General features: G+C 33.0%; 3 protein-coding genes across 15 annotated transcripts; 2 read left to right on the forward strand and 1 right to left on the reverse strand.

The window, feature by feature from the left end:
- Positions 1–8,996: 8,996 nt before the first annotated feature.
- On the forward strand, positions 8,997–42,130 carry LOC107625541 (uncharacterized). Of its 6 annotated transcripts, none has more exons than XM_088503575.1 (14): positions 8,997–10,035; positions 10,139–10,219; positions 15,067–15,356; positions 17,653–17,770; positions 20,464–23,243; positions 23,992–24,246; positions 24,429–25,145; positions 25,899–26,720; positions 29,125–29,862; positions 31,491–32,321; positions 32,506–33,249; positions 33,448–34,275; positions 35,818–35,866; positions 41,783–42,130. In XM_088503575.1, the coding sequence occupies exons 5-14, from the start codon at positions 20,490–20,492 to the stop codon at positions 41,785–41,787; spliced, it is 7,743 nt and encodes a 2,580-aa protein (XP_088359701.1). In that variant the 5' UTR covers positions 8,997–10,035; positions 10,139–10,219; positions 15,067–15,356; positions 17,653–17,770; positions 20,464–20,489; the 3' UTR covers positions 41,788–42,130. The 6 variants fall into 6 exon arrangements, with proteins under 6 accessions (XP_088359701.1, XP_088359704.1, XP_088359702.1 ...); XM_088503578.1 differs by lacking the exon at positions 15,067–15,356 and adding an exon at positions 34,819–34,895; XM_088503576.1 differs by lacking the exon at positions 17,653–17,770.
- A 633-nt stretch (positions 42,131–42,763) lies between these two features.
- On the reverse strand, positions 42,764–46,650 carry LOC148574955 (uncharacterized). 8 transcript variants are annotated; one of them, XM_088503580.1, is made up of 4 exons: positions 45,950–46,494; positions 45,779–45,864; positions 44,193–44,271; positions 42,764–43,239 (listed from the first exon to the last, which is right to left on the reverse strand). In XM_088503580.1, exons 1-3 carry the CDS (start codon positions 46,181–46,183, stop codon positions 44,229–44,231), a joined length of 363 nt encoding a protein of 120 aa, XP_088359706.1. In that variant the 5' UTR covers positions 46,184–46,494; the 3' UTR covers positions 42,764–43,239; positions 44,193–44,228. The 8 variants fall into 8 exon arrangements, 6 of the variants coding, with proteins under 6 accessions (XP_088359706.1, XP_088359710.1, XP_088359709.1 ...); XM_088503584.1 differs by lacking the exon at positions 42,764–43,239 and adding an exon at positions 46,503–46,650 and having other exon boundaries at positions 43,911–44,271; positions 45,950–46,151; XM_088503583.1 differs by lacking the exon at positions 42,764–43,239 and adding an exon at positions 46,503–46,650 and having other exon boundaries at positions 43,911–44,271; positions 45,950–46,154.
- A 15,771-nt stretch (positions 46,651–62,421) lies between these two features.
- Positions 62,422–65,425, forward strand: LOC107627483 (single-stranded DNA-binding protein, mitochondrial-like). Its single transcript, XM_088505996.1, has 5 exons — positions 62,422–62,622; positions 63,093–63,301; positions 63,383–63,483; positions 63,997–64,056; positions 65,310–65,425. The coding sequence occupies exons 1-5, from the start codon at positions 62,422–62,424 to the stop codon at positions 65,423–65,425; spliced, it is 687 nt and encodes a 228-aa protein (XP_088362122.1).
- Positions 65,426–72,089: the final 6,664 nt, after the last annotated feature.

Here is a 72,089-nt window from a genome sequence, read left to right on the forward strand (position 1 = left end):
TATTTTCTCTGTTTCAGCAAAATTCGACCTGACCTGAAAAGGATCAGAGTCGACTTTCATTTTAGGCTTCTCTGCAAACGTTAGTCGACCATCCTCAATAGCCTTTTGTATCAAGTCCTTAAAATGTACACAATCATTAGTATAATATCCAGTTGCTTGATGGAATTTACAAAACCTTTTATTTCTGATTTCAGAAACAGATGGCATTTTCTTCCTTTTAGGGAGTACAAGCTATTTGTCTTTCAATAACATGTCGAATATTTGTTCAACTTTTGTCAAATCAAAAGAATAGTTTCTCCCTCCCGACAAAGAAGTTTTGCCTTTTGCTGGATTAAGAGATTGAGACACATATGGAAGTCCATCTTTTAATGTCACAGCGAAGGCAAATTCATTGTGGGACTCTTCCTCACTCATACAGTTGACATAATTTACTTTCTTGTTAAAGAAATGTTTTCTTTTACTTGATTCTAGTTCCTCTTTTTCTTTGTTTAATTTTTCAATTTGCTGTATTTTTTCATCTAGTTAGGCCAAATAAAAAATTGCTAATTTACTAACTTCTTTCGAATATTAAAATCGAGACCATAGATGGCCATTCTGACCACTTCAGGTTCAAGAATAAGAGTGAAACATTTGTTTCTCATATTCTTGAATCAAATTAAGTAATCATTGATTGGCTCTGCTTTTTCTCTCTTTATTGTGAACAAATTGGACAATGTTACTTTCATTTCTCTTCTAAAGAACTGATCATGAAAATTTCTTTCTAACTGAGCCCAACTATGGATTGAGTTGGGCTGCAAGTTTGAAAAACAAGTAAAGGCGTTCTTTATGAGAGAAGAAGGAAAGTATCTCATTTTTAAATATTCATTACTAGCTATTTCTCCAATTTCGATTGTGTATCAAGCTACACGCTCAATAGTCGATTCCTCACTCTCATTACCTCTGCAAATTTGGTGAGTGACTTTGAAGTTTTGACTCCTTTGGAGAGTTCATCTTGTAACATAATCGGAAAAAAGGAGATATAAAGTAAGGTTGATTTGTCACCTATATTTAGCCCTGCTCTATTTAAGATTTGTTCGACAACTTGAGTTATATTTTGACCATAAGCTTGAGCAGCATTATTTACTCTAGCCTCATTCAATACCCTGTTTGGGTTATCTCTCCTATTTAGTATTATAGGAGGATTATTGGCATTCATCCCATTTATGGGTGCTACAAAAGGTCGATTGGTTGCTTCTGCAATACTATCGACTCGTCGAGCGACTTGCTCTATTCTAACATTGTTATTCTCTATCATTGGATTCAACACTGTAGCCATCTGCTGAGTAAATATATTAACTAAATCATGATAAATATCCTCGATTTGCTGTCTAAACACGGCCAAGGATTTGACCGTATTAGGAGACGACGTTCCGACAAAAATTTGTCTCGACATTTTCTGGAAAAATCAAAGTACAACCTACGGGCAACCATGTTGCCCCTACGCCTTGTGTCGAAAAGACATTTTGCATTGTTGAGGTAGGTTGTGACATAAGAACTGATCCTAAATATGGAGGGTTCTTCAAATATTGATAAGCATTGTAATTTACCACATTAGAGTTATAATTAGTTGATTTTCCTACTGGAGGGTAACCTAGAGGAGGTGTATGATTGTACAAGGGATTGTTTCTTGTAGTGATTGTGCCTCATAAATATCCCATATTAGAATTTTTTTAATGGTGGGGAATAATTTGGAGTTAACCCATATGGGGCCAAGTAGCGAGTGTAGTCGATAGGATTCCCTCTGTGATGACAGGGTTGATCCTTCGACCTAAAGTACCTACTGACGGAGCAACCTTTGTCTCGGGGCCTTTCGTAGGTTCTCCAGTATCATTATTCGACGTATCAGTCAAAGTTGAGGCTCATCAGACATTATTAATTTGTCACTGCGTAATCGCATACACAGCTTGATTTGTTAGCTTAACCCAGGGACCCACTAGGCGTGCTAATTTGTTTAACTTGATTTTAGGTAACCTCGACAGGGTGTCAAATCAAGATTGTATCAAGATCTCAGTTCGGAGAGCAGATACGACTCCTCTAAAAAAGAGTGAGCTCGACCCAGAAATTACTTAACGTAGGTATCAAAACTATGTATGTCGAAATATTTGTGATAGATTGTAAAATAAGAAAAATAAATAAAACTTAGTAAAAGTTTAAAAATAAAATACTTGAAAGAAAATCATTAAAAATAAATGACGTAAAATAAAATAACAAGAAGAAACAAAAATGGAATAAATAAGAACTAGAACTGAAATAACAAGCAAATTAAAGTTTAAAATAAAAGAACAAAATAAAAGGAATTACCAACGATAAAATAAAATTAAAAAATAAATTAAAATAACGAAGATAAAATGAACAAAGAAAAATGACCCCACACACTCACATGCACTTGCACTCCATAAATCTCTTTAGCGTGAGCGTGACTGTGGATTTACAATGTTTTGTGTGATGTTGTGGTATTTTCAATTGAAGTTCCATTTCACTTTTACTTTTCTTCTATTTATAGACCATAAAGATATATTTGCAAAATATTTCTCTCTTCCGATGATCTAGCTTCCCCCTATTTCTCAGGCCATGACATTGCCTAGATCATGAAAAATTTTGACTCTCAAATTTGATGTCTTATGTCTTCTCTTTACATAAAGTGCTTTGTGGAATTATTTTATTCTAATTTTTAGAAATTATTGACTCGGCTCCTTCTAAGATAAGTTGAACCACCCTTGTGCTAGCATTCTTATAGAATAACCCATGTTATGATATATCGACCTACATTCTTGTAGAACAGTTCACGTGCTATGACATTTTGACTTGCCTATTTATCAAATGATCATGGTCGAATTATTTGAATTGTCGAATTTTTTTTGTACTATAATAGTATATCCTAACAAATGCCTTTTACAAAGTTTTGATTGCACAAGAATTTGAAGTTTTTAATAAAGTTAAATATATTAGCTCTCTTTTTCAATAGAAACCTTTTATTTTTATATCCCTAACAAATGCATTTAACGAAACCATAAATTAAAATATAAGGAAGTGATTATTATACACTTCTAATCTTTTTATATATAAACTTATAAAAGAGTATTGCTTACCCAAATTATAATTTACCCAATTCGTTTTATCTATTTTCCATCCAGTAATGAGTAACTAACAAACAATTGAAGAAGATTGAAGAGGAGTTCTTACCTAAGAAGCTGTCATGTGAAACATAAAGGTAATGCTCATCAGAATCCATCTTTCTAATATGATAATATCAATTAAATCACCAAACCACGTAACACAATCACTCCCTTTACCACTACTATTTACAAGAGAAATTCTTCAAGCACTTGCCTCTGTACTCCTCTAAACCAATTCTCTCTCATCCAACCAAGAATTATATCCGGCACCTTTAGCCCCACCATCTTCACAAACCCATCAGTTATATCTTGTTCTCCCACCTTAATTAGCCCTTCATTGCAAACACAACCTTTGGACCATGCCGGAGTGCTCCATGCCTCTGGCAACTTAGGCCTAAACCCGTTCAAGCACTGACAAACCGCTGTTTGAGTAATTAACAGTTTCCATTAGCTCCACAATAATCAGTTGGCTTTGACGATTACACAACTAGTGTCTCCAATTGCAGGCTCATTGTAACTCTTCCAAGTTTCATTCCCGGAAAAGCATATCGAACATCTAATTAAAGCTTTGCCACACCTAGATGGAATTAATGATCTGCCATAAAAGAAGTCACGCTTATGTCATGTGAGAACCTACCATAACATTATGATTAAGGGGATATAAACTAAAATATCAACCTATTAAATTAGCATCTCACGTACGTATGATATAATAGGACAACTAAAGAGTGAGTTAGTTATTAACTCTAAAATTTATCCTATAATTGAGATTATTCTAAACGATCCTCTATTCCTTTAGAATTAAGAATGGCTTCAGAATTAGGTAAAAATTCATTTAATTTTTCACACATTACTGTTCCTAGTCAAGAATCCATAAAAATTTCTAAATTATTTAAGTTCCCACTTTAAGTAAGTATGAATAACATATATAGGATATGTATATATATATTGAATCTTTTATTTTTAACTGACTTCAATCTTGAAGAAATTACTGGAAAGTGGAAACAAGAAAATAGAAACAAGTTGGCAACACTAGTTGCTTTCGCCATTAGCAATATTAACAATGATGAACTATATATATCTAATTGATTGTTTTCATTTGCTGCACGGAGATTTGAACGAAGCATGCTTATCATTTATCAAGGTTTTTTCTAGCTACAACTTACACGGAATATTTTATACACACAATTATATCTGATATCACGCGTAATATTTATAAATAACATTAAAATATCTTGTTTTGGATACTAGTAATAGGAGAGATGAAGTAATATTGTCACTCCAAAATTATAAACTTTCTAAATTATATATAAACTAATAAATTGTAGTAAAAATATTTTTAATGTCCTAATAGTTATAGTTAAAATTAATTATAACAAAATATTGATACCCCTATAAAAAAACTATAGAATGGCAGTTTTGATACTTTCGATATCCAAATTCTAAAGTTATTTATTTCACAAATTTGATCGAAAGAAATACTTTACGAAGAATTCTTGATGAAAGCAAATAAATGATTTCAAATTTTAAGTAGTTTTAAGTTTTAACGCTATTTTCACTACCGCAAAAATAAGCTAAGAGAGAAATAAAGAGAATTTTTTTTATGAACGGATATTATTGAACATGTGTAAAGCTTTTTGTAGAAAACAATAAAGCTAAGAGATCAATGTGTTTTGTTTTCTTGTAATTATTTTCTTCACTGATTGATTTTCTTTCCACGAAAGGGATGAAAAACGTGTTGGAGAACTATGTGACCACTGACCAATGACCATTCACCAATGTGGAAATGTGTTTTGTTTTCTTTCACTTATTGACTTTTCTTTTCTTGCATGCTTTTTCTTAACAGTTATGAATTATGATAAGAGTATACTATCACAGTACTTAGATTTGTTTTTAGTCTTCTTGATGAGTTGCTGACACAAACACTTATCTATTTATTATCTATTACAAAGAATCAAAGATATCCATTCTCATCATCATTGTTTTAATTTGTTTTCTATTACACTCCTATCACTTTGCTTATTTTTCTTCTTCTTCACCGCTTTTTTTTTTCTATTTTTCTTTGTCGTTGTCCCCACCATCACTATTTCTATCTCTTCATCTTCTTTTTCATCATTTTTTTTATTTAAATTTTTTTATTCTTCTCATTTTTTTTTTTCTCCTCCTCATACACTAAAATCTTTTAATGATGACATACAAATAAATTTAGTAGAAAATAAATTCAGACTAAAAATACACTTTATTTAAGTTCAAAATGCACCGAAATTACTTAATAACGACGAGACAAACAAACTCGATTCAAAATAAGTATAAACCAAGTACACTTTATTTAAATCTAGAATATAATACACTAAAAGTACTTAATAATGACAACACACAAATAAATTCAGTTCAAAACAAACACAAACCAAGTGGACTTTATTTAAATTCAGAATGCACCAAAATTATTTAATGATGATAACACACAAACAAACTCAATTCAAAACAGACAAAGATCAATAATACACCTTATTTAAATTTAGAATGTAATAAAATTATTTCTTAATAAATTTTATATAACTCAAATTCTTCCTTCTCTTTCTTCTTTATCATTATGATCTTCTTTTTTTTATTTATTTTTTTTCTCTTATTTTATTTTTTTATAATTTTTTTTATTTTATCTTCTCATAATATATTTTTACCGATTTTCCGTAGCCGTTGTAATAATCATCGATAAAATTAAAACAATTAAACGTAACAAATTTTAATAGATATGTACCTAACTCAAAAAAGGGGAAAAAAAAAGTGGCACTCACCGGCGGTCTTAGGGAAAATAGGTGTCCTAACCTATTTTCAAAATTTTGAATTAAATTTGATTATTTTATCAAGGAATCATAAAACTTGTTTACATTTAAAAAAAAATAAAAAATAAATTTAAATACATTATCTTCTTATAAAAATTGAATTTGATTAATTAATTATTACAACATAAAAATTCTACATTCATATAATTTTTTCATCCAAACTATCCAAGTAACTTCAATCAGACGCACCTCCTCAACCCTCTTACGTGTTTGTTATATACGCGCCTTATATAAAGTAAACCTTGTTCTCTTCTCACTTCTTCTTCTTCTCGTCGTTCTCCTCTGTCCACGTTTTTCTTCTCTGCTCGCATTCTTCATTATTGATCTGCATTGAATTCAACGTAATAAGCTCTGTCGTTCTTCTTCTTCTTCGTTTTCTTCTTCGATCTACACTTCTGAATAGAAACAATAAATGATTCAACTTCAAATCAGTTGAATGAGGTTATTACGTTGAGATAGCTAGGAAATGATTGTTGCATGCTATCACAATAATATTAAACACTGAACAAAGTAAAAGGAGGCCACCAAACCGAATAACATTCATTTGGTAAATCAAAATCACAAAGGCCACCGAACCGAACAATGTTCATGTGGTGAATAAATGATGATCAACTTTCAATCAATAAGAATAGTATTTCTCCTCCTCTTCCTCCTCCTCCTCCTTCTTTTAAATTCACGCACGTATGTTCTTCTTCTGCTTCTTCTTCTTCGCGCACGCAGATTCTTCTTCTTCTTCTTTCGTTATAATCATCACCAACAACAGCAACATTTTGCTCGGTTAAGTGGAGTTGCTCATTTTGATTCACTTGATTGTTAATGTATTCAGATGAGTCCTTGTGCATGCAGAAATATTTTTTTTACTGATTGAATGTTTATCACGTTTTATTCAGCACATGATTGGTGTTCAGTTCAGTGGTGTTGGTCATTTCGGTTCACCTGATTGTTATGTGTTCAGTTGACTTCTTTTGCATGGAAAAATGCTATTCTTGATTATTGAATGTTTATGACGTTTTATTCAGCACATGAATGTTGTTCGGTTAAGTGGAGTTGCTCATTTTGATTTACTTGATTGTTAGTGTGTTCAATTGAGTCCTTGTGCATGTAGAAATATTTTTCTTGATGAATAAATGTTTATGACGTTTTATTCAACACATGAATGATGTTCGGTTCAGTGGAGTTGGCCATTTCGGTTCATTTCTGTTCTGCACAATTTAAAACTCTTCCTCCTCACCTTCTACTGCTTCTTCACTAGGGAGAGAAAGATGAAAAGACAAAAAAATAATAGCAATAACAACAAAAGAATGAAGATACGGAGAACACATGTGAAGAAGAAGGAATGTGAAAAAGAAGGAGGAGAATGAGGAGGAGGATGAAGGCGAATCTCTATTGCTGTTTTCGTTTATTTATGGTTGTTCCTTGCCAAATCTTCTCGTGATTCTTCTCCAGTAGTGATTTTCGCAGAGAATGTGGCTGAAGTTTGAGTGATTTTGAGAGAGATTCGAAGAGAAGAAGCGATTTCGTGTTGAAGAAGAAGTAACGTTTTTTCATAATGAGCGCGAAGTAACGAAGGGTTTTCGAGCGCGTATTTTCACTCATCATTAATGCGCGTGACTCTATATGAACTTTGCCAACTTGGTTACATGGTTACATGGATGTGTAGTGCGTTCGGACGGAAAGAATTATTTTACTTTAATAGGATTCTAAATCTAATAGGTTTCTTTAGCATATGATGAATAAAGATCGAATGATATTTAAATTTATTTGTCATAATTTTTTATAGTTTAATAAAAATATTTGACAAACTAAAGAAATGAATTATATGTCTTTTGAAATTTTAAAAATGTAAAAACTCAATAATACCTGTTTCAAGAAAAATTAAAGATTTATTTAACTATTCTGAAATTTAAAGACCAATTTATCAAGTTTTTCTGTTAAAAACTGATTTATCATATACAAAAAGGCTAATTTAAAATATCAACCGAACAAATAAATTTCAATTAGTTTGTTGGTCTTCTCAATTCTTTTATTAAATTTTTTGAATTTAAAAGCTTATAATTAAATTTATATTCTAAAAAAGTTTAATTAAGTCCTTATTATTGTTATTTTAAATGATAAAATATATAATAATTTTAAAATAATTACTTCTAAATTATTCTACTGTTTATTTTACATCAATAATAAAAATAAATATTTAAAGAATATTTCTTATTTTTTATACAAAATTATTAAAAATCTAATTGAAATTTTTTTGCAATATAAAAATCTAATTTTAAAATTTTAAATTATAAAAATTTAATTAAAAATTTAATAAAATTATAAGATTCATTAACCATATAGTTCTTGCAAACTATTTATAAAGGACTGAAATCCACTCTCATTCTCATTCTTGAGTCTCTTATTTAAGACTATAGGTGAAAATGATACGAATTGAACCGAGTTTTGCTTTAATTTTAACGAGCCATACCTATGTTATAAATTGATGGTTTAAGTTTAGGTCTATTATCTCTCATAGATTTTTTTTAGGCCTGTTTACAATCTGACAAGCCCACAAACCTATTTAAAAAATTTATTTCGTGAACTAGAACTCAAAATAATACACTCAAGATATCTAAATTGACATTAAATGATTCTAAAATTTATAATTTATAATATGTAAAGCATAATTCATTTATATATTAATCGTTAGTCACATATCATAACTTTATTTATAATTTATAAATTTTTTAATAAAAAAATTACAATATTAACTAGTCTTGAATATTGATTATTTTTTTTATTTTGTTTTATATTAAATATAAGTAAATAATTAAAAGTATAAACTAAGAATAATTTATTATTACAAAAAAATATTTTGATAAGCCAATCCAATAAATTTCTAAATTTTTTTAAATCTATAACTTAACTTTTTTTAACTAATAGATTTTTTAAAAAATTCAACGTTAACTTAATAATTTGTTTAATAAAACAAACCGAACTGAACCCACAACAAGCCGAGCCATGAAAATCCCGGCCCACTTCCAACCATCTCGAGCTTATTAAGATCTCCACTATTTTCCCACTTTAGTCTCATATTCCACATTTTAGTAAAAATCACCGAAAAAGAAGAACGTTTGCTGCTGAGTGTTGTGTTTTCCGTTGCAGTTTTCAGTATTCATAACTTTCCTTTTCAACTTGTGTGTTCCGCTTACAACCCAAAATCCCCCTTAAAAAAAAATTAAATGCAATCTCTGGTGTTGTATTTCTCTTGATTTGTGTCACAAAAATTTGTCTTTCACTTTCTTTGTCTCGTTACCTGTGAGTTTATTGTTTCTCAGCTCATAAAACCCACAAAAACCAAAAAAAGAAGAAAGAAAAAAGAAAAAAAATATTTGGTGCTGCGGATTGATTTCTCTTTTGTAATCTTGTTTTTACTCCCAGTTACTGTTTCGTCTGTTCTTCAGTTGATTTTGAAAAAAAAAAAAGAGTGCCTTTCGTTTTTGCTTTTTCAACGTATTCTTGAGTTTATTGTAATTTTGTTTAGTCGTCTTTCACATCCCTTTGTTTTTCCTCCTGGTTACTGTTTCGTCTGTTCTTGTTCCAATTCATTTTGAAAGAAAAAGAAAAAAAAGGAAGAAACTTTGCTGCTGTGTGTGTTGTTTCCTCTCTCTGTTTTCAGTATTCATAAGTCATAACTTGTGTGTGGTGTGTTCCGCGATTGCTTCTTGTTTTTCAGTTCTTACTACCCAAAATCCCCCCTTAGAAAGTTAAAAAATAACATATCTCAGGTGGATTTTCTTCTCTTGATTTGCGTTGTAAAATTTGTGTTCCACTTTCTGTGTCTTTTACCTGTGAGTATATCGTGTCTCAGTTCATAAACCCATAAAAAAAAAACACAAAAAGAAAACTTAAGTTTTGAATCTGGCAATCATATTGTTTTTGTATTGGTTCGGAGTTGTGATCAGTGAAAGTTGTTTGGCCTTTTGCTTTCAAGTCTTCATTACTGCTGCCTTGTGTCGAATCATCTTGTTTCAGTTGCCTTTATTTTGTTTTCATTCCCAGTAAGTGTTTCATTTGTTATTCTCTTTTCTGTTTAAACTTCTTCAAGAAAAGAGATAAGTTATTGCATTTTTATTTGTCTTATGGTTTTGGTGTTTGGTGAAGGAACTAGAAGAAAGAATCCCTAAATCAAGTAATTGCTTAAGCCTTTGGATTCGGTCAACACCAAAGTCAAGAGATTCAGAGGTAACACACTTCTTGCATTTTTTATTTTAATAAATAAATTAATTATAATAATTACTAAAATAAATAATTTAAAAAATATTTATCAAAATAAATATTTCTCTCTTATCTTGTTTATACTATACTGTAAACAAGATAATTTGACATGTATCTCATTTATAGTGTAAACGAGATAAGAGAGGTGGACGCAACACATGTATATATTGGTTACACTGTAATTAATTAGTATTCAAAAAGAGTACATAAAAATTTTTAAATTAAATTATGATCCAATTGGATTGATTTAAATTTGAAAAATAAAAAATTCTTCAAGGTCTATGATTGAGAATAAATATGAAAGGAAAAGTTTAGGGGCCAGCAACTTTTGTGTTTTCTGGCCAGCACTTAACCATCAAAATAAAAGTGAGTGATCTCCCACCATTAGATGTAATCTCACACCATTAAAAACACTATTGATGGCCAATTGATGGTTACAAAACACCAAAATTGCAGCCCCTACCATTTCTCAATATGAAAAATGCACGATAAATAAAACAGAATAAGAATAGGAGAATAGGAGATAACTGTTTGCCCATTGTTAAGAGAGATTGACGGGATAAATAAAACAGAAGAAGAGTAGGAGATAAATATAACGGTTATCTTCCACTCCACAAAAAATGTTGATGGGATAAACTCTTGCTTATTTTAAATGGACATTGCATTTTCTCTATTATTTAAAATGAACCATTATTTAAAATGTACTGTTTATTTTTTTTATTATTTAAAATTATTCATCTTTTTTATTATTTGAAACATTCTATTTTTAAGAATTTGATCCAATTTAAATTATTAATATTTTTTATTATTTTAAAAAATTATATTTAATTATTTATAAATACATATATCTCGTTTATAGTGTAAACGAGATAACATGTATTTCGTTTATACTGTAAAAAAGATATATGAAAATTGAAAAACTACACATATCTAGTTTATAGTGTAAACGAGATAAGAAAATGGTATTTATTTCAGTAAATATTTTTTAAATTATTTATTTCAGTAATTATTATAATTAATTTATTTATTAAAATAAAAAATCCCACATTTCTTTCTTTTTTGGTGAAAACTCAGTAACTTCACGTGAAGTTGATAGTTGAGAGCGGTTAAATAATTTGATTGATTTGACTAAATTTTCATCTAATGGCTCTCAGTTATCAACTTTACGTGAAGTTGAATGCACCTGAGTTTTCACCAAGTTTTTTTAAATATAAGAGTAATTATCCAAATCAGTCTCTAAAGATTTTAAAAATGGACAGTTTAGTTCCAAAAAAATCAATACACAGGTCAATTCCCAAGTTTTTACTCCTGTAGACAAATAAGTTCTTAGTTTAATTTTCGGCAGATTAATTTTCCAGATCAGTTTCCAAAGATTTTAAAAACGGATATTTTAGTCCCTAAAAAAAAATTAATATACAGATCAATTCCCAACATTTTTTCTTCGTTAGACATAACAATTCTCCATAAAAAATATTATTAATTGCACAATAATATTGTATCGTAATTTTTTTGTATTGTTTGGACAAAAATAATAATAAATTTATTCATTAAATTCTTATGTATGTATTTCTAATATAAAAAGTATATATATATATATAGTCACTCAATAATAATAATAATAATAATAATTTTATTTTTTTTTTGATGGAAGACTGTTATGTTTGACAAAAAAAAACATTAGAAATCGATCTGTATATTAATTTTTTTGGAATTAAAATATCCATTTTTAAAATTCTTAGATACTAATATGGATAATTACTCTGTCAAAAAAAGAACTGGATACTGATTTATCAGCCAGAATAAAACTTTGGAGATTAATTTGTGTATTAATTTTTCTTAAAAACTAAAATATCCACTTTTAAAATTCTCAAAGATTGATTTGATAATTACTCTAAACATAATTTTGGGTGGTCTTTGAAGCTGTTTTTGGTTGGCAAAATTCGTAGGTTCTTGACAAGTTATCTCATTGAGTTTTTATGAACAACTTCAATAATTACAAAGTGATTCCTATTTTTAAATTTTATATATAAATCTACGTTCAAACAAAATATTTAATCAAGTCTAACCAAATTTATATAATCACTTTTTAAATTACGTGCCTTCTTCTCCGTTTTCTTCTCCTTCTCTTATTTCTTCTATTCTTTGGTTTTCATTTACTTTTTTTTTTTTCTGTTTCCTTCTTCTCTTTCTCTTCTTCTTACTAATATATTAGTTGTTTTTTTTCCTTCTTTTTTCTTTTTTTTTCCTTATCATCGTCACTGTTACCATCACTACCTTCTCCTCTTTTTCTTGTCTTTTTTTTTTTCATTTGATTTTTTTTTTATTCATTTTCATCTTCCTCCATCTCCATTATCATCAACTTCATTATCATTATATTGTCATTGTTATTTTCTTTATTGTTATCGTCGTTATTATTATTGTTATTGTTGAGTTTTTGTCATATTAATGACGTTTGATCCAAAATTAATTTGGATGTGTTTTTGTTCATAATTCAGTCTTGTTTGTGTGCTTGTTTTCAAATTGAGTTTGTGTGTCGCACTCATTAAGTAATTTCGATGTAAAAACTAAGAAATTTATGTGTATTTGTTAAAAAATTTTGTTGTATTTTTATTTTGATAAATTTTGTATAATTCAAAATTCAGTACAACAATGAGGGGTTTAACCATTCCTTCTTCAAGGTGAGAGAGAATATTATCTACAATCCGAACAAAAAGTACACAATTTATCTGATTATTCCTACACATTAACTTGCTAATGAGATTTCGCAGTACTAAAGTGTTAATCATTTCATAATTACTTGCGTTAAGCCATGATAAATTATTCTTGGTCTTGCAACTGCTTCTTCTTTTTCATTATCATTATCTTTTTTTTATTTATCTTTTTCTTTTTATTTTACCTTTTTAAGTTTTTTCTTATTTTACTCTCTTAACAAAAATAAAAACAATTAACGTACATTTATTCAACTAAAAAAAAAGAAAAAAAGAAAAAAAATGTAGTATTAAAAAAGACATTATTTTGTTTTTGTAGTAAAGTTTCGATGTACAAACTAAAAAATTTATATGTATTTGTTAAAAAATTTCGGTGTATTTTTATTCTGATAAATTTTACATAATTTAAAACTCTTTTTCTCCTTCCTCCTCATCTTCTGTTGATGTTATTGCTTCTACTTCTTTTTCATCATCTTTTTTTTTTCTTGTTTTATCTTCTAAAGTTTTCTCTTATTTTACTCTCTTAACAATAATAAAAACTAAAAAAAAATTAAACAATGAAAAAAAATACATAATGCAGCAAAATTACTAGGAAGAGAATAAACCTACGTTCATTCAACTAAAAGAGAGAAAGAAATAAGAAAAAAAGAGAAAAAAATACAACATTAAAGAATATATTTTTGTGTTTTTGTAACTAAGTTTTGGTATAAAAACTAATAAATTTATGTGTATTTATTAATAAATTTTGGTGTATTTTTATTCTAATAAGTTTTGCATAATTCAAAATTCTTTCTCTTTCTCCTCATCTTATGTTGTTTCTTCTTCTTCTTTTTTATTATCATCATTTTTTTTTATTCATTTTTTTTCTTGTTTTATCTTTTCAAGTTTTTTTTATTTTACTCTCTTAACAAGAATAAAAAAATTAAACAAAAAAAAAAAAAGAAAAAACACATAATGTTGCAAAATTAATAGAAAGGGGATAAACCTACATTCATTCAACTAATATAGAGAAAGAAATAAGGAAAAGAAAAGCACAGTATTAAAGAAGACATTTGTGTACTTTTGTAGCAAAGTTTCGATGTAACAACTAAGAAATTTATGTGTATTTGTTAATAAATTTTGGTGTGTTTTTATTATGATAAATTCTGCATAATTTAAAACTTTTTTTCTTCTTCTTCATCTTTTGGTGTTTCTTTTTTTTATCATCTTTTTTTATTCAACTTTTTCTTCTTGTTTTACCTTATCAAGTTTTTTTTGTTTTACTCTCTTAACAAGAATAAAAACAAAAAGAAATCAAACAAAAAAGAAGAAAAAACACATAATGCTGCAAAATTACTAGAAAGATGATGAACTTATATTCATTCAACTAAAAGAAAGAAAGAAATAAGAACAAAAAAAATACAACATTAAAGAAGATATTTTTGTGCCTTTGTAGCAAAATTTCGGTTAAAAACTAAGAATTTATGTGTATTTGTGAAGAAATATCGATGTATATTTATTCTAATAAGTTTTGCATAATTCAAAATTCTTCTTTTTTCTCCTCATATTTTGCTGTTGCTTCTTTATTTTCTTTTTTTTCTTATTTTTTTATAATTCTTTTTGTTCCACTCTCTTAAGAGGAATAAAAAAAAATTAATGCTGCAAAAGAAGAAACGCAGCAACAATAGTAGCAATAAAAGAACAACGATTGAGAGAAAATACGCGAAGAAGAAGAAAGAACGCGACGAAAAAGAAGGAGGAATGCGAAGAAGAAGAAGGAAGAACGCGAAGAAGAAGAAGGAACATGAAGACGAAGAAGGATATGTTTGCGTAGAAGGATATGTTTGCGTTAGTGAAGCGCGCATGTGTACGTGTTGCGTGTAATAAAAATAGTTTTTGTTGAGTTTGGGCCAACTTAATTGGATTTAGTTGCTAAAAAGACTTGGAGGTGTACTATGACTGATATTTTAATTCATTTGTTAACTTTAGAAGTGAATAAAAAATATTAAATAATCAATATTTCTTATTTAATTCAACATTAGTCAACTTTTAATTTTTTCACTAAAGGAATTATTTTAAGTCTTTAACATTCCAAAAAGAAAAATGATTTTTTTTCTGTATTTCTAGAACACATATTTCCCTCTAGAGGAGTTGCATGAGGAGTTGAAGGAGAAAGGCACAACATCTGACGTGGGGAGTTGCAGGAGGAGGTGCGACTAGCACATCGATGAAAGGATTTGGAGGGGTAGAGTCGCGACGCGCAACAAGCATGACGGAGCCAAGGTGGTCGGGATGAGACTGACAGAGGAGACACAGACGCAGAGGAAGCAGAGTTGAGCAAACACTGACGGCATGAGAACAAGGCAGATGAGTTGGCGAGGAGAATGACGAGTGACAACCGGCAATGAGTTAGAGAGGTGAGAAGGGTAGAGTGGGAGGACACATTTTTTTAGCGCAAACCTAATTTTTTGAAATTTAAAAACCAGAATTTTTGAAAAGTTGGCTCCACTTGACTGCATATAGAATTAGTTACGTATACTTTTTCTATCTTTTCATCATTATCACTTTTTTTCTTCTTTCTAATACTATAATTTCACCTACACTACCACCAAGCATCCACCACCACTGCTCCCTGTCATTCAGTTGTTCTGCCACCAATCAGTCACCCTCAACTTAACAAAAAAGAGATATCCAAATTCATTTTAAATAAAATTCAAAACCTAACAAAAAAGACATCCAACATTATTGAAAAAAGAACATCTAAAAACAAAAAAAAACATCTAAAACTATTAAAAAAAGAGTAAAATCCCACCCCGATCTCTAACTATTTCGCTAACTCTCATTCCATCCTACATCGATTGGAAAATGATATTGCGGCCCCTAACAATTAACTCTGTCAGACATTCTACCCCATCATTAATGTTTTGTCCAGAACTAACGGATTTTGCCTATGTATCATGTTAGAATATAATTAGGATCAATTAGAATTATTTAATATATCTGAATATTTTATTATAGAATATTACGTCTTTATTATTACGATTCTCTTAGCCTCTATAAATACCCTTCTATATTGTATCATTCAAAACAACTTGAATAGACAACTTGATTACACGACATAATACACAAAAACACTTTCCTCAGCTTGGTCTCTTGTTTCTAACATGGTATCAAGAGCCTAAAGTTTTTTTTTTCAAAGAAATTTTGTTCATAGCCTCTTTATTTTTTTCTTCCGACAGTGTTTGCTCTCATTTTTCGATCTGTTTCTGATGCTTTGGTTCGTCACCTCCGGCAACATCGTGACCTTCTCTTCGTCAGCTTTCCAACGTCGCCAACATCGCCGCCAGACGCCTCCAGACGTGCCGTCACGCGCCGCAGAACCTTGCTGGCCACCTCTATTGTTTTGCCTTCCAGAAGCTTCAGCAGCCGTTGGATCTTGGATGCGATCGGACGATCCTGGCGCTTCCACGTGTCGCAGCGCAAGGCATCCTTGGTATCCACTGACCGTGAACGACCCGACCCGGCCCGCCGTCGACCCGCGTGCCACCTCGTCGCCACGCTGTCTTCTCGCTCCTCTCAGGTACCGCCACATGTCATCGTTCGTTGACGTGGCATTGACGTCACTGCTGACGTGGTGCTGACGTGGCAGACAAGCGGGACCCTCCCTAAGATTTTTTGGTGAGCTCTTTCCGATTCTGTTTTCTGTTTTCTCATTTTCTGTCCCGAATTTGCAGTTTCTTCTCCCTTTTGCCATGGTATCCTCCTTGAAGAGGATATGTTGTTTTCTTTGCGGTGAAATCACCGTAGTTTTTGTATTTTTTTTCTATGCCATTTTTCTTTATCTTTTGTCACTCCTTTGATGCTTTTTTTCACCTCACCGACTAGCCTATTTTCTCTGTCTTGTGTTTTTCCGAGTTGAAAAATCAAACATCATTGTCATCCGCTGCTTACCTATTCTCATGAAAAAATCATATAGTTTTTGCTCTCTTTCGATAGTTTCATCTGTGTTCTCTTGTGGCAGTTCCGTTTGTGTTCTCTCGTGACAGTTCCATCTGCGTTTTCTCGTGGGAGTTCTGTCTACGTTTCTTTCTGCCAGTTCCGTCTGCACTTCCTTCAAATAGCAGCAGTTCCGTCTGCACCCGTTTTATCAATTTATGCAGTTTTTTTTTCTATTTATTTCGTTGTTTTAAATGTTTCAAACTCAAGTTGTCACTTGAGTTTGAGGGGGGATGTTAGAATATAATTAGGATCAATTAGAATTATTTAGTATATCTGAATATTTATTATAGAATATTACGTCTTTATTATTACGATTTTCTTAGCCTCTATAAATACTCTTCTATATTGTATCATTCAAAATAACTTGAATAAACAACTTGAATACACGGCATAATACACAAAAACACTTTCCTCAGCTTGGTCTCTTGTTTCTAACATATCACATTAGTTGATGAGGTGTCAAAAAACCATTCCAAAGGACAAAACACCCCCTACCGTGTTAGCAATATGTTGTAGTAAAATAAGACAATTAAACGCCTGAAAAAATTTTTAGGAGACACTTAAACCTCTAACTAATTTAAACATAAACACAAACCTATAATGAACTATGAAGTAGGACAAGTATCCTTAAATTTTAACAAGTCATTATACCTACTATTGCACTGGTTGTTGGCCTTGGTTGGTAGTAACCTTAGTTCCTTTCTTATGTTGCAGAAATTTTGTTTGATGACACATGTAAGAAAGGATTGGTCTCGAATGGTATTATTTTCACCACTTTGATTGATGGACAACGTAAATATGGAAAATTGATTTGGCCTGGAAGAATTTTCAGGTAATGATCAATCAAGACATTAGACTGAACTTGATCACGTACATCAATCAAGACATTAGGCCGAACTTGATCATGCACAATGTGCTAAGAAAGGGTCTTTTCTTATTATTATTATTATTATTATTATTATTATTATTATTATTATTATTATATTGTAGAGTTTTATTTTGATGACACGTGCAAGAAAGGGTTGGTATTGAATGGTGTTATTTTTACCATTTTGATTGATGGGCAACGCAAATATAAAAAATTGATTTGGCTTGGAAGAATCTATTTATAATATATAAAAGCTGATATCAACTCTCTCCAATGAGTTTATGTCATCTTTTTTTTGCTAATGATGCCACATCAGCAATTCTAATGACTTGGTGACTTGGCAAAAGATGAAAATCAAACCAATCACTATTTAGTAAAATAAAATATTTTAAAAAAAATAAAATAAAAAATTCTTATCTATTATTATTCAATTGAAACATCAAGTACTAATTAAATGCAATAAACATACATTAAAAGTGCCATAATAATAATAATTATAAAAAATTTCAGTTACAAATATTCAAATTTTACAACTTATATATTAAAACTCTTATTATTCTTCATTTCTTAATCTCTCATACTAATTGTAAAAGATTTCTTAAATTTAATATAACATTTTTATTTACAAACAAACAAAGTAAGAAAAGACAAAGTGTAGCAATTAATGCAAAATGAAAAATAAAAAAAAAATAAAAATGGAGTTTTATATAACTCTAATATAAATAACCTATGTCTTTTTAAAAAATAAATAAATTCAAAATCTATTTATAATATGTTCTCTAACATATTTTTAATATAACATTTATTAAAATACATTATATAGTATAAATAATCTACCTCTTTGCGCATTGCGCGAGTCTCACTCTAATTTTCAGGTAATAATCAATCAAGGCATTAAGCTGGATTTGATCACATACAATGTGCTAATCAATGGCTTTTGCAAGATCTGCGATTTAAAGGAAGTTAGGAAACTTGTGGATGAGATGAGTGAGAGAGGTTTAAAATATGACAAAATCATGTTCATAACACTAATAGATGGATGTTGCAAAGATGGGGGACATGAAATTTGTATCGTAGATCCAGAAGAAAATGATTGAAAGGGATTGAACTTGATGAGGTAGCTTTTACTAACCTCATATTAGGAGTTTGTAGAGAAAAAGAAAGAGAAGGAGGAGCAAGGAACTGAGGTTGCCGCCAACCAAGGCCAGCAACCAGTGCAGCAAATATAATAACTTGTTGAATTTTAGGGATATTTGTCCTACTTTATGTGTCTATGTTTAAATTAGTTAGGAGTTTAAGTTTCTCCTAAAAATTTTTTTAGGAGTTTAATTGTCCTATTTTACTACAGCGTATTGCTGACACAGCAAGGAACGTTTTGTTCCTTGGAATAGTTTGTTGACACATTATCAGCTAATGTGACACGTAGGCAAAATCCGTTAGCTCTAGACGGAGACATTAACGGAGGGAGTAAAATGTTTGATGGAGTTAATTGTTAGGGGTCGCAATATCATTTTCCAATCGATGAGGGTCGGGATGAGATTTAGCGAAATAGTTAGGAGCCGGAGTGAAGTTTTACTCTAAAAAAATCATCCAAAACTTAAGAAAAAACATCTAAATGATATAAAAAAGACACATCCGAAATCAAGGAGACAGAAACATCCTAAACTAGAAAAAAGAACAAAACAAGACATTTAACATTATTGAAAAAAGAACGTCTGAAAGCTAAGAAATTTTTTTTAAAATTATTTAAAAAATATTCCAAAATTAAAAAAAAAAACATAAAAATTATATATAAAAGACACACCCAAGACCTGAGTGACAAAAACATCCTAAATTAGAAAAAAAAAATCATCCAACACCTACAAGAAGAAGAAGAAGTATCACGTGTGGCATAATCGCTGTAGTCTCTCGTGCGTCGTCAACTGTGGAGGACGCACTGCTTCTGCCGTGGCACGACGGCTGCTCCGAGTGGAGGAGATAGCAAATGGCGTCGCAGTGAGAGAAGGAGTTGCTGGGGTGCGTGGCGTCGTGTGGCATCGTGTTTTCTGGAGCGCAATATTGAGGGACACAACGTCGTATTTTTGGAGGAAAAAACTATTTTTGAAATTTAATACTAGATTTTTAAAAAAATTAGCTGCTAGCTAACCAAATTGACTTACCTACTTTTTCTCTTAAACAAACTGTGATTATGTAGTTTTGATAATTTAACTGTGGGAATTGTTTCCTTTACTTCTTTTTAATTGATTGAATTAAAATGATGACATAGACCGTAAGTGATGACTCAAAAATAAAAATAAAACTCAACATCAAATGCTATCTATGATCAAGAAGCAACTAAAGTAAGAGAAGTTTTTTCTTTTTTTTTAAAAAAAAAAAAGATAAGATAAAATGAGTTGTTAAAAGTGTTACTCTACCAACTTTATGGGGACAGCAACTTCTGTGATTTTAGCCATCAAATAGCCATCAATAATTATTTTAATGGTGGGAGATTTCATCCAATGGCTCACTTTTCTTTACTGATTACATGCTGGCCATAATTTAATAAAGTTGCTGTTAGGAGAAGGTATCAACATTTAACATTTGTGTATGTTTTTCTTTTTACAATGTTTCCCATGAACTCTTTTCTTTATTTAAAATTTTCCTACTTTTGCTTGTAGTTTGAACTCTTGAATCAAAAGGATCAATGGATATTCTCATTTCAGTTGCTGCAAAAATAGCTGAGTACACTGTAGCACCTATTGGAAGGCAAGTTGGTTATCTAATTTTCTACAAAGCCAAATTTAAAGAGCTAAGGGACCGTGTCAGTGATCTTGAATACAAAAGAGACGAAATCAAGCAACGTGTTGAAGAAGAAAGAAGGAATGGGAAAACAACTTCTGATGTTGTGCAGAATTGGTTGAAGAATGTGGATGAAGCCATTGGAGACGTAACTCAACTTCAAAATGATCCTAGTCATGCAAAGGCTGGATGTTCTAGGTGGTCATTTCCTAATGTGGTGACACGCCATCAACTCAGTAGAAAAGCTACAAAAGTTGCCAAAAAAGTTGTTGAAGTACGGGGAGAAGGGGACTTTTCCCAGGTAGCTTACCGTCCTAAACTTGATGCAGTGTCAGCATTTACTACAAGGAGTAGTCAAAACTTGGAGTCAAGGAAACTAATTATGGAGAATATCATGCATGCTCTAAGAGACCCCAAAGTAAGCATGGTTGGAGTCTACGGGCTTGGTGGTGTTGGTAAGACCACTCTCGTTGAAGAAGTTTATCAAATAGCTAAGGAAAACCAGTTGTTTGATGAGGTGGTTATGGCCACCATTTCCAAAACACCAGACATCAAAACCGTTCAAGAGGAGATTGCTGATCAGTTGGGTCTTCGTTTTGAAGAGGTAACTGTTGCTGGTAGAGCACCTCGCCTATACGAGAGAATCAAAAAGGAGAAAACCATCCTTCTCATACTGGATGATCTTTGGGAAGCCCTTGACTTGAAGAAAGTAGGCATTTCCTCTGATGGTGAACATAATGGCTGCAAATTATTGATGACTTCTAGAACCTTAGATTTGCTACGACAGATGGGAGTCAAAGAACATTTTAGACTAGAAGTTTTAAATGAAGAAGAATCGTGGAGCTTGTTCCAATCTAGGGCTAATAATTTAGACAAAGAACCCGACAAGCATCAAATTGCATTCCAGGTGGCAAAAAAGTGTGCAGGATTGCCTATTCTCATAGTTACTATGGCGCGCTCATTGATAGATCAAAACATTCATGCGTGGAAAGATGCTTTGAGCCAATTAGAAAAGGTTGATAATGAAGAGTTGCAGGAGATAACTTATTCAGCTTTGGAGTTAAGTTACAAAAGGCTAAAAGGCAATGAAATGAAAGCTTTTTTCTTGCTCTGTGCAACAATTGGTAAAAAGCCTTTTGTTGATGACCTATTCAAATATGGAATGGGTCTAGGTATATTCAACAGAACAAATACAATGGAAGGTGCCAGAAATAGGCTTCACAACATGATAAGTGCATTAAAGGCATCTTGTTTGTTGTTAGAAGATGACAAAAGCACAACAAGGGTCAAAATGCATGATGATGTTCGTGAAGTGGCTATCTCCATCGCTTATAGGGATTATCACATATTAGCCAAGTACGGAGATAAGTTGAGGGAATTTCCCAAAATGGATATTCTTAGCAACTGCTCCCAGATCATTCTGCACAATGGTGGTTTTCGCCAGCTTCCTGAAAAGTTAGATGGTCATAATCTAAAATTTTTCCACTTGCGTCATTTTGACCTATCTCTGGAAATCCCTAATTTCTTTTTTGCGGAAACAAAATTCCTTCAAGTTTTAGATTTAACAGGCTTGAACTTGACTTCACTGCCCACTTCTTTTCTTTCCCTAACTAATCTTAAAACTTTGTGTTTGGATCATTGTGTTCTGGAAAGTATTGATGCAGTAGGAGCTTTAAAAAATTTAGAAATACTGAGTCTCTTAAAGTCATCGATGATAAAACTTTCAAGCGAAATAGGAAAATTGAGTCATTTAAGAATGCTCGATTTGAGTCATTCAGGGATTGAAATCATCCCAGCAGGCGTCATATCAAGCTTGATCAAATTGGAGGAGTTGTACATGGGCAATACCTCCATTAAGTGGAAGATTGAGAATTCAGACAATCAAGATGAAAATGCCAGCCTTGATGAACTTCGTCAGTTGTCAAACCTAACAACTCTAGAGCTACAGATACAAGAGGCATGGATGTTGCCAAGAGACTTGATGTTTGATAAATTAGAAAGGTTCAAAATTGTTATTGGAGACGTTTGGGAATGGGCTGATATTGACGACGTCACATTGAAAACATTGAAGCTCAAGCTTGGCACCAATATTCACTTGGAGCATGGGATCAAAGGATTGATCAGAAGAGCAGAGAATTTGTATTTGGATGAAGTTGAAGGCATTTCGAATGTACTCTATCAATTGAATGGGGATGGATTTCCTCAACTGAAGCACCTCCACATCCAAAATAATGCCTTAATTCAGCACATCATTGATTTTACAGAGAGGTCTCATATTCCAACCCCATTTCCAAACCTGGAAAAACTGGTGATTCAGAATCTTGGTAAGATGGAGAAAATTTGTCATGGGCCACTTGCAGTTGGTTTCTTCTCCAAGCTCCGAGCCATCAAAGTTGAAAAATGTAATAAAGTAAAATATCTTCTCTCTGTATCCATGCTTAAAGGGATGCCTCAGCTTGCAGAGTTGGAAATTTCTGAATGCAATCTTATGGAAAAGGTAGTGTTTGAAGATGATGATGCAAGTGCAATGAATGACGAAACTGGCGAAACCATTCAGTTTCCATTGCTCCATTCTCTGACTCTACAACATTTGGATGCGCTTGAATGCTTCTATTCTCATCAGCCAACATCTTCCCCAATATCCCTTTTCAATAATCAAGTAAGTGTTTTAGCTTCTATACTTGATGCATATAAGTAAGGGTTCTTTAGTTCATTTATTTCTTTCATTTTATGGAGTATCGGTGGATCTGAATAATTCTGACTCAACATAAAAAAAAAGTAGTTAAATTAGTAAAATTAGTATCGGTAGTTGCTACATTTTATAAACTAATAAATATTAAATATATAAAAACTAATAAATATACTTATATTAACTTTGTTAACATACTGAATTAGTAAATTATTTTGTTAATATTTTTTAATTACATTTCTATATAGTATATTAAGTTAATATAAATCTCAAGAAATATCTCATCATGAACCAATTTATAATACCAAATTGAAAATGCATTTCACTTAGTGTGCGTGAGAGAGATCGAGAATACCTTAAAACATTTTTTAATAAAAATTATAGAAACTAATTATTGATCGTGATGAATACTACTAAGTATTTTATTTAGAATTAATGATCGATAATAATACTGTACTAAAATAACATTTAAATGATCATAGAAACTTCTAATTTTTCTTGTACCGTAAGCATTAGAAATTTATTTATTATCACATGTCATTTAGTTGTTTTAGCTGTTTACTTCTTAGCTAATTTTATTACTTTTATTTTATTGGATTTCCTTTCAATTGTTAGTTTATTACATAATTCGTACAAAGGATGGAATACTATTGAATGCAAAGTATTTTATAATGTTTCTTCAATCTTTTATTAACATTTTTATATTCTATATATGTAGGTTGTATTTCTTAATTTGGACACACTCAAGTTGAGCTCGCTCAATTTGAACAAAATTTGGAAGGATAATCGACACTATTTTTGCAAATTAAGAAATTTGATTGTTGAGAATTGTGATGGTCTAAAGTATTTGTTCTCATCTGCCATGGTGGAGAGTTTTTCCAACCTCATAAAGCTTGAAATAAGTGAATGCCATCTAATGGAAGAGATAATAGCTGTAGAAGATAGTGACAACAATATTGTCACACTAGAAGAGGTATGATAACTAAATGGTGACTATTGTTTTGAAACAAAGAAATTAGGACCTTTGTTCAAATACTATGTATCGAATAGAAATATACATCATATATCTTCACTAATAGCTTTTTTCGGTGCTTATTCTTTATTAACAATTTAATGATAGAAGTTATGTATGGTTTTTTGAATTTTTGAATCCAGGTTCGATTTTTCAAATTGCAAACAATTATCTTGAAGAATATGAAGAGCTTGAAGAAAATATGGCACAAAGAATTTTCTAAAGTAAAGACTTTACAAGTAAAAAATTGTGAGAAAATTAGAGCAATTTTTTCTTCTTCAATGCAAAAGGTATATAATGATCTTGAGACATTAATGGTTACTGACTGTGCTTCGGTAGAAGAGATATTTCAACTGAGTTCTGATGAAAATTATAGTACAGAACAAACACAGCTGAAAAAAATTACTCTAAAAGGATTGTCGAAGTTAAAACAAATATGGAGCAAGGATCCTGAAAAAGCTCTTAATTTTTGCAATCTAGAGGAAATAAGTGTAGAGATTTGCAAAGACTTGGAATTTGTATTTCCATGTTCAGTAGCCACAAGTTGCTCACATCTTAAAGAATTTACAATTAAATGGTGTGAAAACATGAAGGAAATTATTGCATTCAAGGAAGAACCCATGTTCTCATCTATTTCCTTTGAGTTTAACCATTTAAATACTTTGGTGCTTTGGGACTTGCATAAGCTCAAAGGGTTCTATGCACGAAATTACACATTATCATGTCCATCTTTGAGAAAATTAGATATTACTGGATGTGTGAAGTTAAATTTGTACATAACTCTTTCTACAAGTAGTCATCAAAAGCTTTCAGATGAAGAGTATATTATTTCAACACAGCAACATTTGGTAGCTGAACAGGTATGAATTGTTTACATTATTACATATGCTAATTTGCATTAAAGTCCAATGCATATGAACACGATTTTCTATTTTTCATTCAGAATTTGTATTTAAAGACAAATCAAATTTTGCATTTAAAAATTGGAACAGTTAAATCAAAGAGAATATTTTTTCTATTTCCAAAATAGCATTCTCAAGCATGAGTATTGGATTTCGTGTTAACTTTGAAATAAATCTTAGAAACAAAAGGCTTAATATAAGTTTTTGGTGAATATAAAATTCTTATTTTTGTCCAAATAGAAGTATTATCTTTTATTGAAATATAAAAATCATTGTTCTTGTTCTTGTCGTCAAGAGACTTCTTAGATGATCAAAGAGCAAATTAAATATTGTGACAATGTTATTATATTAAATTAGATAACTTTTAAATTTGATTGAAATAAAATAAAAAATTGAACATTTTACAGGTATCCAAAATTTATTTAAGCTTGAAAGAAATTTGATTATATGAAAAGTTGAGAGAAAAACATTAGAAATTAAACCTTTTTATATATGCAATTAATTATTTGAATAATGAGACTAGTGATTGCTGATTTCTAATGATTTTTAAATACCATTAGTGAGTTTGGATTGAATCCAGCAAAGTATAAGATTACTCTGAATTTTGATTAAACATTATATTTGCTTTCTTTATTCTTTTCTTAGGCTATTGTGAATTAAATTTATTGGAAATAGTATCTTATTGTAAATTGCTTTTTGTACATGTTTAAGGTAATGCCTAATTTAGAGCACTTGAGAATAGATGAAAAGGATGCTGCCAACATATTGCAAATTCAAAATATAGGTTCCTTCTTCAACAAAATATCATTTCTTGGTCTATCCAATTACAAGACCGAAGGTTCTGCTTTTCCTGATCAGGTTCTGCAGAATATATGCAGTTTGAAACGGCTAGTTGTTGAGCTGAGTTCCTTTAAGAAGATATTTCAAGATAAAAGGCTTACAAATGAAAAAAATTGTGAAAAGCTCCAAAAGTTAATTCTGAATCAGTTACCAAATCTTCAATATATATGTGAAGAAGGACTGCAAATTGACCCAGTTCTCGAGCTTGTTGAATATTTATATGTTATTGGATGCTCAAGTTTGATAAACATTGTTCCTTCCTCTGTTACCTTCTGCCATTTGACCTATCTTGAGGTAGCAAATTGCAATAGCATGATAAATTTAGTTTCTCCTCATACAGCAAGAAGTCTGGCCAGGCTCACCGTAATGAAGGTAAAACAATGTGATTCACTTGAGGAAATATTGTCCAAAGAAGGAGAGGAGATAACAAATGACATTGCATTTTTCTCTTTGGAAATTTTGGAGTTGGATACTTTACCAAGACTCGGTAGGTTTTGCTCACAAAAGTGCTTCCTAAGGTTCCCATTGTTGAGGAAAGTAGTGGTCAGAGAATGTGCTCGCATGAAGTACTTTTCTGAAGGAGACAGGGTGAGCACACCAAAGCTTCGAAAAGTGCTAACAGCAGAGAATAGTAAAGAATTTTATTGGAAGGGTGACTTGAATGGAACCATAAAAAACATGTTTGAAGATAAGGTATGATTTATTTTATTGATGAGATTTGCTTTGGTTTTTCTAAATTGGATGCAAGATTACTAACTTTGGTGTATAATACTTGTGACTTAAAAAAAAAAGAAACTTCATTATTCTCTATTATATTAGTTATCCCATTTACTTTGCCAAAATAAAAGAAAAATGAAAACAATAAAGTAAGGGGCAAAAGAAAAATATTAGTTATCACATTTGCAGTTTGCGGACGACACTATACTCTTTTGCCCTTCAGAGGAAGAGACAATAATATGGAATTACAAGCGTCTTCTTCGATGTTTTGAATGTCTGGGTTGAGCATTAATTTTGAGAAGTCTAGCTTCATTCCGGTTAATTGTGATCAGCGCTGGGCGCAAAAGATGTGCCGCCTGTTGGGATGTAAGGAGGCCTCCCTTCCTGTTCGGTATCTTGGCATTTCCTTGGGAGCGAATCCGAGGTTAGTGAAGACATGAAAGCCAGTGATTGATAAGGTTGAGGAAAAACTTAGTCTGTGAAAAGCAAAGACTCTCAATAAAGCGGGTAAGTTGGTTCTCATTAAGTCTGTTCTGAACAGCTTGCCTATATACTATCTAAGCTTGTACCAGTTGCCTAAGGCTGTAGCCGAGAAATTGATAGCCTTACAAAGACGGTTCTTGTGGAGTAAAGAAGATGGGAGGTCCGATATGCCACTTGTGCGATGGGAGGTAGTGATGGCGCCGTAAAAGGCGGGTGGGTTGGGAGTGGGAGATGCAGTGCTTCGGAACACGGCCCTTTTGTTTAAATGGTGGTGGCGATTTTCGAAAGAGGACTGCCTCTTATGGAAGAAAGTAGTGTGTTCCTGTAATAGCATGAGTCCGGCTGAGATGCTGTGTGGGCAGCCTGTGCCTCAAAGTGGGGGGCCTTGGAAGGATATATGTCAGCTTCGAATAAGGGATCCACAGATAAGGGAGAAGATGATCCGAGGGCTGTCAATGGACGTAGGGAATGGCAGAACTACCCGATTTTGGGAAGATGTCTGGCTACCTGGTGGGGCCTTAAAGGAGATATTCCCAAGACTGTTTTCGGTCTCGAACCTTAAAGGATCTGTAATTGGGGATTGTGGGTTTTGGGATGGAGTAGAATGGATTTGGAACTTCCAGTGGCGGCGACAACTGTTTCAATGGGAACTGGAGCTTTTGAACCAGCTCCATGAGATCTTACTGACAGTGAAGCTAACGACTGAGAGGGAGGATAGGGTCATCTGGAAGTTTGATAGAACTGGTATTTTCTCAACTAAATCCTTTGTCCAGGTCATGCAAGAAGAGGTTCTCCCGGAGGAAATAACGAGCTATAGCTCCACTAGTGCTGTTTGGAGTGGAGTTGTCCCGCACATGGTCAAACTGTTTACTTGGTTTGTGTTGATTGAGAGGGTGAATACTAAAGAACGACTGTCCAGGCTAGGTGTTATTGATCAGCGTGATAATATTTGTGCTTTATGTAGAAAGGCGGTTGAGTCTGCATTTCATCTGTTTGTTGGTTGCGAGATCACTTGGCAAGTGTGGAATGCGTGGCTGTTTGCTCTTGGAAGGTCATGGACCATACCAGGTACACTGAAACAACACTTTGAGACTTGGTTGCATGCGGCACGGAATAAGGTTGAGAGAAAAAGGTGGCTGGTTGGCTTCTTTGCTGTCATTTGGGCAGTTTAGCTAGAAAGGAATGATCGAGTTTTCAATAATCATGGCTCGGGAGTCGTGGAAATAATCAATAAGTCCTTCATGTTCTCGGACGAGTGGCTGGGTGGTGCTCCCTCTTGTTGTTGATGGCAACGCCGGAGATGACGAAGGGTTGATACTACTATTAGAGTTGTTAGTAATGTTTGTCACTTGATTTTTACTTACATTCTAGACTCTAATTGCTCCACTTTACTGTGTTGAGCGCATGTTAATTCAAAAAAAAAAAATTAAAGTAAGAGGCATAAATCTTTGTTGTAAATCATATTAATAACATTGATTTATAAAGGCCGCCTTCTTTATTTCTCTTTCACATGAATATTAAAAATTTATATTTTTATGATATAAATTATTAGAAGTCAGGGGATTTGTTGCTTACATTTTTACATGAGTATATTGAAATGGCATAGATAAGAATTAATGGTCATTGTTTCCACTGCCTTCTCATTTTCATCATTTCCAATAATCTAAACAAAAGGTCAAAATAAAATTTGATTAAAATAATGTCTGCCATTCTGAAAGTACATAGCAGTTTGACCATTTTGAATTTGCATTTTTCTTGTGGCATGTTGTGAGTTTTCGTCGTTATTCTTTTTCAAAAACATAGCTTAATAGTTAATAGTAAAAAAAGATATAATAATATTAAATATCATTAACGTTTAGTCACGCAGTTATAAATTTACAAACTTTATTGAACGCAGGTGTGTTTTCGTAGTTTCGAGAATTTGAATCTAGCAAAATATCTTGAGCTAAAAGAGTTATGGTATGACCGACTTCAGAACAATATATTTAGCAAATTGAAGAAGCTATTAGTTCACAAGTGTGACTTTTTATCCGATGTGTTATTTTCTCCAAATATAATTGGTCTGCTTGTGAATTTGGAAGAGTTAGATGTAAAAAACTGTAATTCTCTAGTAGCTGTGTTTCATATCTCAACATTTTCTGAAGAAATTGAGACGAGGAAATGTTCTTTCTTGAGAAAGTTGACTCTTTCCAGTCTTCCAAATTTGAAGCATATTTGGAAGGAAGATCCTAACACAACTCTGAGCTTTCAGAATCTATGTGAAGTCTCTGTTGTAGATTGCCCATGTTTGAAAAGTCTCTTTCCATTCTCTGTAGCTACAAATATGGCTCAACTTGAAGATCTTGAAGTATTAAATTGTGGGATTGTGGAAGTAGTTGATAATCAAAGATGGCCAAGAGAGATGATTAAATTTGTGTTTCCTCATTTAAGGAAACTATGCCTAAGAAATATGCTTAATCTGAGGACATTCGTTTCTGGCATCTATTTTATTCAATGTAAATCTTTAAAACATTTAGATGTGTTCGACTGTCCAAGACTGAAGTTATTTCAGACTACATATCCCAGTTGCCAAGAAAGAGCTATGAATGACAAAATTTCTGTTCCAACACATCAACCTCTTCTTAAGGTTGAAGAGGTATGGACAATATTATATTTCATCTCAGTTACTCTCTTAATATTTTTTCACATGTTGAAAACTTTTTCTAAACACGAACGTTAATTTAAAAAAAAAAAAAACAATTCTTCGTGAAACATTTAATTTATGCCATTGCATCAATATTTTTCTCTATGACATTATAGATCTCATTTATAGAACAATCTTTTTCAAATTGGATGATTGGGATATTTTTTATTTTATTTTATCTTGCACACACTATACATACCAGATAGCTTTTGTTAATAAATCCATGAAGATAAAATATATTATTAGTAATTTAATTTCTTAATGCGGTTACGGGATGAGAGTCTTACGTTAACTCGAATAATACTTGTGTGCAAAAATATACAAATATATTATTACGTATGGTAGAAACAATAAAAAAGTAATTAAAATACTAATTATTCATAGTAATATAAAAGTTTGGTAACATAAAAGAAAAAGAAGGTAGTTGAATTCAAAGTGTAGTAATTATTTTTTACATGTCTTATTTGAGCATGTATTGTTTCATATTTTAATTAATTACTAAATATTCAAGATCAAAATAATACTTTATTTTAAAATTATTTTTTTATTTCGTTATTTCAGTAAATTAGTAGAATAGAGAAAAACTATATATCTTAAATCTTGATATAATCATCAAAATTTTTGTACTTAGTAATTTATTCTCTTAATGCAATATTGTAAACTTAAAATATAGCTAAGTAAAACTAAAGTATATAGGCATATGTATATTTGTCTTTTGTTTTTTATTTCATTAAAAATAATATTTGATATTTATGATATTATTAGTTATATAATTTTACTTTTCAAAAAAATCAATTTATTTTTGTTTATATAGGAAGAAAGTGTTGTATGCTTATAGAAATAAAAGATGTCTTGTACATTTACTCTCACTTGTTCATTGTTGTTATTTTTTGTTAAACTTTCTTGTTTGGTGAGAAGTTGATTTTTTAGGTTACTAAATGTCTCCTGGATTTGATACTTACTGGAGGATTAGTCATTTAATTTTTTTAAATGAAAAATATATAGGCGTGGGTTTATATTTTATAGGTTTCCAAGATAATAATCGAAATGGTTGTAATTTAACTAATTAGAAGAAAGAGTGATTTGACGAAAGTAGTACAACATCTATAAATACTGAGAGGTTATATATATTTTTTTTAAAAATTCTTATTACTCCCTCCATATTTGATTATAGCTATTTGTTTACGGTTCCGCTACGTTACCAACAGCATATCTGCCAACTTCTGCCAACTCTTATTTATAATTGTGTTTCATAGAAGTGTGTTCGTGGATGTGTTTAATAAAAATGTCTTTTTTATAGCTGTGTTTAATAGAAGTGTCTTTATAGATATATTTTCTGGATGTGTCTCTTTATATATGTATTTAAAATATATTAATTATTAGACACATCTACGAACACACTTCCATGAAACACAATTATAAATAAGAGTTGGGAGAAGTTGGCAGATATGCTGTTAGTAACGGAAACTTTTCCATTTGTTTATCTTGTGTTTTTATTATATATTTTCTTTTTTTAATTATTCTCGTGGTGTATATAAAAATACCTCTAAAATACTCATATTTGTTTTTCTATTCAACAGGTACTTGGGAATTTGAAAGTTTTGGGAGTAAACAATAATAATGTTGAGGATATAATGCAAAGCATGTATTCACAAGACCAATACGACAAACTTGAACATCTGAGTGTGTCTTTATTTGAAAGTGAAGGCACCACATTTCCATATTGGTTTTTGGAAAATGCGCAGAATTTGGAAAAACTAAATGTTGAATGGAGTTCTTTTGTAGAGATATTTCATGATCAAAGCATTGGTATTGAGGAGGGACAAGTCACAATTAGCACACGACTAAAGGACCTTACTCTAGCTCAGCTACATGACCTTCGTCATATATGTAAAGAAGGATTTCAAATTGACCCTGTTCTCCAACATCTTGAACAGTTAGCTGTTGGCCATTGTTCTAGTTTGGTAAACTTGGTGCCTTCTTCTGTTACCTTTGCTTACTTGAGACATTTGAAGGTAGCAAACTGCAATGGAATGATCAATCTGATAACATGCTCAACAGCAAAGAGTCTTGTCAACCTCGCAACAATGAAAATTGAGTCATGCAATTTACTACAGGATATAATGAATGCAAATGAAAATGAGAAAGACAAAGAAATTGCATTCTCCAGCTTGGAGAAACTTGAACTTGTGTCTTTACCAAGGTTGCGTAGCTTTTGTTCATGCAAATGCTCCCTTCTCTTCCCACTGTTGGAGAATGTATTGGTGAAAGAATGTCCTCGAATGGAAATTTTCTCTACAGGAGACACAAGCACACCAGATCTTCAGCAAGTTCAAATAGAAGAAAACAATAAACAAAATTTTTGGACAGGAGACTTGAATGGAACAATAAACAAGTTGTTTGAGGATAAGGTTTGTCTTAATTTTGGTTTAGTTTAAATTTCTACTATATCTATCATTAACTATTAGTTAAGGAGAAATGATAGCAACAAAATCCACACACATGCATTCTTAAATGTTATTGGCCCATACTTTTTCTTGTTATTATGTTTTTTCCCATTTTTATGTCCATTGATATTTTATTTTTATTGAACAGGTATCATTTTGTAGATTCAGACATTTGACCTTGTCTGATTATCCAGAGTTGAGAGACTTTTGGTATGACAAAGAATACCATAATTTATTTGGCAATTTAAAATCTCTAGTGGTGCAAAAATGTGAGTTTTTGTCAGACGTTCTTTTTACGTCAAACACAATACAAGTTCTACATGGATTAGAAGAACTGGAGGTACGGAATTGTGATTCATTAATAACACTGTTTGACGTGAAAGAAATGAAGTCTAATGGAGCAATGGTGAAACGTGCTAGCAAATTGAAAAAACTAACCTTGTCTAGCTTACCAAAATTAAGGCACATATGGAATGCAGACTCGTACCAAATTGTGAGTTTTGAAAACTTGTGCACAGTGGATGTTGTTGAGTGCAAAAGTCTGTTGTATCTATTTCCACCCTCAATATGCCTTGATCTCCCATATATTGAAAAGTTGAATATAGAGTCTTGTGGAGTTGAAGAAATTGTTTCAATGGAGAAAGAGTCAACTGAAATCAACTTTAGCTTTCCTCACTTGAGTTTCTTGAGATTTATTCGACTGGAAAAACTCAAGAGTTTCTATTTGGGAAGATTTACTTTAGAGTGCCCTTCATTAAAGACATTAAATGTATATCGCTGTGAGACACTACAAATGTTTACCTTCAACCATTCAAGTCTTCAACAGCATCATCAGATAGAAGAAATTAATGATTCGCCGCCTATTCCTCAAGCACTCTTTTCTATTGAAAAGGTAATCACTAGTCTTGGTTACATTATTGTTGCTATGTTTTATTATGACTTTGTGTTTATCTTCATATGCATTGATCAAAATAAATTAGGACTATACTTATAAAATAAACAAAATAAAACAAACTAGGACAAATTTTTTTCACTCTATCTTTGACACTAAATGAGATTTTTTTTTTGCTTTGGGTGCTTGGTATTTCAGCTAAGCGGCAACTCATTGGAAGAATTGGCACTAAATGGCAAGGATGCAATGATGATGATCAATGGCCATATAAAAGAAGCTAAATTTTTGAAAGTAGAATTTCTTCGCATGCAATGCCTTTATGACACACAACTTACTTGTTGGAATGATTTGCTTGAAATATTTCCCAATGTAGTGACTCTTCAAGTAAGACAAAGTTCTATGCAAATATTATTTCCTATTGAAGAAACTACTCATTGCAGTCCAAGAATTGCTCAGCAAGTGAGGGAATTGTGGCTTTTTGAAATGGAACATCTCGAACATATTTGGCATGAAGAATTTCTATCTGATCAACTTGCCCCTCAAAATCTTGAGGATTTAACTGTTATCGCTTGTCCTAATATGGCAAGCGTGGTGTCATCTTCAGTGTCATTCCAAAGTTTGAAACAGTTGTATGTTGAAAACTGCAAAGGGATGACTCATTTGATAACATCCTCCATTGCTAAAAGTTTAATGCAACTAGAAAAGTTGACAGTAATAAATTGTGAGATGATAAAGGATGTTGTGAATGTTGATGAAGAAGAAGCAGAGGAAGATATCATATTTGAGAACTTGGAATACTTACAACTCTCTACTCTAATTAGTTTGAGAAGCTTTTGCTATGGGAAACATGCACTCATATTCCCATCTTTGATATCGTTCATTGTCGAAGCATGTCCTCAAATGGAGGTTTTCTCACCAGGATCCATTATAGCACCATTTCTGAGGACAGTTGAAGTGGAAAATCAAAGAAAGCGGTGGAAAGGTGATCTTAATACTACTATTGAACAATTATTCAAAGAAAATCAGGTATGCAATAAATTTTGAAACTATACCATTAAAGTTATTTATATTTTCCCTTAAAGTTAAAATCCTCGTTGTTGCAAGTGTGTCATATGCAGTTAAAGGATCATAAAGTCTGCCAATTATATACCCTTAATTTTTATTTATTTTTTATTTATTCCTTTTGCATTACTCTAAATCTCTGATTAAGTGGTAAGTAGGAAGAAGGCTACTAATCATGATCATGACTAATATACAGAGCATAATCTTAATTACAAAATTCATTAATTGTGATTTTTGCATCGCATACACTATCTTAGAAATTTGTAAAATTCTCATTCTTTTTATCTAACTATAAAATTTACATATGTAAGAGGCAGTAAGACAATTAGACTAGTTTAAATTTTCTTTCTATATATATCTTCTAACTTTCTCCTATTTAGTAGGTTTATAGAGGTTTTAAATCAAAATAGTGAACTGATAAAAACCGTGCAATAGAAATTACAATTTTATATACTAAGGGCAGATATATATTTTGATTTTTTTTTTTTTTTTTTTTTTTGTGAATAGGTAGTCTCACATTCTAATAAAAATTAAGGTCTTCTGCAAAGTCAAGTCCTCTATTTGCATGCAGTATGTATGTGCAAGTAAGTTTTTTTTTGAATCGCCACTTATTGAGAATACCATTTGGACACATTTCTCAGTTCATTAGCAAATTCTTGTTAGTACATAGAGTATTTGATTATCTTATAGTGGAATGTTTTTCTCACCCTTCAATTTCGAAAAGAACTATATTTTGACCGCACAACATGCACATATATTTTATACATTTATATAATAAATTAGACAATGGGGGGCCATCCCACCCCCCACCCCCCACACCCCCTTCCCCGTCCCCCTCCAATTTTTTGAAAAAAAATTAGTAGTTTTGATATATGTAGTATTAGTTGTTCAATTGTTTGATATTTTTAGTTTTCTAACTCAATTATCTTAGAGAATTTGGATTCAAATCCAAACTCAATTGTAATAATATATAACATATTGGATTAATAGATGAGATGAACTCAGATAAGTGGCCTTCTTAAATTTTCACTAACTAAAAAACTCAATAAAATAAACATAAACCCACAAAACCCTTCCAAAATTTCATTAATTTTCTAAATTCTGAATTTTGTCATTTTTTTCTTATCTACTTAACTTAGTATTATTTTATTCTTTATGAATTGATTTTTTTTTTTTGGCTAAACAAAGACATTCAAATATTCTACGATTATTGCAATTTTTAATGATTATTATTTTAACTATAATTTTTTAATATTTTATAATTTACATATTCCAAATTTTTACAACTATAAATTATTTAACCACTGTTACTGTTGTGAATATTACGTCCAAATTCATACATGAGAGTTGACAATGATATATAACTATCTTTTTGTTATTTGACAATGATATATTCCTTTTGTAAGTTACTATATGTTGTTATTATTAAAAATTATCATACCCTTTTGAATTTATTAAGTTCATAAACTAATGGCTATGACTTTGGAAAAATGATTTGTTTCACAGTTTTTGAATGGTGTTCATCATGCTTTGATCCCAATGAAGCTATGTCCATGTGAGTTTTTGTGATTTTTTTTCTTTTTATTTTTTTAAAAGCTTACATAATTGCTTATATCTCCCATTTGTATTGATTAAAAATACTTTGTTGTGTGTATGTAAGTTGACATGATTTTTGTGTTATTTTTTTGATATAAATGCTTTAAAGTTGTAAGACTGTTAGAAACAAGAGATTAAATTGAAGAAAGTAAGGTATACTATTTAGTGTGGTGACTAATAATACAATATACAAGGCTATATACAGATGCTAGAAGAATTAAAATAATAAAAAAATAATATTCTATAATAAATATACAGATATGTTAAATAATTATAATTGATGCTAATTGATCCTAATTATACTCTACCAATTTTTCTCAAACTCAAGTGGGAGCTAAGGATACCATCTTGAGTTTGGACACTAGAGTCCGAAAACGAGTAGAATGATGAGCCTTTGTGAAAATATCAGCAGTTTGATCCAGAGTCCCAATAGCTACGAGACAAACAGCATCAATAAGGAGACGTTACCGAACAAAGTGACAATCAATCTCAATATTTTGGTGCGTTCATAAAAAATGTCATTATGGGCAATCTGAATAACACTGCAGTTGTCACAATAAACATCAATTGGGGACGACTGAGGGGCATCCAAGTTTTCGAGAAGCCAACAAAGTGAGACAACCTCAGCAGTAGTGTCAGCGAGAGCAGGTATTCAGTTTCGATGCTTGATCGAGTAGTAAACGTTTGCTTCTTGGCTCGCTAGGAAATAAGAGTCACCAAGAAACAAACAATAACTAGTAGTAGAACGACGATCAGTGGAATCACTGGCTCAATCAACACCTAAGTACGCTTGAAGGTTTAAAGATGAATGGGCAGAAAAATGAAGGCCATGAAATAAAGTGCCTTTGATATAGCAAAGAATGCGAAAAACTGCCGCATAATGAGTAGTAGGAGAAGATGACAAGAACTGACTAAGAACATGAACTAGATAGACGATGTCTGGTCGTGTGATAGTGAAGTAGACGAGACCTCTAACTAACTATCGATAAAGAGTAGGATTATCCAAAACAGTGTCATCCATAAGAGTAAACTGAACATTAGGCTCAAGAGAAGTAGACTCAGTGTGACTATCGATAATGTCGGCTCGAGTAAAAATAGCAGAAGCATACTTAACTTGGGAGAGATAGATACTGTCATCAGAGGATATGACTTCAAGGCCAAGAAAATAATTGAGAGAATTAAGATCTTTCATCTCAAAAGTTTAGTGAAGGGATGCTTTAAGATCAATGATACCATCAACATCATCTCCAGCTAGAACATGTCATCAACATACAAAAGTAGAAGAACAACTCTACGTTTACTTTTACGAATAAAGAGAGCATTCTCATGAAGGTTGCAAGTAAAATCGAGATTGCATATAGTGGTACTAAACTTTTCAAACCATTCACGAGGAGCTTGCTTAAGGCCATAAAGTGTCTTACAAAGAAGACAAACTTTGCTAGAAGGACAAGGATATCTCGAAGCTGATTTCATATAGACCTTCTTTTTCAATTCCCCATTAAGAAAAGCATTCTTCATATCCATCTAATTGAGAGACCATTTTTTGACCACAACAATAGCAACAAGAGCACAAACAGAAGTGAGACGAGCAACATGAGCAAAAGTTTCTTCATAATCAATACCATACTCTTGCGTACATCCTTGAGCAACCAATCATGCCTTATAATAGTCAATAGAACCATCAGAGCGAGTCTTGATCTTGTATACCCATCTACTACCCACAATTTCTTTATCAAAAGGAGGATCAACCAAGTCCCAAGTGTGTAATTTTTCTAATGCTTGGACTTCTTCCTGCATTGCTTAATGCCAATTAAGATTGATGCAGGCTTCACAGAATGACTCAAGTTCATGGTGACAAAGAACAGTAGAAAAACAATGATAATCAAGAAGATGATGAGGTGAATTTCTTACTCTAGAAAAACGAGTGGAGAGAGGAGCCATGGTAGCAAGAGCAAGATCATCGTCCGGTCTGGAATTATCAAGAGGTGGAGAAAGCGGAAGAATGAAAGGCTTGAGAGGATGACTTGACATAAACCTGTATAATCATCGCTAGGAAAAAGATCAATATTGAAGTTAGTGAAAAACGGTGGCTGAGTAGAGGGAATGGACACAAATGAGGAGAAATTAGAGAACATGTGATGCTCCCAAAATACAACATGATGAGATATACGAATATGTCGAGAGATAGGATCCCAACAATGGTAACCCTTGTGTTCAATGCCTTAACCAAGGAAACAACACATGCGATCCCGAGGTTCAAGTTTATTATGTTCATAAGGATGAAGAAGAACAAAACGGACACAACCAAAAACTCAAAGAGAGTTGTAATCTAGAGAAGTATGATAAAGATGCTCAAAGGGAGTAATGTTAACAAGAACAGAAGAAGGAAGTCTATTGATAACATGGACAGCCGAGAAAACAGCTTCACCCCAAATATGCTTAGGACACGAAGAAGAAATAAGCATTGCACAATCAGAGTCAAGAATGTGACGGTGTTTGCGTTTAGCCCGTCCATTTTATTGAAATGTACCAGGGTAAGAAAACTCAGACAAAGTACCCTGTTTAGCAAGAAAATTTAAAAGTTTGGAGTTACGGTATTCCATAGCATTACGCGTCGAAAAAGTTTAATGACATTGGAAAACTGAGTTTTAATCATAGTGGTAAAGTTAATATAAATCTGAGGCAACTCATATCGATTAGGCATAAAATAAACCTAAGTAAAACGTAAATGATTATCAATAAAAGCGACAAAGTATCGAACCCCTCCCATAGAAGTCGTGGGAGCGGGCCCCAAACATCAGAGTGAATAAGATCGAAAGGAGAGTAAGCAATCGATGAATTATTATAAAAAGTTAAAGTTGGTTGTTTTGCAATTTGACAAGAGATGCAATCAAAAGACTCATTATTAACTTGACTTAAAACACCCTTAGACATAAGAGGATGCAATTTTTCTAAGGAGCTATGGGCAAGACGGCGGTGCCATAAGTGAAGAATGGACGGAAAAAAAATAACACAGAGATTTGATGTAGAAGGAACATGAAGATTCTCAAGCTCAAACAACCTTCCGACCTTACATCCAGTCCCGATGATCTGTCCCGTCTGATGATCCTGCACACGACAACCAAAAATAAAAAAATTGACATCAAAATCGAGATCAACAAGTTGACCAACAAAGATAAGATTAATCTTTAATTTTGGAGTAAAATAATTATCAGGGAGATTAAGATTTTACTGTGAAATAAAACTCTTATATTGACAGAATGTGTATTTGTAATGGTAGACAAAGTTGAGAAAAAATGACAAAGGAGACATGTGTTTAAAATGACCAAAATCAAAATGCCATTTATAATCACCTAGAGGTGTGGAAAGAGCAGCGGAGGTATTACTAGAAATGAGAGAAGTTACTTAAGAAGAGACTCAATGTTGGATGTCTAGACAGAAGATAGGTTGAGATAAGCAGAGTTGGTGGATTCATTAGTAGAGTAGAAGCAGGCATATTCTTAGAGTAGTTTGGACAAGAATGATATTATTCTTATCTGAATGTGGTGGGTGAGGAGAACAGGCAGTATTCAAGTGTCCTAAAACCTTGCAATAATGGTAGCACAATTTTGGACAATTGGAGCCAATGTGACCTTTCTGTTTGCATTTTCAGACATTTAATAGAAGGACAGTTTGAAAAAAGGTGTCTAAAACAGTTACAGTTTCGACAAAATTTACCCTTTTTGTCTGTGACAACAAAGGCAGTCTCACTCTTAGAGTGAGTCAATCCTAGGCGTGTTTCTTCAGACTTAATATGATTAAGGGCATCTTCAAGACTAGGCAAAAGATTCTGATGAAGAAGAGAAGCTCTAACCGGCTCATAGTCATTAGCAAGTGCTATAAGAAACTGTATGAGATGTGTTTGGTTGCGATAATCCTCATATGCCTTACCATCAGTTGAATCTTTAAGAACAGGCTCATAAGAGATCAATTGATCCCAAATAATTTTTATCTGAGCAAGAAAATAAAAAATCGCTTGTCCACATTCTTGCTTAAGGCTATGAAGCTCCTTTAGCAGTTGGTACTGATGGGAGAGGTCAGAAATAGTGTAACGTTTTGCCAAATAATCTCATACTTCTTTAGCAGTTTTAAAATGCCCAAACTGTAAATTAATGTCTAGAGTAGAGGTGTTGCAAAACCAAGTGACAATCTGATGATTTTTACTATCCCAATCTTTCAATTTCTCTGCAAAGTCTTTCTCAACATCCTCCTTAGATTTGGAGGTCCCATCTTTTGATTGTTCAGTCACAGTTGGCTTAATAGGACAAACAACATCACCAGTTACATAGCAACATAACTTGCACCCTTTAAGAAATCCTCTCATACCTTCAACCCAATGAGCATAGTTAAAGCCATTGAGAATAATAGGAATAGGCTGAAAAATATCTGATTTTTCTATAGAGACAAAGAAAGGAAAGAAACTGCAATATTAGAGTAAAAAATGAGGAAACGGAAGAAAAAATTGGAAAGATCTCACAAAAAAATCTTAGGAGGGGTCCTACTATATGCGACGTCAGCAGACACGTCAACGAGTGACTTGGCATGTGGGTCAAACCACCGGGTCGGGCTGGCTGACACGCGGGTTTGCATGCGGGTTGGTGGGAGGCGTTGATGCTTGACACATGTGAGGCTTCTGGACCATTGATCATTGCCGCAGATCCAACGGTACTAGAAGCGTCTAGAGAGAGAGAAACGATGAGAGCGGACAATGACCTTGCGGCGGGGTATGGCGGCGCGTCCAGCAGTATTCGGTGACAGGGCTAGGCTCTGTGTACTTCGAACGATGAGATGAAGACAATGGTATGGTTGGTGACGAAGGAAAATGTCAAGAAAGTGAGCGAAAATAAGAACAGAATACTGTCGGAAGAGAAAAAAAAAACAAAAACTATAAACTAATTTTCATGGAAAGAAAAAGAAAACAGGCTTTGATACTATGTTGGAAACAAGAGACTAAACTGAAGAAAGTAAGGTCTATTATTTAGTGTGGTGACCAATGATATAATATACAAGGCTATATATAGATGCTAGATGAATCAAAGTAATAAAGAAATAATATCCTACAATAAAGGATATACTAAATAATTATAATTGATCCTAATTATATTATAATAAATACTATTTTTGTGAAGAATGGAAAATAATCTTAGTGCTTATCCGTTCTCAGAAATTGTCTTTATGCCATTATTATTTACTTAGAACTATCTGAAAGTGTACGGGTATCACATGTGAAGGATATCTTTCTTGATTTAAAACATGATTCTTTTATTTAGTATCTATTAATACTTAGCTTTTTTCCTTTCTTTTGTATTATCGATAACATGTCCTCTAAGTGTGACAGATCTTCAGGTGCCAGAGATAGTGAAATTTTGTCTCAAACTTAGATGTCTTTAAATATGTTAGTGATAAAGAATACAGGCACAATCTGCACACTTGGGAAATTTTTGCTCTTTGGAAATAAGAGCTTACATTTCTGTCCTTGGAGTTCTTCTTGAGTTCTTTGCAAGATGTTTACAAATTTCAAAGCTTAGTTTATTGTTATTAGGATATCTAAACAATCTTGATCTTTTTCTCAAATGCAATCATTAGGTGAAACTGCAAATTCATTAGTTCCACCAAAAAAAAAAAAGAAATTGAAATAGAAATTACTCAAACTTATAAAGAAGAAATAATATTTAATTTTAGAATGTTTTGTATTCTGCAATTGTCATTGATACATTTCTCTTTTCACCTAATAATAATAAATTTATCATATCAAATGATCTTTATTTAGATACATATATTTTTTTTTCATAAAAATTGACCAGAAACTCAAAGTAATTGAATTGTTCCATCCCAGGTTGAGCAGTCTTTGTGTCTTGACTGTATGAGTGTATTGTCTGAAAAGCTTCTTGATAAGGAGATTGAAGATGTTAACAGGGATATTGAAGCATATGCTTCCTGTTTTAAATTTTTTGTGGGAAAAGCTAGAGATGTTCTCAGTGAGGCTGACTTTCTTAGGAGAAATTGAAGGTAGTCATCATGTTTACTATTTCTATTGTGTTCATTGGTGGTAATAATTGTCAATATAAATCCAAATAATAAAGAATAATTGCTGCCAGTGTATGCATGATATATTGGTTGATTATGCTGTAATACTCTAGCTCATTACAATTTGTCATCAATTCTAATTTATTTTTAGTCCACATTATTTATAAGATTTTGTTACTTTTGTTTTAACAATAGCTTATAAGTGTTGTCTGCTTTATAATAAAGTTAAAATTAATAAATTAGTGGCCTCTACTTTTGAAGGAAGTATTTTTTTTTTCTTTTTACTCTGTTGCCATAATATATAGATTGTTGTGATGGAACTGATAAAAATAACGGTAAAGTAGCATACCCAAATAGTGAAGCATGTTGAATTTACTCTTTTATGGCGAACTATTGTGATTAAAATTGAACTTTTTATTTTATTTTAAATCAACTTTAAAATTCTGATCTTTTGGTATGTGCATAAAAGGAAAAAAAAGGGAATAAAGGGGAAAAAAAGAACTTTTGATCCTTTTGTTATATACTTTTTTGTTCTTGGTTGTTGTTCATGTCCGCAATACAAAAGTGGTTTAATGATGTTCATTCGGCTGAAGTCTCTCACAAATGTGAGGATGCTCTGAATCTATTGACAAAGGTCTATGATTGTGAAGTAACTTCATCATAATTTCGTGTAATTCATGATTAATTCAAGCAATTATAAATAGTATACAATTCTTTGATATTTGCATATAATAGAGATTGTTAAACCAGGGTTTCATGAGATGCGAAATATCCATGTTGTATATCAATACTCCGGTTATTGATCTAATTCTGTTATAATAAAATACAATGTGTTACATATAAAACCTAAAAAGAAAAAACATCCAATATATATAAAAAAAATATCCAAAAACATATAAAAAAGCTACTTTGGAGACCTAAGAGAATGACATATCCAAAATTAGTAAAAAAAAATCATCCAAAACCTATAAGAAGAAGAAGAAAAGAAGATTTGGCAAAGAAAATGATGGAAACGTCGAAAGATTGGGCAGCAACACAACGAGAGGATTTGGTGAGAGAGGCGGCAGTAGTGCAACAAGAGGAGTTAGAGGAGGAAGGCACGGCATTCGGCGAGTGGATTTGCAGGAAAAGGCACAGCCAGTATAGCAATGAGAGGATTCGGAGGGGCAAAGTAGCGACGTCGCGGCGACCACGACAGAGCCAAGGCGGTTGGGATCACACTAACAGAGGAGGCACAGGCGCAGAGGAAGCAGAGGAGAGCAAACACTGATAGCACAGAAACGAAGCAGATGAGCTAGTGAGGAGAATGACGAGTGACGATCAGCAATAAGAGATGTGAGAAGGATGAAGTGGAAAGGCGCGTGTTATTTGAGCGGAAACCTAGTTTTTTGAAATTTAAAAACTAGATTTTTTGAAAAGTTGGCTCCTCTTGGTTGCATATGGAGTTGATTACTTATACTTTTTCTATCTTTTCATCCTTTTTTCCCATCTTTCTAATACTATAATTTCACCCATACCACCAACCATCCACCACCACTACTGCCGCCCGCCATCCCATTGCTATCGTCATCGGTCAGCCACCCTCAACCCTAAATTCTAAATTTTAAATCCAAAATTATAAATTCTAAATCCTAAATTATAAATTATAAATTCAATGCTGAAATTAGTTTTTTTTTTTTTCACTTTCAAATGTTTTTTTTCACTTTAATTTTGGATGTTTTGATTGTCTTTGAATTTTTTTTAGAAGTTCTTTCTTTTCCATCTATTTATTATCTAATTTTCAAGTTTTTGGCTGAATTAATGTGGACTTCTTAATCTTTTTCCTCTCCAAATAATCCTCTATGTGAAATGTCCCCTATGCAACATAAGAACAATGATCATAATATGGACTACAAACTATGTAATCTGAATCCGATATATCATGCAATAAAAGGGACTCTTCACATTAAGTAATTGGCGGCTTCACCAAATATAAGCTTTAATAACTCCAAATAAGTACCGATGCTTTTTGTGTTTGGGATGCCCGATATTTCAAGTGTCATCCTTTCAAGTATTTCATGCAATGTCTTGTCTAGTTACTACAAGACATATTAGCTCTCATATAATCATGACTCAATGAGCTGCTCTACCACATTGAGGTTATCAACTTATCATCACTACTCGTCTCAACCGGTTCTATCTAAAAAGATATTTGGACTTCAGAAGCATAGCAACCTTACCTAAAAGCCATCCTCATCAATAGTTGTGATTCACCTTCAATGATCTTCATAAGATTTGCAAGTAATTTTCTTAATTTTCCTACAAGACAAAGAAACATGTGTTATAGCACTACAAATAACTCAAAGTTATGATCCAAATACAAAACAATTCTGCAAAAATTTTCAGTAAAGCTCAAATTGATGTCCAAATTTAATTGTAAAATAAATAACATGTTTATCATAAATAGTGATATAAATTTCATATAATTTCAACACACCACATCACATCACATGCATTATGTTATTTTCCAACACATTTTTTCACTTCGTGTTGTTTGATGTCTACCATAAAAAATGATGTCATTTTGTGAAATTTAACCATGCATATTAGCATGAGTCAAATGACATGATGAAAATCAAAAGTTGAATTAGGGAACAACTTGATTGAATACTTATTGGCCACCTTTAATTTATTAATTGTCACTTGGGTAAAATGACAGAAATATTTATTTTAATTTTATTTTCTTTTGGCAAGTTATTTGCATTGCTCTTAATATTCGTATGCCACTAACAGTTGAAGCACTTCCAATGTCTTTCTTCATTTTTGTATAAGGAATCTAATTAGATAAGATAAAGTAGCTAAATTATGTTGCTAAATATTCATAAGAAAACTATATTGATAATATTTATATGAGAATTATGAACTTCACTATTTTTATTTAGTGTAGCTGTCATTTTTTCTTAAAGCCAAATATAGTAATAACTTAATGTCATTTCTCTTTGATTATCTTATGGTAATCAATTAATTACTTGAAGAAAAAATCACTCATTCCGTAAAAAAAAAGTATTTTGGAAACTCTGAAGATAAATAATATATCGTGTTAGAGAATTGGAGATATCTATATTCTTTGCTGTTGTATATATTCACACGATAATTAATGGAATATAAACTTCTATAGGTCCTAACCTGTATTGTTTTTTTTTTATTCATCAGGTATTTCCAAACTTGAATGCTTTGATAGTGAACAATAATGATGTTGAGGTTATATTACAAAACAAGACCAATACAAGAACCTTGAACATCTTACAGTGTCCGAATTTGATATTGAAGTCATCACATTTCCATATTGGTTTTTGGAATCACCAACTGTTGAATAATGGAGTTATTTTACAGAAATATTTCAAGATATCATAGAGTTTCTAGTGAAGAAGGACAAGTCACAACTAGCACACAAATAAAGGATCTTACTCTATATATCATTATGTCTCCGCCTTAGCCTCTAATAACATACATCAAACAAACTCTGCCTTGAATAACAGATGATTTACTACCAGAATCAATTTGTTTCCAAATGTTACCCAAAATTGGATCTTCAAAAGGTCTACGGAAAGACTTGACACGTATCTTATCTTTTAAATCTAATCCATCAACAAAGAAAATAGGATAAATATAATTCAAAATTCAGTAGTATGGAAGCGACTGAAAAAGCAAAGCATAATTATAATATCAGAGTAATTTTTTTAAAACAAAAGATAAATCAAATATTAAAGCCAGAGAGTAGAGAGACATAAAAAAATGATTCAACAAAAATATCTATAATACATACCTTCTCTTGACACATGGCAAAATAATATCAAGAATAATCTTTTGTAAGAACTCGTCAATGACTTCATCAACATGTGTCAACGTAAACTATACAACACTAAGAGCAACAAGTGAGTTATTAATAAAACCAATAAATACAAAAGCATCAAAGAATACATTTTCCATCGGATACCTTGTGCACTCCTCGAAATCCCCAAACCCTCTTTGGATCCACACCCTGCAATTCTAGATCTGTCTTGCTACCAAGAAAATAATCAAATTCATCATCCAGCTCTTCATTTTTTCGATCATCATTAACTATATTATTTAAGCCCTCATCATTGAACATAATCTCAAGCAGCAAGTCAGTTTTCCCAGCGCATGTCGTTGAAATTCTCCTTTGAACAAACAAGATTAGCTCAAACATATTTAGTTGAAGTGCAATCTAAATAATTCTAAGAAAAACAAAACTAGGGATTAATTAAAAAAAATCTAAGTTTAATTAATAAAAAAAACATGAGAAAACATTTTAGTTCATCCATTGGCCAATAAGAAAACATTTGGCTTTAATTGTTAGTTCAGGAATCTACATTAGTAATCTTACAGTGACTTTAAAATAAGGTTACGACATAAAATGAGTAAATGTGTTCTAGTAATGAGAACAACAGAAACCTATTCAAAGAGGTTACACACTTAAAATGAAATAATAATAAAAGAATGGAAAAAATGGAAAGTATAACACACACCATGGGAAGAGGAGCTCAGAGAAGATATACGAAAATGCTTCGCAAGTCTAACACCCAGCGAATTCATTTTCTGCAAAAACCTGCAAATAACAACAAAGAAGAAAAAGAAGACGAGGAGGTGGAGCAAGGGTTTAAACACTTTCTCAGGGTCTAGTGGAAAATGGGGAAGAGAGAGAGGGTTTATGCAATCATGTTACACATGCTACAAAATTTGGACTCATCTTAAATGGGCCGGACCCATTTGTTCGTACAATAGAACCAAAAGATAACGATAACTAGTAGGTTTTGGGCCCATTCCAAACCCAAAAACAAAACCGAGGGAACATTATTGAACAACAATGTCTTCCTCTGTCGTGCCACGGCGGAATCTTCCTTAGTGGTGGGGTGGTTGGTACTACTACTACTCTAAGGAAGTTGTATAGAATTTGGAGTTTGTATAAAGAAGGATATAATTGTAATTTTTATTTTATAAAAAAATTTTCATGTAAAGAAAATTTTTATGATTTCTTTTCACCGGCACATTAGGCATTTTTGTAGCAATTCTAATTTTAGATATTTCGAGCTCTGGAATTCGATGGAAGAACTTTGGAATCCAATGCATAATCAACTAAATAGAAATATATGAATAAAAAAATAAGTCAATTTAGTAAAACCATCTTACATTATATTGAAAGAAACATCCGCAATACCAACCCCATCAAGTATCCAATTTCGGACTACCAAATATCATAAATCAGGAAGAAACATCCAACATGCATGAAACAACTACCTAAAATCAAAAAAACATTAATCTAAAAGCAAAGTAACGTCCATCTAAAATCAAATAAACATCCATCTAGAAAAAAGAAACATCCATGTAAAATCAGGAAGAAATGTCCAATCCATCGAAAAAAAGAAACATCCATCTAAAGCCAGGAAGAAATATCTAGTATATCTAAAAAAGAAAGCATCCATATAAAATCAGGAGAAAACATCCATATAAAAGCAAAGAAACATCCAATCCATCTTAAATCAAAGAAACATTCATGTAATATTTACTTTTCTTTTAGATGGATGTTTCTTTGATTTTGGATGAATTGGATGTTTCTTCATGATTTTCGATTGATGTTTAGTTTTTTAGATGTACTAGATATTTCTTCTTGATTGTAGAGGGATGTTTATTTGATTTTAGGTGGATGTTTCATGCATGTTGGATGTTTCTTCTTGATTTAGGCTATTTTGGTAGTCCGAGGTTGGATACTTGTTGGGATTTGGTATTGCGAATGTTTCTTTTGTGTAATGTAGGATGGTTTTATTAAATCGATTTATTTTTTTATTCATGTAGTTCTATTTAGTTGGTTATGCGTTGGATTCCGAAGATCTTTCATCAGATTCCAGAGCCTGAAATGTCTAAAATTAGAATTGGTACCAAAATGCCTAATGTGCTAGGTGGAAAGAAATCATAAATATTTTTCTCACATGACAATTTTATTATAAAATAGAAATTAAAGTTGTATCATTCTTTATACAAACCTCAAATTCTATATAACTTTATTATAGTAGTAACAGTACCAACTGCCCTACCACTAAAGAAGATTCCGCCGTGGTACGATAGAAGAAGACGTTGTCATTCGATACTATTCCCTCAGTTTTGTTTTGGGCATGGAATAGGCCTAAAACCTACTACTTATCATTATCTTTTGATTTTATTTTACTGAAAAATGGATCCGGCCCATTTAAAATGAGTCCAAAGTTTGCAACATGAGTGACTGTGATTGCATAAACCCTCTTTCTCTTATCCATTTTCCACTAGATCTTGAGAAAGTGTTTAAACCATAGTTATGAAAATTTGGCTCGACTCGGCCGGTTTGATCGAAATTCGGTCACTCAGTCACTTGGTTAGACCAAGCCACTCGTTTGATCGTCCAAGCATCGGATCGCTGAACTCTAGTTGACTGGGCCGATTTTTAGCAAAACCAGTGAGGCAGTGACCCAACTGGTTTCTATAACCCGGACTGGGTCATTATATTTTTTTTTTTAGTATTTACCTAAATTGGACCCCAAGAAATTTTGAAGTGGATATCTTAGCCCCCAAGAAAAATAATCATCAATTTTGCCCCAACTTTTAACGATGTCCGTCAAATTGGTCCTTCGAAAATGGATCCATCCTACGCGTGTCGTTAAGCTACTGAGTCACATAATGAAGGAGCACAAATTGGCCCCTTCTACCTAACACAAAATGTAGTGTTTTAGGGGCAATTTGCGACGTCATTTCGTATGCTTAGAACCCCCTTTTTACTCACCTTGTATATCATCTTCCCTCCCCCAACTTGTTTTCACATAGGTGTTTCGAAGAAAGCCCTAACCTTGTCAACCGTCGTCGTCATGCTACGTCGCTACACATTGCCGCCGGAGTAGTTCGTAGCAAACGGTGAAGGGTAGCAGAAGCTACTGTTGGAGTATCGATTGCCACTCATATTGATAGTGAAACCAAGCAAAGCTGGAAGTGGTTTCTAAAGCTTCTCCAAGATGACCTCGACGACTGCAAAGTGGAATGATGGAACTTCATTTCCGACCAGCAAAAGGTACCCTAAATCTTATACATATGTATTTGTTAGTGATAGTTTAATTACTATGTTAGTTATGTATTGTAAGAATCCAATTTTTGGTAAATACTTTTCTGGCTATTTTGTAACTTATTCTGCAAAATCTTGAACTTCGACCCAATAACTATTAATGAGGCAATCCCAATGGTAAAAAAAATAAAAATAAATTAGAAAATAGTAATTAATAGGTCAAACTTGACTTTATAAGGGTAATTAATTTCTCTAAGTCAAATTTGACTAGTAAAAAGTAAACACTTGCTTGCCATTGGTTTATTTTTTTCACTAGAGACTTTTTGAGCCGAAAATTCACTTTTAATTACGGTTTTACATGAGTTGGAAAAAAGCTAGTAACCAAAATCAGTGGCAAAAGTAATTTTTACCTTAGTAATTGTGTCCCAAGATTAATATTAGCTATCCATTCATGATTTATTTCTTTAAAAATAAATCTTAACCATTAATTATTTTATCACATGGTAAAAGTTACCTCGAATTTCTGACTAGTATTCTGCAAATGACTCTTAGAGATCTCAAATTCCCTTGCTTGTTTCCCAAGCAACACACTCCTCCCTCTTAGCCTCTCACCCCTCTCTGCTATGTTTTTAACCCTGAGTAACTAACTGCGGTTAACTGTGGATAAGCTCGACACGCAAGCACTGACCAAGCTTCCTCATTTTCACGCCCCTTTTTCATTAATTCTCATACCTTGACCACAAAATTCTCAATCTTTTTTACCATAATTAATTCAGCTAAGACTCATATTTTTATTTAAGGAAACATTGATAAAAAAAATTAACAAAAACACTATGCATTTTGTGAGTTTTTTACCGTGTTTTCAAGAGAGGAAAAAAATAAAATTCTGCATTTCTTCTCTATGTCCCAGCCTCATTTCTACTGTTCTTCCATTATTCTTCAAGTGTTCTTTGATGACAAGTCATCTTAGCCTAGTTTCACTAGTTCTTTTTACTTGTTTTCAATTGATTTTATGCACTTTCTTAAGCCATAAGCAAGCCAATTGGGTAGATTTCCATGTTTCATTTGATTCAATCAACCATGTATGAATTCATGCACTTTCATGAGATTTTATGCTATAATTATCATATATTATGAAAGAAACACAATCTCATGATTTGGGGCATAGCTTTGATTGTTTTGATTGATTGATGATAGGTGGAAAGAGTTTTGAAGAAGGTTGAAGGAAGAAGGAATGGCTAGGAGCAAGAGAGAACAAAAAGTTTGAGCCAAAGTTTGCCTCAAACTTTAGCTCAAACTTTTAGAAGAGTTGAAAACATGCCAGAGGAAAAAAGCTTGAGCCAAAGTTTGCCTCAAACTTTAGCTCAAACTTTTGGAAGAATTGAAAACACTCCAGAGGAAAAAAAGCTTGAGCAAAAGTTTGCCTCAAACTTTAGCTCAAACTTTTGGGGGAAAAGCTTGAGCCAACGTTTGCCTCAAACTTTTTGGCAAACATTGGCATCACAAAACCAACACCCTCGAAGAGAAAAGTTTGCGCCAACGTTTGCCTCAAGCTTTTTGGCAAACGTTGGCGCCACACATATACACAAGGGGCCAACGTTTGAGCAAAAGTTTGACCTCAAACTTTAGCCCAAACGTTGGTAGCAGCAAGTGAAGCCATCTGGTATAAAAAGTTTGAGTAAAAGTTTGCCTCAAACTTTTACTCAAACTTTTATGATTTCAACCCGGTTCATAATGGATCTTTCTCCAACTCCAAGAGCAATCAACCAAGGCCCTTATCAACCCAATTCCATCAAGAGCAAAGGCCCAATTCAAAGCTTGAAGACCATTTGAAGAAAGTGTATAAATAGCTTAGGATTTAAGTTTTAGGGGAGCTTTTCTTTGGAGAGAATTTGGGAACACTTACAGAGAGCTCACCTTTGGATTTTTGAGTTGTTGCTTTAGAATTCTAAAGAATTGGGAAGGAGAATTGATCTCTCTTCTTCCTTGTTCTTGCTCAGCACTCTTTACTTTTCTTGCTTCGGATCTTGGGTGGAGAATTGAAGAACTTCTGTTTCAATCTCACCTTGAGATCTTGTTTAATTTTCTGCTTAATTGAATTTCCTTTTCTGTTAATTGCTTCTTCTTCTATTCTCTCTGCAATTTACACTTCTTTATTTTCTTTGCAATTGTTCTTGCTGGATCTAGGAAGGCAGTGAGATCTAGACTCAGCTATCTAGTCTCTTGAGTCCTGAGATCTACAGTTTTAAATTTCAATTTCTTTATTTCATTGCTACACCAAGCTTTCTCTCATTTCCGTTTTAGATCCGGTTTAATTCAAGTCATCTTCTACTTTTCTGTTTATTGCATTTTACTTTTCCTTGTTTGATTTCTGCAAATCCCATTCCCAATTCCCTTTACAATTCAAGTCATTTACATTTCTTGCACTTTAAGATTCTGAAATTTACATTTCTTGCAATCTAAGTTTCTGCCATTTAATTTCTTGTTCTTTAAGATTCAACACTTTATTTTCTGTTCTCTTTAATTTCATGCAATTTACTCATTTCCTTTACTTTCCATGCAATTTAAATTCTGTTAATCACAAATCACTCAACCAAATCTTGATTCGCTTGACTAAATCAACCACTAAACTAAAATTGCTCAATCCTTCAATCCCTGTGGGATCGACCTCACTCCCGTGAGTTTTATTACTTGATGCGACCCGGTGCACTTGCCGGTTAGTTTTGTGTGTTTGGAATTCGTTTTCCGAAAATACACATCAAATTTTTGGCGTCGTTGCCGGGGATTGAAATAGATTGACAATGATTAAGTGAAGTGGAGATCTAGATCAAGCACTTTTTCTTTTCTGTTTCTCTAATTTTTGACTGACACACTAACTGTTTGAATTTTTGCTTGAATTAACTGAAACCTCACTTTAGCAATAAAGTGAAGTTTTCTTGGTTCCTCTGGCTTCCTATGATTCTCATATTTCAGCTTGTTGAATATACGAGAGAAGCAATTCTCTCTTACTAATCTTTCAAATCTATCAACTGTTTGATACATTGTGTCAGCTAAACCTTTTAACCACATTTTGGACATGAATGTATTCAATCTTCATTTGGACTATTTGTGATTGTGCAGATCATGGAGAAGAACCCAACAAACTCCAGTAAGCATGGGAGTAATACCCCCACCTTAGATGACGAGCAACCACTCATCACCATGAGCGACATTGCTCAGTGGTTTGAAGCTTTCCTACAAGGAAACATCATCGGATGGGAAGAACTAATGAGTGAACTCCTAGCCAAGCTGAAGCCACCTCAGAGAACTGTTAAACCAGAGGCAGGAGTGCAACCATTCGCACAAGAGAAGGAAATTGAAGGTATTCGTGCAATCATGGCCCAAAGCGAGCAGATACATCAACAGCTTAAGCAACAGTTGGAGCTGATTAACAGAAAAATAGATGAACTGCAACATGCTGTGGCAAATGCACAGAACTCACCTCAAAATCCCCATTGTTGGAATCAACCTGAAAAAGGTTCTGGAGTAATTAACTATGAGCAACCAAGTCATGAGCGATCACACTCTCCAGACAGCTCCTCAAGCATGTTCCAACGTAGGACTCAGAATGATGTGTACAACCCACCCCGGAGAACTCAATCCAACTGGAGAGGGGTTGAAAACCAAAATCAAAAACCAAGGGACTTCAACTGCAATAACCCCTACTTCAAAAATCAACATAAAAACCACCCCCACAACAACAATCATCACACACCATCCCAATACACACACTTCCAATCCCGTCCTATCTCACCACTCGCCCAAAATGACTCTCATCAACCATCACAGTTGACACAACCACAACTAATTCCAAACTCTCAAAGACTCTATGTTTTAGAAATGATGGTGGAAAGATTCATGAAAGTTCAAGAAATGATAACAATAGAGCAGGAAGAAATAAGGAAAAATCAAGAGATGATAAGCAAGAACCAAGAGGCCTCACTCAGAAGAGTTGAAAGGCAAATGGAACAACTGGTTCAAAACCTTGCTGAATTGGGCGAGAGAGAGGCAAATATATCCCTAAGGGCCACTGAAGATGACCCAAAGAACAGTGAAAAAGCTGCTGGGTTGAAAGGGAAAGCAGTTATGGAAAAAAGTGAGAAGGCTATGGGAAAAGAAATAATCATCAAGGAAAAGCCCACGGTGAGAGGGGGAAACCAAAGGCAACAGAAGCCTCAACTTCCATGATCAGAGGATGAAGGATGTCAAGCTAATGACAATAAAAGAGCGCTTGTTGGGAGGCAACCCAACCTGAGGTAGTTTTCTTTCCATAGTTATTTTAATAAAAAGGTTAATTAACTTCATCTATATTGCAAGAAGCTAAGTTTGGTGTTACACACCAAAACAATATAAAGGAGAATGAAGGATTCTAAGTTTGGTGTTCCACCAAAATCCCATCATAAAACACATTCTCATCTTCTGCATAATGCTAGCTTCAAGCATCTAGACGAACTAGTTAACTATTCTGCTGTTTCCTAGTCTTTAGTTCTATTGCTTTTGAAAAAAAAAAAAAAAAGAAAAAGAGTTCCACACATGGTTAATCTGATGCATGAGAACCATTGGCAAGGTACTAAGTTTGGTGTTTCCACACCAAAGTAAGTTCAAAGACCCACAAATAAATCATGCAGGCTAACCATTGTTTCTAAGTGCTTGGGGAACAAGCAACTTTCAATATCACTGCAGAGTACCATACAAACTTTTGGAAAAATTTAGCATCATCAATCAAAGAGATGAAAGAGGAATGTGAAGACCAGCAATGATGATGAGGAAGAGGACAGCAAGTAGACTCCAAAAGGTTGTATTATTCATTATCAGCTATTGCTGTGATTGAAAGTTATATTATACCCCTACCTGTCCTTCTGTCTAATATAGTTTTTCTGCAATTCAATAAGCAAGATGCTTGATCATTTACAACACTATCTTCAAAACTTGTTTGCACTCAATAATTCAAAAAAATGCATCACATGAAAGTTCTTTGAAAAGAAGGGTTGAGGAATTAAACAATTTTGAGGCAAGCAAAAGATTAGGAGAAGTGGTGGTTCTGGTTGTGTGATTACGTATTGAGGTTGCATGCTTATGAAAACTTGCATGGGAGCTCATAGGCGGGACATAGAGTTCAAAGAAGTGTTGTGGAGATTCTCAAACATTTATTGATCCAAGAAGCAGCAAACAAAACAAAAGAAAATAAAGAAAATACAAAAACAAAAAGAACATGTCCCAAGGCTCTGAGCATCAATTACTAGGCAGAAAAGAAAGAAGAAACAAAAACTCAAAGAGTTGTTATCCTAGTAAATGCTTGTGGTCGAATTGTGTCAAAGAGAGAGGCTTGAGTAAGTAAATCCTTAGGGGTGCTTTAACACCTAATACCTTAAAACCAACTGGTTTAGGAGTATTGATTGAAAGCTTATCTAAAGAGCCGCTTTGAGACATGACACTTAGAGTCAAGGCCAAAGCACAAGAACTATAAGCTGCTTCAAGGTGATTACCTATAGAGAGATCTCCATGATATCATTTGGATGAAAGCCCTAAGACTTAAGACTTCCAAGATGTAGGGAATAGTAAGCACTGAAGCCCTTGCATGAGCATATAATTTAGAGTCCACCCCACTGTCACTTGATCACTTCACTCACAGGATAGTACATGTAATTTTTCAAATCCATTCTGATTGAAAGAACCTTTGAGCATAATTCCTTTCTTGCTTGGGGACAAGCAAGTTTTAAGTTTGGTGTTGTGATGACAAGTCATCTTAGCCTAGTTTCACTAGTTCTTTTTACTTGTTTTCAATTGATTTTATGCACTTTCTTAAGCCATAAGCAAGCCAATTGGGTAGATTTCCATGTTTCCTTTGATTCAATCAACCATGTATGAATTCATGCACTTTCATGAGATTTTATGCTATAATTATCATATATTATGAAAGAAACACAATCTCATGATTTGGGGCATAGCTTTGATTGTTTTGATTGATTGATGATAGGTGGAAAGAGTTTTGAAGAAGGTTGAAGGAAGAAGAAATGGCTAGGAGCAAGAGAGAACAAAAAGTTTGAGCCAAAGTTCGCCTCAAACTTTAGCTCAAACTTTTAGAAGAGTTGAAAACATGCCAGAGGAAAAAAGCTTGAGCCAAAGTTTGCCTCAAACTTTAGCTCAAACTTTTGGAAGAATTGAAAACACTCCAGAGGAAAAAAAGCTTGAGCAAAAGTTTGCCTCAAACTTTAGCTCAAACTTTTGGGGGAAAAGCTTGAGCTAACGTTTGCCTCAAACTTTTTGGCAAACGTTGGCATCACAAAACCAACACCCTGGAGGAGAAAAGTTTGCGCCAATGTTTGCCTCAAGCTTTTTGGCAAACGTTGGCGCCACACATATACACAAGGGGCCAACGTTTGAGCAAAAGTTTGACCTCAAACTTTAGCCCAAACGTTGGTAGCAGCAAGTGAAGCCATCTGGTATAAAAAGTTTGAGTAAAAGTTTGCCTCAAACTTTTACTCAAACTTTTATGATTTCAACCCGGTTCAAAATGGATCTTTCTCCAACACCAAGAGCAATCAACCAAGGCCTTTATCAACCCAATTCCATCAAGAGCAAAGGCCCAATTCAAAGCTTGAAGACCATTTGAAGAAAGTGTATAAATAGCTTAGGATTTAAGTTTTAGGGGAGCTTTTCTTTGGAGAGAATTTGGGAACACTTACAGAGAGCTCACCTTTGGATTTTTGAATTGTTGCTTTAGAATTCTAGAGAATTGGGAAGGAGAATTGATCTCTCTTCTTCCTTGTTCTTGCTCAGCACTCTTTACTTTTCTTGCTTCGGATCTTGGGTGGAGAATTGAAGAACTTCTGTTTCAATCTCACCTTGAGATCTTGTTTAATTTTCTGCTTAATTGAATTTCCTTTTCTGTTAATTGCTTCTTCTTCTATTCTCTCTGCAATTTACACTTCTTTATTTTCTTTGCAATTGTTCTTGCTGGATCTAGGAAGGCAGTGAGATCTAGACTCAGCTATCTAGTCTCTTGAGTCCTGAGATCTACAGTTTTAAATTTCAATTTCTTTATTTCATTGCTACACCAAGCTTTCTCTCATTTCCGTTTTGGATCCGGTTTAATTCAAGTCATCTTCTACTTTTCTGTTTATTGCATTTTACTTTTCCTTGTTTGATTTCTGCAAATCCCATTCCCAATTCCCTTTACAATTCAAGTCATTTACATTTCTTGCACTTTAAGATTCTGCAATTTACATTTCTTGCAATCTAAGTTTCTGCCATTTAATTTCTTGTTCTTTAAGATTCAGCACTTTATTTTCTGTTCTCTTTAATTTCATGCAATTTACCCATTCCCTTTACTTTCCATGCAATTTAAATTCTGTTAATCACAAATCACTCAACCAAATCTTGATTCGCTTGACTAAATCAACCACTAAACTAAAATTGCTCAATCCTTCAATCCCTGTGGGATCGACCTCACTCCCGTGAGTTTTATTACTTGATGCGACCCGGTGCACTTGCCGGTTAGTTTTGTGTGTTTGGATTTCATTTTCCGAAAATACACATCATTCTTCAAGAATCCAAGCCATACAAACACAATTCCTTGCTCGTTTTCCCTAATTATCGCGTTTTTATCGAAAATTCAGCAATGTGAGCTCTTGTTCCTTCTCTATTTGTTTATTTTTTAGCAGTGATCATGATAAATTCTTGTCCTCTTATGTGTCTAGAAAATCTCTTTTGAAGCCCATATGGAGCACACCTAAGGAGCTATACAAAATTCAACCTCAAAGTGATCAAATTTTAACACTTTTTGCGACGCTTTTGGCCAAACAAAACCTACACTACAGCCAACATGTTCCAGCCTTTGTGAGAGCATTCTTTGGTGGTTGAGAGGTCTAGTGACTAAATTAAACAAGAGGTAAGGGTTAGGATTAGTTAGAATATGGTTGTGGTTGCTTTTGATGTTCATATGAGCCGCTTTATGGTGAATTTGTGCTTGTTTTATAAATATGAAAATTCTGTGAGTTATCTCTATTTTGGCTTGCTAAATATGTGTAATATGCAATATATTTTCCTCTGGATTTTGTGCGGTAACATCCAAAAATATGAAAGCACTTGGGGTTAAGTTTCAAGCCTTAAAAGTCACTAAAAGTGGAAAAAATGTAAAAACTACACCTCTAAAAATTTTAGCCACTAAGATCATGAAAATTATGGTGATAAAGATTTAAAAAGAAGTTATAAAAATAGATTTAATCCTATGAAACAAGTAGATAAAAATAAAACAGGTGTTATAGTCATTTTTTGATAAAAAAAAAAAAAGGGTTAAAAATGTGATTTAATTAAAAGTACAGTAAAATTCTGAAATTAGTGTTATCATGGATAAAATAATAATTATATAAAATTATTTAGGTCAAAATTATAATTAAAATAAAATTTCGGGTCTAAATAAAAACTGTAGTAAAAATTAGAAGTAAAACGGTAAAAAGTAGTAACTAAAACAAGTAAATAAATTAAGAAAAGATAAAATGGTATTTTAGGTTCCTAGGGGTAAAATTGGTATTTAATAAAAAATTAGGGATAATTGGGTCATAGAAAAATATTAGAATCAGTCCGGTAAAATCTTGATGTTAAATAAGGTTAAACGAAAAAACTAGAGAACTTAGAGGTAAAATGAAAATTTTGGACATAAAGTAAATGCAAAAATGGTTAATTAACTTAATAAAGAATAAAAAGATATATTAGGAAGGATATGAGGATAAAATGATAAGTAATAACATGAGTGGTGAAAGCATCACTAAAGCCTAAAGAAAATAGTAAAAAAATTACGTACAAAAGGGTAAAATTAGAATATATAAAAATAGCAAGGGCAAAATAGTAAATGTGACAAAGGATGAGAGATTTAAAGAGAAGAGACCGGACACAAGTTTTTATAAAATTAAAGTAAAGGGCAGAGAAGTCCTTTAGAAATAAAGTTTATTTGAAAAATGTTGCAGAAAAAGGAAACGGTAAACCCCAAGGTGCTAAGAGATTATCTGGGGAGGAGGAATGTCTGCTCCAACGGAACCGGAACCATTCTAAGAAATTGTTTGGGGAGGAGGAGTTTTTGCTCCGACAGAACCAGAACCACGTTAAGATGTGGGGATGCCCACTTTATGTTGAAACCTGTTTCTCCAACTGTTAGTATTCTATGGCGTTAAGCTCTACGACGATTGCTAGTTGCCAGAATGTACATGGCTTTGTCCGTTAGGCATGTATGCAGAACGTACGCAGTTGAAAAACTATATTCAGGCTTAGTCTTGGGTAACGTCCGGTTGCAGGTAGTCAACCGATGCATGAGCTCATGGCCTGCATAGGACCAGACATGTATCATACTTGGTTGCTGCATTTCTCTGTGATTGTGATTTATCTCTACTTTTTGTACTCTGTGCTTATTTATTATTCTGCTATATACTTGTCTTGTACTTATTTGTGTGGCTTACCGACACAACTATGTGAACTATTAGGCTGCGGAACTCCCTAGTTTTCTGTTTAGTGCCTTGTTGGAAACCTTAGGTTCACACCCTTTACTTCTCCCATTCCGCAGATGCAAACCGGTGAGATATTCTTTGAGTTTCCACCCTTGGGACGGGCGTGTAGCAGTAGTATTACCGGTGGGTCGTGCGACTTCTTTTTCTTTCACACAACACTTCTGTGTTTCTTCAACTACTAGGGATTGATGACCAGCAGTAGTTATAATAGTAGCAGCAGTTGTAGTAGTAGTCTTTACCCTCATTCTGTATAGACTTTTAGAGGGCTAGGTGCTTTTGTAAATATCTATATAAATAAGTTAGAACGGGTCCCAGACTAGGGTGACTCTTGTGAGTCGAGGCTTGTTAGTATAAATATAGAGTCTGTAAATATTTTCATGAATAAGCAATGATGTAACCTGGTGTGAACTATAACAACCCGAGTTTTTAAAAATTAAATAATGAGTTATTCATGATTTATTATTTTATTTAAAAAAAATTATTTTTCTAAAAGTAATTAAATTAAATTTTATGATACTTTAAATTTAAAATTTATTAAAATTTTTAAATTATTTTTATTACAATGAGATGTTTCAAAAAAATAATATAAAAGAATTACTATTATTATTACTATATTACCATTATTACTATCATTATTATTATTATTATATTATCATTACTATGTTATTACTTGGTTTCAAGCAACTAGCGGAAACCATTGAATGGAACAAAGGAAAAAGAAAGTTAAACATGGTTTATATATATTTCACATAACCATTTATTACATTAATTGGTCATTTCTAAATCATTCATCATCATCACCACCGAATCATGCACAAAAGGAAAAGAAAATTAGGAAACGTTATATATATATATATATAAAAGCATGACACATGCTTGCTTTCATTAATTGGCCATGCTACCTAATAAAGTTTACATTACAAATTCCCATTAATCATAACAGTCACTTATTCCTTTCCATTCATTTATTTTTGTCACGGACAAGAAAAAGAAAGAAACACCAAGAGAGAGAATGTGAGCTTCCATGGAACCCTGACTTCTACACGTTGGTGTTACTTTTATTTGGTAGAAGTTGACGATGACGTAGCTCCTCTTTCTTTTAAGTTCGGCCAATTGAAATTCTAGAAGGCACAGACAATTTTTGACATTTTTCTCTTCAGCAGTTCGATCAGAAAGCTTTTCCAGAATTTTCGTTGATTCTGATTTTGTATGGAAGTAGGGGATTCGTTTTTAAAACTATAAGTTTTTAATTTATGAATGCTCAAAATCTTAATGAGTAATTGCAAATAATTTATAACTGTCTAGACTAGTTGAATAACGAATTTGTGTTGGATTTGTGACTATGAAAATAACTGAATTTCATGAATATGTGTTTGGTTCCCTAAATGTTTGAGGATGCTAAAAATTCTGATTTCTAGCTGATTATGATGAGAATTGTCGAAACTGTAGCTGTCTGCTGATGAGAATTAATGAATTATCATATGCTTGATTGATGATGAATATAGCTTTATTTTAAGCTTGGATGATGATCAAAGTATATGAATTGTTATGTTTGACATAGTGCAGAAAAGTGAAAGCTTGATTATAATTAAGTACTTAAATTTGTGAAAATTGTTAAATTTGGGTTCTTGGGCTGTGAAGGAAACTTAGAATAACTGAAGAAAAGGTTAGATATGTGATTTTAGAAGGGTTATAAGTTTAGATGTGGGTTATGGTATGTAAGGTTATTGAAAAAGTTCAAGGCAGAAATTCTACATAATTGACAGGCAAGTAAATCAGTTTCTGGGAGCCGTCCCGGTCATAATTTTGAATGAAACTATTTTTCCATGAAATTTTAAGGTGTTTTGAGCATCTCATAAAAAACTCAGAGTTTATTGATGAGTGGTTTGAGAGAAACGAATTTTTGAAGATTGATGGTTTCTGCAGAAAATTCTATTTTTTTACTGCAGAAGCACCAACTACCAATCCACATAATTTTCAATTCTGGTCAGTGTCTAATGCCAAGGCATCATGCTCTGTTTTTCTATACTTTTTCACCTTTAATTTTCACTACTCATGCTTAATTATTGAGTATTTTGGTGCTTAAATCATATATTACTTTCATCTCTTTGAGTTAATTTATTTTACAGAAATTAGTGGAAAAAGAAAGTAAAAAGGCACAAAACAAGCATGAAAGAAAAAGGAGTTTAAAAGGCTAAGTAGAAGCAGAGGAAAGCAAAGTTGGAGAACCAACGTTGGTGGCAAAGTTGGAGTGAACGTTGGTGATACACCAACGTTGATATGAAGAAATGCTGAACCAACGTTAGAGGGAACGTTGGTAAACCAACGTTACCCCCAACGTTCTCGATACCTCTCAAAAATTGGAAGCCGGAGGAATCACCATTTGTGCGTACGCATGGAGCAGTGTGCGTGCACACAAGAAGAGAATTCGCATGCGTACGTACGCACAAGTGAGTGTGCGTACGCACAAGCAGAACGTTAGCCCACCAACGCTACCTCCAACGCTCAGTGTGCGTACGCACAAGCAAGTGTGCATACGCACAAGAGGAAATTTTGCCAGTGTGCCTGCGCACACTGCCTTGTGCGCACGCACACGAGGAAGAGCATTGGAGTGCACGTTTGCATGCCAACGTTGACGAAAATGTTGAAGAAAGGTCTGGGAGCAATTTTTAAACGCTACAACACCAGTAAAGGCCCCAATACACCCCTGGATCATGCAAGCAAGCAAAGTCCATCAACATCACTCAATCCAAGGCACAAGAAGCATCTAGATTAGGAATTTTAATTCATTTGTAACTTCATCTTTGTAAGCCTATATATAAGCATTAGCTGGATTGGAGGAATCATTCTGGATTGGAGGGGAGTCCAGAATCACGCACCCACATCCCTTGACACACACCATTCATGCACTCTTTTTCCTTTTCTTTTCTTTTCTTCCTTAGTAGTTCAGTTTTAATTTGTACTTTTCAGTTATGAATTTTGAACTTTTATTTCCAGTTTTGAATTCTTAATCTTCTTCTTTATTTTTCTGCACTTTCTTTTTTTTTTCTGTTTGAGTAGAGCAATGAACAACTAACTCTTTTCATTGGGTTAGAGAACTCTATTGTTATTTGATGGATCAATTGTAGTTTTCATCCTTCTTTCTCTGTCTTTTCTCTTGATTTTACTAGAAAGCTTTCAATCTTCATTCAATTGAATAATTATCTCGACGGAGAAATTCTTCATAATTGGATTTCCTCTTAACCTTGGGAGAGGAATGAGGAAATCATGCTAGAAATGCTTTCTCACATTGGATTAGGTTGGGAGTTGGATGGATATTGTGACATTTAATCCTACCAATAATTTGATCTATAAATGTGTGTGGTATAATTAGTGACCAAACTTCATCTCTTTCCATGAACAATTAAACCAAGACATTGGGCAATTGTTCAAGTTTAGAGAGATTGGTGAGCCAAGACATTGGGATCCAATCACCTAAGATTGCCAAGCAAGATCAATGAATGCATTGATTGAGGAAGAGATGAGAATGAACTTGATCCGGATAATTCAATATCTCTTGATCCCAATGTTCGTTTTATTTTTCGTTCTTACATTTACTTTATGTCATTTATTTTCTTGTACTTTACATTCTTGTCATTTTACTTCTCTGCACTTTATTGCTTCCCTTTACTTTTATGCAATTTACATTTACGATGCACTAAATATGTTTGAGCTGATCTTGTTTATTCAAAGGAGAATTTCGACGACATGCGCTGGGGAAACTGGCTTGCTGCTTGAGATTATGTTTAACTGTGATTTTTATTCATTGAATTTTCAGCAGTTGGAATGACGAGGACGGGAACACAGTGGTACTCAACATTGTTAACTCAAAGTGACAATGATGAGGGCTTAAATGATAGAGTTAATGATGATCGAAAGAACGAAGAACTGGATGATGAATTTGATGATTTTCTTGGTAGCAAGCCCGATCTAGAACTGCAGGGTGTGGATCCAAAGAGGGGTTGGGGATTTCGGGGAGTGCACAAGGTATCCGATGGTACTCATTGTTTAATTGTTTATGGTTGTTATTTATTACTATAGACATTGCTAGAGATGGAATTTTGGTTTGGTATCTGCAGAAAACCTAATCCACAGATATTATATACTTGATGCCTTTGAAATGCTATGATTGCATTAAAGTTTTCATTCTGCACAATACAAGGTTTTAAGAGGGAATTAATTTTTAAGTATCATTAAAGCTGGTAATGTTTAAGCATGAAAAATTGAATTGATTCTGAATATAATTGTGCTGAAGCCAATTAAAGAGAGTTCTTCACTAAATGGAGGTCGAGTCTTTGAAGCCGAAGAAAAATTACCAGAACTTAGAATAGTTTCTTTTTATTTATTCATTTTTTTTATCTATGTCATTCTTCCCGAGCTTAAAATGATAATCAATGATATGTTTTCCTGTTGCACTTTGTATAAAAATATTTGATCACAAGAATGGTTTGAATTAGGCAATAATATGTGGAAAAGTTGGCCAAGTCCCTGTACAAAAGATATTGAGGAATGGGAAGAATGTAACAATCTTTACGGTTGGGACTGGGGGAATGTCTGACCAGAGAATCACGAGAGAAGTGGATATGCCAAGACCTGCTCAATGGCATCGCATTGCTGTGCATAATCACATCCTTGGGGCCTATGCAGTACAACAACTTTCTAAAAAGTAAGCATCAAGTATGCATAAAAGAGGATACTTGAATTTTGGTGTAAATGTTTCTGGCTCATGTTTGAAGCATCATTGCAGCTCTTCAGTTTATGTTGAGGGTGACATTGAGACTAGAGTTTATAATGATAGCATCAATGGTGAAGTCAAAAGCATTCCTGAGATATGTGTACGTCGTGATGGTATGGCAACCTTTTCTCTCCCCAATTGTTCTCCCACATGTACATTAATCTTTTTCTTTTCCTTTCTTTTTTTTATGTTTTTATTTTTTTATTTTTATTTTTTTAATTAAAATGCTGCCCGTGATTAGATAAGAAAGACTGAAAGCTAGGTCCCCATACGGTGCACTGGCTCTTCCTGGCGTTCAGAAAGTACCTACAGTGGTTATGTTTATTAAAGAAAGGAGGGGAATTCTCGGGAGAAGGATGGTTTATCCAAAATTTAATCCAACTCATATCTTAGATGATTTGTTTCATCATCATGAGTGAAAGCTAATTGCTTATTTACAGTTAATTTTCTCATTCTAGCAATCACGAGCATTATGGTTCACTCATCATTTAGTTAATTTATGGGTAAAAGAAAGCATTTTGCCATTCAATGTTATTGTTCCTTGTGTTCATGTTCATTTTTATTAATTTTTTTCCTTAAGCTCCTATCAAACTCAGGCTGTTCTTTTACCTCTATTTTATCTCCAGGGAAACTTCGTCTCATAAAGGGAGGAGAGAGCATTGATACAAATTCATTGGATGGATTGCGTAAGTCCTTTTAACTATAGTTCAATATTCCGCTCTGTACTTTTTGTCATTGATTTGCATTTCTTTGGTCTGACGCCATAATCAATTCATGCTGGCAGGAGAAGGGTTGTTTTAACTGAAACCTGGAAAGTGGAAAGATGAAAGGTGAAAATGTTATTCATGGAATGGAAGCACGTGCTTTGTAAGAATCACATCTTTGTAGTGAGTAGCAGCATTTTTAATGAACAATATAAAGAATGCTTTGCCTTGTTCATTATTTTTTTATCTTCAGCGTTCTGGATTTCAGTTTCCCATATTCTTTTAATATATGGGAAAGTGCAGAACAGTTTTTTCCCCCTATAACAAATCATGTAAACATGAATATGAATGATACTAATCAAGTAACACTTAACGTCTACACGTGTGTAATTAGAATCTCCTTACCCCGAAAAGTTTATCTGTGAATGTTTTATTTAGTCTATGAAAGCTCTATTTCATGTGTTATGCGTCACTCATATCCGGATAATTAGAATGGTAGACCAAATTTTAAGAGTGAATATGCAATTTAGTTCTTAAAAAGATGTATGATATGATGTCATTTACATCATTCATTGTCTAAAGTGATGTCGTATTTTGACTTTCATCAAGTTATTTGATGTTAAAAAACTTTCAGAAGCTAATGCAATGTTATATTCAATTTGCCAAGGATCCTTTGATTTTAAAATTCATTTAAGGAGTAAATAGATGCTAGGAACATACTGTGGTAAAAATTACATATTTACTCATTTTCAGAAAACATGGCCTAATATAAAAGACCAACATATAATCATGCACTAGTCAAAATATAACGGTGGAGCAAAACAGTTGTTGTATTGAAATTGTGCGTAGTCACTTTTGGTGCTGCCTAGAATGATATAAAATATGGGTGTAACTCGTTAGAGAGGTTCTACTTCTACATACATCATAATTTAATTTGAAAAAGCAATTGAATAAATATATTAAACTTGAGCTGACTTATTTTTATACTTTTTATCAATCACTTGACTCACTTGACGTACGTATAGTTTCTATCATTTGATTATAACTTTCATATTTAAACCTAAACTATATTTGATCCATCTCATTGTGATTTGTATCAAGTCGGCATATATATATATGTTGGTACAAAAAATAGATTTTTATCGATAAGAAGGCGCTTCGACTACAGAAGAAGAAACAGGTATGGTGCAAAGAGCGTCGAAGTTGAAAGATAGTTATTACCTTTTCTTGAGCAGCAAAGCTTGCTACTAGATCTTTAAGCTGCGTGGAGGACATAGGTGCGAAATTTGAGGAACAAGTTGAAGAATCGTGGGACTTAAAGATCAAGGAAGACGTGGATGTCAAAACATGAGTCAAGATTTTTTATGGTCAAGACAAGGTCATAGCTGAGAAAAATGAGGAAGTAAGATAGTGGACAACATACTCTATGACAAGACCATCTCCATGGCCTATAAATAGTAGAAACTCATAAGAGTTGTGGAACTTCTTCGAAAATACTTTTATTTGCTTTTTCTTTTATTTTCTTTTTCCATTTCTTTTCATTTATTTGCTTTACACATTTTATTTTTACTTTTGTTCTCCAAGGAAGACGTGGATGTCAAAACATGAGAGTCAAGATTTTTTATGGTCAAGGCAAGGTCATAGCTGAAAAAAATGAGAAAGTAAGATAGTGGACAACATGCTCTATGACAAGACCATCTCCATGGCCTATAAATAGTAGAAACTCATAAGAGTTGTGGAACTTCTTCGAAAACACTTTTATTTGCTTTTTCTTTTATTTTCTTTTTCCGTTTCTTTTCATTTATTTGCTTTACACATTTTATTTTTACTTCTGTTCTTCAAGCATTTTGCTTATTTTCAATTACAATTTTAAAGTTTCATCTATTTTATTGCAATTCTTTATTATTTGCCATAATTCAAGCATCTCAAACATTTTGACATGAACGTTAAGTAATTCCCAGATCGAACTCTCTCTTTTTCAGAAAAGTCGTATCTGCTCATCGATACTTGAGATCTTAATACAAGCTTGATTCGACACCTTCTTGAGGTTACCAAAAATCAAGTCAAACAAATTGGCACGTCCGGTAGAACATTGGATTAAGTAACGTGTCAAATTTTGTATGCGATTACGCAATGGCAAGTTAATAATGACTGATAGAGCCTCTACTTCGACAGATACGTCGAATAATAACACTGGTAAAAACACAAGAGGCCAAGAGGTAGTGGCTGGCCCATCAAGTTGAACGACGAACCTTGTTATCACAGAAGGAGTTCCTTTGACTGTGCCCAATACATGGCCTCCATATAGAGTATGGCCTACATACGGATTGCCTCTAAATTACTCTCCACCATTGGAGAATCCCAACATGGGATATATAGGAGGTACAACCACGATAAGGAATAATCCCTTGTATAATCCTAAACCTCCTATAGGATATCCTCCAGTGGGTATGCCAGCCAATCATAACCCTAATATGACAAATTATAATGCTTATCAATATTTAATGAATAATTCCCCATATTTAGGGTCGATACTTATGTCTTTGCAACCTAATATAGCAGTGCCAAATATCGTTTCGACACAAGGTACAACGGCAACCCCAGTAAGGTTGCCAGTTGATAGAGGACGTGCTTTCATATTTCCAGAGATATCGAGATAAGTTTCTGTCGGAACAATGTCTCCCAACACAGTCAAATCTTTGGCCATGTTTAGACAGCAAATTGAGGATAACATGATTTGGTTAACATGCTTACACAACAGATGGCTACAGTGTTAAATCCTATAATGAAAAATAATAATGCAAGGATAGAGCAGATAGCTCGAGTGTCGATGATATTATAGGAGTAGTCAATCGACCGTTTATACTACTAATAAGTGGAATACAGGGTAATAATCCTCCCCTAATGTTAAATAGAGGAGATGATCCAAATAGAATTTTGAATGAGGCTAGAGCAAATAATGCTGCTCAAGCTTATGGTGAGAATATAACCCAAGCTGCCAAAAAGATTTTGAATCGAGCAAGGTTAAATATTGGGATTACAAATAAACCTTATTTCATATATCCCCTTTCACATTATGTCTTGCAGGCCGAACTCCCTAGAGGAGTCAAAACTCCCAAATTCCTCACTAAGTTTGCAGGTAAGAGTGGAGAGTCGACAATCGAGTACATAGCTTGCTATATAGTCGAAATCGATGAGTGAGCTGGTAATAAATATTTGAAAATGAGATATTTTCCCTCTTCTTTGACAAAGAATGCATTCGCATGGTTTTCAAATTGGTTTGATTCATGGTACTAGACAGAATGATAAAACAAAAAGAGATGATATCTAAGCCATACAATTGAAAAGTAAAAGGTAAAAAAATTGCAATTGGTGACTTAGTATTGAAATTAATTAGTACTTCCGACTGAGCAAGTCAAAGGTAGATGGTCTTCTTTATGGGAAGAACCCTTTGAAATAGAAAAAAGTTTTCGATGGCAATGTGTATGGAGTAAGAGATACAAATAGCAGTTGAACCATGCATGTAAATGGTAAGTATCTCAAAAAATACCATTGTCACTAAAGCAAAGTAAGTCGAGAATACTAAACAAAATAAGAGCAAAGGAGAGCTAGAGCAAGCTCTTAAACATGAGTTTTAGATCTTCTTGACATTGGTCCAGACTTGAGGACTTATGCACTGCTTCTTAGGTATTGGTGGCTCGAGTGACTGCTTCGACTAAAGCACCTCGACTCGAAAGTTTGGAAGAATGAGCCTTCTCAATCATTTGCATAAAAAGAGAGAGAACATCATTGGTGGATGCGACTTTGCCATTGGGTAAGGTAAGGTTTCACTAAACCTTTATGTTTAGTTGTTTTTGTGAACCCTAGGTTTGATGTTGATATGTTGTATGATGTTAGATTGAGTTTTGGTGTTTATTGGAGTTGGTTTGAGGCTTTTGGATCAAGCTTGGTGGCTTTGTTTTGGTGTTTGGTGTATTTTGGGAATCAACCAAGGTATGATTTCAGTTTCCTTTATAAAATATATAATGCTTCGTGAACCTTAGGCTAGTGGCCTTTAAAATAGGATTGAATGATGTTGGTATATGCTTGATTGGATGTGAATGTTATGTTTGATGATGAATATGATGAAGGTTGAAATAATTATATGTGGAGGAGTATGAGTATTGATTATGATAAGTGATGATGATTATTAATGCTTATGATGATTGATGATGGATATTGATGATTATGATGAGTGATGATGATTTTTGATGTTGATGAAGATTGGTAGTGGTTATTGATATTGTTTTTGATTGATGATAGTTATGAGTAATGATTTGAAACGGTGTAAATATGGTAAATATGGTATGATTGAGGTTTGGTTGATAATTGTGGATATTGGTGAATTTAAGAGAGAATTGTTGAATAAGTTGAGAATTTAGAGTTTTCATGAATTGATTAAGCGAGGAATTTAATGGTTTAGATGGATGTAAGATTGAGGTATGGTTGAATAAGGTTTAATATAGATTTTGGGTTGTTTTTGGTGTGATTTTGTTTGGGTTTGTTTTGTTTGGTTTTGGAAGTTTTGGAAAAACTAGAGAATTGTCATTTTTGGTAAAAATCTATTTTTGATTAACTTTGGCGGATCATAACTTGAGCCTTGATTTTTGAAATTGATTGGATTTTATTTTAAATTGAAGATGATTTTAAGATCTTTAAAATGATATAAAGTTTGAGGAAAACGAAGTTTTGTAGAGGAAGTTATGAACGTTAGAAGTTAGGTGCAAAAATCTGATTTCTACAACTTTGAAAATTTTCCACTTCTACTATGGTTTGCGTACGTGGACCTATGCTCGCGTACGCGGCCATTCGCCTCTATCCAGTGCCCTTGCATACACGGGCAAGGGTCGCGTATGCGGAATGGGAAAAAAACGTGGCACTCGCGTACGCGAGACAAGGCATGCGTACACGAGACCCCCTGTTTTTGCTGAAAATGTATTTTTCTTCACTTTTAAGAGTTCTCTAACTTTCCAAACTTTCTTAACTTCTCATTAAGACTTGTGGCTAGTAATTAGGTCCTAAGACTAGTAAGATGGGTTTATGATTTGAGATTGGTATTTTTTTATGTTAGTGAGTTTAGAAGACGGTGGCTTAGGCATGGTATGTCAGTTAGATGGAGTTGTTATGTGAACCGAGGGAGAGCCAAGTTGATGATGAACTTGTGATATTGAGGATGTATGAGGAGCTTAAGAATTGGGAATGAATGATTATGGTTAATGAGACGAGTATAAGCGGATTTGCGATATGAGTAGTGATTTATGAGATTGATTATGTGATTGTGATGTGCTATGTTCTCCGTCGTACGAGTTGTGGCAGTCTCCTACCTATGTTTGGATGTGAGGGCTGTGGCAATCTGCTTCTCACATAACATGTATTATTTTGGTAAGTCGCTATGTGTCTCGGGTAAGCACTATGGCAGTCTCCTGCTTGTCGATGTAGCGGTACCGACGTAGAGGTCGAGGTAGTCTCCTGTCTACATTGAGATGTGAGGACTGAGGCAGTCTCCCACTTGCATAACATTTCTTCCGCAAGAGTGAACTTGGGCACTATAACTTGAAAAAGTGTACCGGGCACTATATCCACGGGTTGAGAGTAAGCAGGGCACTATATCCCTAGCGTGACAGTAAGGCGACATCCTGGAAATGTGTCGGGTTGGCATTTTGAATCGACAAATGATATCACGAACCAAATAGCATAGGCATTCATCATATGCATCTTCTATATGCTTGCTTGCTTTGATTACTTGAGTTATGCTTATTTGAACAACATGCCTAAATGCTGGTTGATTTACCTGCTGTATATGTATACTATTTGTGCTTTACTTGTTTGCATTAAATGTGTTTTACTGACATTGAGGAGAATCGGTAGGTAGTGGCGACGAGATCGCACGGAGGGTAGGTTGGCGAAGGCTGTGGGACAGCGGTGACTGTTAGTTTAGAAATCCTTTAAGTTAGATTACCCTGGTTATGGTTTAATATATATATTTTATTAAGCTTGAATAATCGTATCAATGTGAAGTTCTATGATTGCCTTTAGCGTCCCAGAACCTTATATCTTATATATTGGACACTGTTATCATACTGAGAACCTCCGGTTCTCATATCATATGTTATTATTTTTCAGATGCAGATCACAACTCACCTCGGTGAGTTTGCGGATGGTGACAGAGTGGAGGATGGTTCAACTTCCTATTTTGATTTACTTTTGTAGGTTTCTCTCACTTTTGATTACTGTATATTTTATTGCCTTAGAGGCTTGTGTTTTGAAAACTTCGAGAGATAGGTTGTTGCTGTTTTAAACTTCAAAACTCTGTTATAGTCTGTTTGAGGTAGCCGGCCTAACCTCCGCATGCTGTGACTAGTTCTCTTATGTATATTTATATAACTTGTTTATCTATTAGCTACTACCTTGTGTCTTGAGCTTTATGCAAGGTTGTATATATTATATTTTGTTCTTATCGTGCCTATGCATTTAGTTATCGTGTGTAAACGCTTCGCACTTTGTAATTCCGCTTTATGCGACTTTTAGCGTTATTCCTTCATCATTCTTCTAGTATATAAATTCCTGAATACATACATACATACATACATACATATATAATGATTATAATGATCTTAGGCAACTAAGAAGAATTAACATAAAAGAATCCAAGTTAGTTTGGATACCTGAAACTTCTTAAAAGTATTGTAGGTTTGCCTTACATCCAAAAAAGAGCAAGGACATGTGATATCTTGACAGTGGATGTTTAAGGCATTTGACCAAAAAGACTACATTCTTTATCAAGTTAAGTGAATATGATGGTAGATTTGTAACTTTCGAAGATGATGACAAGAAAAGATCATAGCCATTGTAAAGATGATATTTCAGATGATATAGAAGTTGGAAATAGCACTGGCCAAGATACTGTTGATATGTTTTTATTGAACTGGCGAGATTTTTTGAGTTTTTGTCTCTTAGGTCGAGATGAGATTTTCTGGACAAATGATGAACAAGTTTTTTTTTTATTAAGCTGTCACTTTTATATCTCTTGAATGATTATGTGATCTCTGTATTTACTTCAAAAATATTTTCTTATTGCATTAAAACATATTTTTTCAAAAATTTTTTTGCATTAATCATCTTATGAGAAACTCTTGAAGGCTAGTAACTTTTAGTATTTTTGTTATTATTTGGCCAGCACAAATACTAAATTGTTATTTTACTAATTCATGTGTACAAATTCTAAAAAAATACAGGTGCAAATTGTATTGATTCATGAGTGTAAAACTCTAGTAAATATAGGTGCAAATTATATACTTCCTTTGCACAAAACGTCTTTAAATATGAGTGCAAATTATTGCTAGCTAAATGCTGACCAAAAATATAATATTTGTTGGTCATGTAGCATTGTTCATCATCTTATTTATTTAAAAATTTGTTTTTTAAAATTCCTTTTTCAAATCAATTTCAAATTTTTTTCTATTTTATAAGAATTTTATTCTTGTATCAATTATAAATGCCTCTAGCCTTCTACACATCATTTTGCTGCTACTGCTGATGTTTGTACCTTTTTTTATTTTTCTCCTTGATGACAAAAGGGAAAGAAAGTAAATATTAAACTATTATTTGATTGGTGGATGACTCGTTAACAGTGGGAGCTTGTTGAAAATTAGAAAAGCCATTCCATACTCCCTTTTTAATTTGAAGCTTAATCATATTTGTTATTAAGGGAGAGATTGTTGAGTCAAGAATTGATTTAATTCCTTGTGATGACAAACATAATTAACAATATCCTAATATACTTTTTTTTATAAGCATTGTAAGTATTAATGGATTGGCAATAAAAAATCACAATCAAGCAATCCATAATTCAAGCAAAAACAAGCACATGATTTGATTCTTTATAAGCAAGAATCAGTTCATATATGGAGAGAAAGTTGCTGCAATTATTATTGAAGAACAAAAGAAGGAAATATTCTCCCTTCAATGCCAACAGC

Source organism: Arachis ipaensis, chromosome B2, assembly GCF_059453495.1.
Source record: "Arachis ipaensis isolate K30076 ecotype BB chromosome B2, ASM5945349v1, whole genome shotgun sequence".
NCBI lineage: Eukaryota > Viridiplantae > Streptophyta > Magnoliopsida > Fabales > Fabaceae > Arachis > Arachis ipaensis.

Bases quoted from the DNA above. Each gene is read 5' to 3' on its own strand.
- LOC107625541 (XM_088503575.1), top strand. From the start codon at position 20,490: ATGGATATTCTCATTTCAGTTGCTGCAAAAATAGCTGAGTACACTGTA. The intron at 32,322-32,505 runs GTTTGTCTTAAT...TTTATTGAACAG, and splicing joins ACAAGTTGTTTGAGGATAAG to GTATCATTTTGTAGATTCAG. The intron at 33,250-33,447 runs GTAATCACTAGT...TTGGTATTTCAG, and splicing joins CACTCTTTTCTATTGAAAAG to CTAAGCGGCAACTCATTGGA.
- LOC148574955 (XM_088503580.1), bottom strand. From the start codon at position 46,183: ATGTTTGAGCTAATCTTGTTTGTTCAAAGGAGAATTTCAACGACATGC. The intron at 45,865-45,949 runs GTATCCGATGGA...AGTGTTGTATAG, and splicing joins GATTTCGAGGAGTGCACAAG to TTTACGTTGACACATGTTGA. The intron at 44,272-45,778 runs GTATGTATTATA...TTTGTCTTGTAG, and splicing joins TTGCCATGTGTCAAGAGAAG to GAAAATTAAGAAAATTACTT.
- LOC107627483 (XM_088505996.1), top strand. From the start codon at position 62,422: ATGACGAGGACGGGAACACAGTGGTACTCAACATTGTTAACTCAAAGT. The intron at 62,623-63,092 runs GTATCCGATGGT...GGTTTGAATTAG, and splicing joins GATTTCGGGGAGTGCACAAG to GCAATAATATGTGGAAAAGT. The intron at 63,302-63,382 runs GTAAGCATCAAG...GCATCATTGCAG, and splicing joins GTACAACAACTTTCTAAAAA to CTCTTCAGTTTATGTTGAGG.